This window comes from Simochromis diagramma, unplaced genomic scaffold (assembly GCF_900408965.1).
Source record: "Simochromis diagramma unplaced genomic scaffold, fSimDia1.1 OVJJ01000630.1, whole genome shotgun sequence".
Lineage (NCBI taxonomy): Eukaryota > Metazoa > Chordata > Actinopteri > Cichliformes > Cichlidae > Simochromis > Simochromis diagramma.
In genome coordinates this window covers 1,792,522-1,864,610 of record NW_024386927.1, presented here as the reverse complement: position 1 = coordinate 1,864,610, position 72,089 = coordinate 1,792,522, and the positions used below count along the sequence as shown (strand labels likewise).

The following is a 72,089-nucleotide window of genomic DNA, read 5'->3' as shown; positions in this document are numbered from 1 at the left end:
TGCAGTGAAGAGGACATGTGACTAATGCGTTTGTTTCCCACTGACTGCATGATCCCTGCCTGGAAGAACAACTCTACAGTTTTAATTTGGGATCATTTTGGGTTTAAAGACTGAAAGTATCATTCAGCCATACAACATGTCAGCAAACTAAACTAGTTACTGTGAGACTGTAAAGGATATGATTCATAGTCAAGTTTCTGGGTGAGAACTCCAGTCAGAATGAACTCAGCATTGTGGACATCTGGAAAACAGAGAGACCACAAGAGTGCAAATGAAACACAATGTCAACTTTATGAAGACACTCTGTAAAAAAAATAAAATGAGGATAAATACAAGTGGGCCCTGGGAGAGCATCTTACCAATGTTTTTCAAGAAGTATTCCCTACAGAGGTGAAGGTCATTGTCACAGGAAATTAATATGATCTCCGGAAGGTTCTGCAACCAAATGCCAACATGTGGTTACTGATTTATAGAGAAAAACTGTAATAAAAGACTTCTGTCAAACACATGTCTGTTTTATTTTGTGCTGAAATGAAAATACATGAAATAACAGCTATACTCCTCCCAGGTTTCTGCCATATTGTCACAAGAACCCACCACCTCTGTGGACATTTACGAGTGCCTAGAGACATGAAAGAGTTGCAGCAACTTTCAGCACCTTATTCTGATTGTGCTCCATGATCTTTCTGTATGAGGGCTGCTTGGTCAGCAGCTTTCCTCCGGCGCTCTCCAGAATGGACTTCATTGTGCTGAGGCTTGGACAGATCCCTGGTGTGAGGTAGAAGTACTTCCCCTGCATCACCGTGTCACAGGAAACGCAAAAAGAGACTCAACCGTTAATCATCAGAACAATTAGTACACTGGTTTCCAGTTAGTCCAGCTCAGTTTGAATATACTAGTTCAGTCAACTGACCCATTATATATAAAGGCCTAATATATTTAAATGTTGTTGTGTGATCATCAGCACGAGTGACTTTTTAATAGTTGAACAAAAAGGTAAAATGAGTTTAGCACTTCTGAATAGGGCTGTGCAATATGACGAAATACATCAGATATGAAAACATCTGTCGTTTCAAATTATACGCTATCGTTTGTTTCATGGTGTTGCAAAACACACTGTTCACAGCAATATTTGTTCATCGGGGCACAGAGAATCCCAGCATGGCCAGTGAAGAGGAGGCAGGAACAACTGGCTCCAAACAGCCCCGTCAAAACAAATCAAGGACCTTATTCCTAAACGAGGGGCTACCACTGTAGCATGGACATGGTTTGGTTATACAAACTCTGACACGGACCAGAAAACTGTACTATGCAAATTATGCTGCAAACCGGTCCACCTCAGACTCAAACACAACAAACCTCTTCTAATGCAAGAATCACGTGAAAGAGGATGGAGAGAGTTGAGGAGCAATAAAACAAGAGCCGTCAGGTGCTCAAAATAAACCTTAGACTCAAACGCTTTTCCCCGCAGCGCGCCGTGTAATAAATACAAAGAAAACAGCGGCCGTTACAACTTATATCTAAAAATATCGTTTCATGCATCGGTCAAAACACTTGACTCCAGGTACAGGACGCCCAGCTGAAAACACTTCACACAAGTCGGGTTCCCAGAACATATATTGTTATCAGGATATGATTTTGGTCACATGGCACAGCCCTACTTCTGAATTCTTTAACTGGCATCAAGAAAAAAACAGTTTTTGGTTGAACACAGCAGTTAAGTTGTCAGAGGACCTTAAAGAGAGGTGCACTTTGGGCTCTCTTTAGCGACTCCTCCAGGCTGAAGCCAAACAACACCTCCGCTTCTGCGTCCCTCAGAGTGCAACTCTGCTCGTCTGTAACACACACAACAGGTTTGCTCCCGTTAACGAAACATATACAGGTAAAAGCGCAGCACAAGACCAATTTCAGTTCCACTTTGATCTCTACAAAACACAGTTAGATAAGAAAAAGGAGGGGTGGGACGCAAACATACCCACAAACTTCTGACTCCTCCAGCTTTCCTCCAGCCACTCTGGGGTGACTATGTGTTTGACCACAGACATGGCAGTGAGGAACTTGACGGTGCGAGTCACCTTACTGGCCACAAGGTGAGTGACTTTCTGACTGCTGTCTGCAAGCTCACCACCTAAAGCATGTAACCTCTGCAGGAGGAAAGGGGACACATTCAAATAGCAGCTGAGGCTGCAGATGTGCTTTAAGAGTAACTTCAGCGTTCTCACTAATCTGAGCTTCAGTCTAACAACACACTGAATGTTTGAGCGTGGGAAGGCTGCTTTCACCTTGGTGTACTGCTGTACTTGCATAGGCTCAAAGCCTGTGAACATGACCCGAGGAGTGGACTCTGGAGGAAGCTTCTTACTCGGGGACTGGATCTCTTCCAGTCTTCAGAGACAAAAATGCAAAGTATCATTAGAACATGGCAGTCTGGACGGTGTGTGGTCCAACTCTGTTCTCGTGCAGAGGAGTGACAGGCTAGTCCCTAACCTGCTATACCGACCTGGCCTTCTTGTTTGCAGGTGGGTTTGCTGAGTCGCTGATCTTCTGCTTCTGCAGCAGCTGGAGGCTCTAAACACCAAACAGACGCCACAAAAGCACAATCAGACGAGCCGGTACACTGTTCATCTGTTGCTTCTCTCTCTTCTATGACTGATTCAACTTTTTAAGGACAAACGCACTAAAAAACAAATCACTCTCACACAGATATTTTCCTGTGAATAACTGCCCCCAACAACTGAAGAGGTGTGTGAGGTGTTGTGGTTAAAGCTAGAAATGTGTGACGTTATGTCAATCCAAGAGTCGGAAAACTGTCTGGAGCAGAGGATTCAGAGCAGGCTGAGAGAGGGGTTACGGAGCTTCTCGACATTCCAAACAAAAGAATGTGAAGAACACTGTGACACAAAAACTCACCGCCAAAGCTTCAGAAGAGACTTTGATTGGTGTTCTCCAAGCGGCTACAGAGAAATGCACAAGGTAATCAGGACAGTATCTTAAAGTGTGGCCATTCCAAGTGATAAAACATCAAAAGCAGAGAGCTCTTCACTCTCCTGACAAACCAAAATCAAGCCACACAAAATCAGAGCTCTGTGTGACTCCAGTCAGGTTAGACTAACTAAGCATACCCCACAGAAGAGTGTGTGTGGCAAGTAAGAGATATTGGGTAATATCTTCATGTAATTGCTCACTACGTAACAACTCCAGTGACGGCGTACATACCAAGCAGGTTCTGGACCAGCTGTGGGTTAGGCACCAGTGGTTCAGGATGTGTGTAGATGGAGTATCGGCTGTGTTGGATTTGTCTCAGTGCTTCAAAGTTGCCCAGCAGTATATCACACAGCCACTGGGCATTCACACAAGGGATCTTCCACTCCTTGGCCTTCTCATATTTAAGCCCACTGGGTCTAAAGTGATATTAGCAAGACAACCATAAAACTGACAGTGTGCTTGAGAAGTGAAGGTTCTCAAGCAAACTGAACGTTCAACCTTCACACAAGAAGGTTCAACTGAAAAATGTTTAAAAGAAAATGAGACATTTCAAACAAGTTGCAACAAAGTTGGGAAATAGAAGAGTGAAAATGCTGGACTAACAAAACAAAGCATCTGATCTGACTAAAAAAGGTTAACACTTAGGATAAAGAGAAGCTTGAAGATAGGCTGAGTCCTTCACACATACAAATGAGGAGTACAACACTCCAAGAACGACATAAAACCAAAAGTAAGATAGTTCTTGTATAGTTTGAGTTCTATGGATATACTGCGTGCAGTACAAAAGAATACCCAAAGAGGAACTCATCTACCCGACCCCAACTCTTACTCTTTGCAAATGAGGACAGTGTTACTGCGACAAAGATATCCGGTGTATCTGGCACCAGCCAGGTAGGCCATCAGTTTTAGATCATCTCTGTCAGCATCCATAAAACCCGTCACTGATATGATCTGAGGAAAGACGGCAACAAACAGAGCTGGAGTAAAGATCTGACAAGCAGAAATGCTTCCTGCCAATTGGAGTGCAGTATTTCAAGTTCATTAAGTTCATTAAGTTCACCAAGTACAAAGACTGTAGAAAAACTACTGTTAAAAGAAACGGCAGACGTACGTGCTGAGAACAGGGTTTGGCTCCAGGAGGGAAGGCAAATGGCAGATGTAACGTCCGGTGAGGAGGAACCATCCTCTTCTTCTTCAGCACAGTGTTGAGCCAGTGGGCGGTTACACAGCGTTTCCCCTCTCTGAGTGCCTGGAAGAGGAAACGTGCTTTTGGTTCAATTTCAACCAGCAGAAGTTCAGTATTTATCCTCTATACTCTGAGGAGACAGCGGGTAATATCGGTCCCATTCAAGGGTTTGTCTCATTCCATCGCAATAAAGTATCATTTAGGTGATACTAAATGTTGCAGTCCAGTTAAAGGCCAATAATGATTAGGGATGGGTACCAGTATCCGGTGCCATGATGGCACCGGTTCTGACATAAACGGTAGTAACCAGACCGAAAAGCAGCGCACATTTCAGTGCTTTATTTTGGTGCTTTTTTTCCCCCTGAGACGTGATACACTTTGGATTCTAGCCAATCATTTTACCTTTGTAAGCGTAGTAGGCGGGTCCAGGTACGTAGGTTCTTTTAGAGCAGAGCTACAGATTAAAAATGCCCAAGGCGAAGCAGTCAAAGTCTGGCTGTACTTCACAGCAAAAGATGCAAACTCAGCAGCAACAAGTGCTTTAAGCTGATACTGTGCAAAGGAGGTAACACCTCGAATGTGATGAAACACCTGGCGACGCATAGCGTTTTTTTTAAAAGCAGAGAAATCCACCCTATTTGATAGCTTGCTGCTATCAAATAGGGTGACCTCACACCGAGCACATCTACTGCGGGTGTGGTGCCTGTTATCGACCCGGAGTTAGCAACATCCCCCAAAAACCCGAAGAGGAGAGTCCTGGCCCCTAGCCCTGCCAGTGTAGCAGAAATGATGAGGATGATGATGCAGCAGCAGCCGTTCTTCTCTGCGTGAGTAGCTTAATGTTGTTCGTGTGTAATTTACGTTGAGTAGGCTAACCACGTTATTACATTAATGCATGTAAGGTGAACTAGCAAACACCGTCGTAGTTACATGCAGCTGTCTTCTTGTTTGATGGCAGATACTCCCTTCACCCTGGCCAAAAAGGCTAAAATGACCAAAGAAAAAGTGGCAAACAGCTGAACATGAGAGGTTTTTGGACAAAGTTTGCGTTTTTTCCATTGTTTAAGCACTGCTTCCAGCCAAGAGTGATGCCATATATGCCCCATAGCTGCAGAAAAGGCTAACATTGTTATCTTTTTACAAAAAAAAACAGCTGAACATGAGAGGTTTTTGGACAAAGTTTGTGTTCTCCATTCTTTAAGCACCGGCACCATTTCAAAAGTACCGGTTTGGTACTGGTATCGGATAAAACCTAAACGATACCCATCCCTAATAATGAATGAGTATGAAAACATTTATGATAGTCATACTGGGATTCCACACTCCATAAACTGTGTCTGTTCTCATGGGAGACATCCTTACCTGTACGTACATGCTGCTGACCTGACTTTCACACAGCAGATGTGTGCAGCGGCTGGTTAGGGTTGGATCAACTGAGCCTCCACACGCCTGAATGACCTGACGAAGGAGATCGGTAAACAAACACTGATCTGTCTGATGCTCAGCATTGTTTCCTGTCTTTCACCCTACTTGGGTACTCGTACTCTCTCTCAGTGACTTACCCTCTTCCATGTAGCAAGGAGCTGTTTGTCAGCCATCTGTTCTGGATAGTCGGCAATACCAAACACACAGCCCAGGAGGAAGCCATCCTGTGGGACTGCGGAAAGAAAGAAATTACTGTCACTGAATCACAGACTGAAGAGAGTGCAGGACTGACAGCAGTTTCAATCCTGCAGTTACCAGAGACCCAGCCTTCTATAGAAATTCATCATCTCAATCAGCAGGTGTGCTTATTTTCTTAATTAGACTTAAAAGACTTGGACAGGTTCAGTTTGTGGTCACACAGACTTTGTGTGACTTGTGTTTCAGTGCATTCTGTGATCTAAACTCACCCATTAAAGTCATGCAATAACACAAAACAATATCAAGCCAGCAACAGGTAATCAGTCACCCTGTATTACTTGGAGTCTCCTATGTTGGAAAGATAGGTGGTGAAAACAGCTGCTGTCCTCTCAGCCATCAGAGCTGACTCTTTCTCCCGTCTTCGACCTGTGCTGCTGCTGACTGTGAGCACAGCAGCACATCAGTTTCTGTGTGGCCATTACACCACCTATTAGTGTTTAACCCAATGACTATACATGACCTTTCACCTCTGCTGGATAAAATGAAAATCACGACTTGTCCAAATGACATACTACCTGCTGGGCTGTTTAAAAAAAAGTTCTCTCTGCTATTGGCTCCTCACTGTAGAGATCTGCCTCTGTTTTAACAGGTGTGGTCCCTCGGCCCTTTAAGCATGCTGTTGTTTTTATTAATATTAAAAAAAGAGCAGTTTGGACCCAACAGAGTTTAAGAATTATAGGTCCATCTCTAAGCTCTCGTTATTGTCTACAATTCTGAAAAAAGGAGTTTCACATGAACTTGTGGCTTTTTTTGAAAAACATGAGATATGACAAATTTCAGTCTGGATGCCACTCAAAGGAAACCACATTACTTAAAGCGACATAGTCACAGTTATGGTTTTTCTGGACTTTGAAACCGTCGACCATACCAGCCTGATGAACAGGCTCCGGGATGTAGTCGATGTGTCCGGTCTGGCTTTGCAGTGGTTTCAGTCATAACTTTCCAACAGATCTTATAGCATTTTTGCAAATCAGTTTATGTCACACTGTAAGAACCTGACTAGTGGGGCACCAAAGGGTTCAGTTCTTGGACCTATTCTTTTTCTCCTGTACACCTCTAGGACTTATAATTAGTCAGTTCCCTGATTTGTTTATCACTTCTATGTTGATGATATTCAGCTTCAAAAGTTGTTCTTTTTAAATGCTTTGTTTAGCTTCCACTGAACAGTGGCTTGCAGGTAGGGCTGCCACAAATGATTATTTTGATAGTCACTAGTCACAGATTATTTTTGCGATTAGTCGACTAATCAGATCATCATCCACTGGACGTAAAACATACAGCTTATTGCACCAGCAGCATCTGCTCTTATATAACTATCATTAGCTTACAGCTTGAAGTGTTTAAGGTATGTGCTAACTAAAAATAAAGACAAGATGATAGTTTATTAAACTTTTAATGAAATTTGCAGATTGTCTCAGTTTTAAAAATATTTTAATTTTTTTTAAAAACATTTTAAAAAATAACAGCACACTGGAGTAAACTCTCCAGCATCTCACACTTCTGTTTTATCAGTTCTCTCTTTGACGTTTATTCAGCTGTGTGAAAACTATAACTTTAATCTCAGTCAAACCAATTTACTGAGGAACAAATAAAACACTGAAAAAAGCCAAACAATAACATTTTTAAATTATCTGAGTGACTTATATATCATGTTTAACCTGAGTAGCAAAAGACAGCGGGGGGGGGGGGGGTTTGAAAATGATGTGCCGGGAGTCCGGTGTTCTCGCCGGCTCTAGTGAGCCTTGAATCCCAGCTAGCTATCGAGCTGGTGGGTAAGAATAGAATAGAATAATCCTTTAATTGTCCCACAAGGGGAAATTTGGTTGTAACAGCAGCCAAAAAGACACATATACAAACAAACAGTACGCAGGACACAGAACAGAAACATACACAATTTTTCTTACATATTTACATTGTATATAGTAACCATTGTCCTCAGAGTACTGTACAGTTATTAAATTAAATAAAAATAACTACAGATAAGAGGCAAACCAGGTTGTAGTACGAATTGGTTAATTAACTTTTTGCAGTTACAGCGCAGATGTAAACATCTATGATTGTTGGGAGCAGTTCTGATTGTGCAGTCTGACAGCTGCAGGGAGGAAGGACCTGCGGAAACGCTCCTTCATGCATCGAGGATGCAGCAGTCTGTCACTGAAGCAGCTCTGCAGTTCAGTAACATTTACATGCATGGGGTGGGAGACTCTGTCCATCAGAGATGTTATTTTGGCCAGAGTCCTTCTGTCTCCCACCACCTGCACTGGGTCCAGGGTGCATCCCAGAACAGAGCTGGCCTTCCTGATGAGTTTACCCAACCTCTTCCTCTCAGCTGCTGATAAACTGCTGCTCCAACATACCACACTGTAAAAAATGACAGATGCCACCACAGAGTCATAGAAGGTCTTTAAAAGCGCTCCCTGGACTCCAAATGACCTGAGCTGCCTCAGCAGGTAGCGTCTGCTCTGACCCTTCCTGTACAGAGCATCAGTGTTGTGGCTCCAGTCCAGTTTATTATTCAGGTGAACACCCAGGTGCCTAAAAGAGTCCACTATCTCAATGTCCACTCCCTGGATGTTCACCGCTGTCAGTGTGGTGGGTCTGCGTCTCCGGAAGTCCACCACCAACTCCTTGGTCTTCCCAGCATTGATCAGCAGGTGGTTCTGCTGACACCAGTCAACAAAGTCCAGAGTCCACTGTCTGTACTCTGAGTCGTCCTCACCTGTGATGAGGCCGACTATGGCAGAGTCGTCAGAGAACTTCTGTAGGTGGCAGCGTGGGGAGTTGATGGAGAAGTCTGCGGTGTAGAGGGTGAAGAGGAACGGTGCCAGCACAGTTCCCTGTGGGGCCCCCGTACTGCAGACCAGCGTGTCAGAGACACAGCCCTGTGACCTCACATACTGTGGACGTTCTGTGAGGTAGTCCAGTATCCACTGGGACATGTGGTCGTCCACTCCTGATAGCTCCAGCTTGTCCCTCAGGTTGGGTTGGTGTAATGACTGGGAGCTGGGAGGTGTGAAGTCCTGAGATGAAGGACAGGCAGTCTCTGAAGATGAAGGAGATTGCAGCAGGGGGGACGATGCTGTGGGAGGGGTGGGTTTTTGATCAAACCTATTAAAATATTTATTTAGGTCATTCACCCACCCCAAGTCTCCTGCAGCCTGGGGGGTTGGTTTTTGTCCTGAGATTGTCTTCAGGCTGTTCCAAACCCCTCTGATGTTGTCCTGTTGCAGCTGCTCTTCCATCTTCTTCCTGTAGTTTTTCTTTCCTTGCCTTATCTTCCATTTCAGCTTCTTCTGAACAACTCTCAGCTCCTGTTTGTCTGCAGATCTAAAGACTCTCTTCTTCTCCTTGAGGAGAGCCTTAATTTCAGGATTTATCCATGGCTTGTTGTTAGAAAAACACCGTACCTTTTTGATGGGTACGGTGTTGTCCACACAGAAGTTCATGTAATCCGTAATGCAGTCTGTGATGCTGTTGAGGTCATCCTCCAGGGGGCTGCAGAGGTTGTCCCACACAGTAGAACGGAAACAGTCCCTCAGGGCCTCTTCAGTCTCTGCCGACCATTTCCTAACTGTGCGTTTCACTACTGGTTCTCTGTGTACCAGAGGTTTATACACAGGCTGGAGATGAACCAGGTTGTGATCTGAGCCCCCCAGGGGAGGAAGAGGTGATGAGCTGTATGCCTCCTTGGTGTTGGCATACAATAAGTCCAATGTTTTATTGTCTCTGGTGTAGCAGGTGACATACTGGGTGAAGTTGGGGAGAGTGGAGGACAGGGAGATGTGATTAAAGTCCCCAGAGATCAGGAAAAGGGCCTGAGGGTGCTGTGTTTGGAGTCTGCTGGTTACAGTGTGCAGGACCTCACAGGCTGCTGCAGCGCTAGCAGAGGGCGGGACATACACAGCTATCATAATCACGTGTAAACTCTCGCGGTAGATAGTACGGTCTCATGCTAACCGCTAGCAGCTCAATGTCCTTACAGCATAGCGTCTCTTTGATAGAAAAATCTGTGAAGCACATCAGGCTGCACTCCCTGTAGCTCCTCTGATGTCGGGTAAGGGCTGCCAGTTCGTCTACTTTATTGGGGAGAGATCTCACATTCCTCATAATAATAGATGGAATCGCTGGCCGGTACCTGCTAACTTCACTGCGACGCCCGGTCCCGGCCCAAGAACTGCGTCTCTTCCTCCTCACCTCGCGGGGGATGTTAGCTTGCTCGGCGGTAGGCAGGGCAGCGGAGGCTCCGAGGGCTAACAGCTGATCCCTGCTGTAAACAATGGGAGGTCGGACCTCCGAGTGCTCTCCAGACAAAGACGCCGTAAAAAATGTAATATAGAATACCATTGTCCATAGAATTCTGAGCTCCATTGTGGGGGACAGCAGTCCACAATAGAAAAACAAAAACAATAAACACAAAACAACAGAGAAACATATAAAAGAGAAAAAAGGACTCTGTCAGGTCGGAGCTGCTGATACTGGCTGCCAGCTCGGAGCGGCGCCAGAAGTATTGTAACAGACGTCTCCAAAAACATCGGAGCACCTTTTGCAAATATGTGTTGTCTTGATAAACCGTGTAGATATTTGAAGTTTCCACAGCTACATTCTCACCTGAAAATATGTCAAAAGTTTATTTTGTGGCCCAGAAACAGTCATAAAAGTAATATTAAAACTAAGTAGCTGCCGCCATTGTTGAAAACTGGAATTGGCTGGACCGCGCTATGAATTCTGGGATAGGTTGGGCCACGAAGGATACGCCCGACCCATTCTTCAAACCTGGGGAAATGAAAGACGCATTATTCCGCCGCATTTGGGGGAGTCTTCGAATTTGGACAGGCTTTGCCGCGTCGCTGTAACGTAATCGGCCTACAAATGCAGCCTCCGAAGGATGCAGCCATTAAATTTGGACACAGCTATGAAACCGGACACTAGCGCTGGGCCATTTCATACCGTTCACAGTAATAGTATAATGTTGGGCAACGATAAGAAAATGAAATATTGCGATAGAATATGGGTAAAACGCGCATGCACAGTGCCTTTGTTTTCATACGCACATGGCAGAAAAATCATGGCGGTGACAGAGAATGAGAAGAGCGAAAGCGGATCATTGAATGAAACAGATGAACCAGAACTGGTTTGTAAAAATGCTGCAGCTTCAGTGGTGTGGAACTGGTTTGGCTTTTGTCCGTCAGATACACAACAAAGCACTATTTTTGGTAGAGCATGCTAGCGGGCCGTCGTTATTATCGTGTTGTTTGGAAAATACGGCGCACTTAAAATCAATCCTTTGATTTTTCTGAAAGTCGACAGAGCCCCTTATAATCCCGTGTGCCTTATGTATGAACTCTGGTTGTGTTTACTGACCTCGAAACGATTTTATGTACACGGCGCTCGAAAATCTGTCAAATGTTTCAGTACGACTTTGCTAAGCTACGAAGCCGCACCGCTTGATGGATTGTCGGAGCATTACGGCTATCGCAGGCAGGAGCCTCGCAGAGTGATATGTACTGTGCTTCAACATAATATTACCGTATTGTGTGTGTATAACCTCTTTTTAAGTGTTGTGGATATTATACATGGTTATGCTGAGGATATGTCGGCCAATTTCCACTGGAAATGCCTTTTGGTTAAACTGTCAGCAAAGAATTTGCACTGTTACGTTTTTATATAACTTTAATGCACATAAAATAAAAAACAGCTGCTTGTTTAAGAGAAAATACATTGATGGTTTTTTGCACTAATAAAGTTGAGGAGTTGTAAAGTATTTTGTCTCGTGTCAATTATATCGTCAGTTATATCGTTATCGCAAATTTTCAAATGTATATCGTGATAAATATTTTTGGTCATATCGCCCTGCTCTACCGCACACAGCTTCTTCTTCAGGGTTTGGGGTCCAGCTTGCATCTCTGGACATGCAGTGCTGCCATCTTCTGTTTCAGTCCGCTATTACACTCTTAAATCCTACTACTTATTCCTGCGTCTTTTGGGATCTTACAAAGCTTCAAACGACGTGTCGACTATTAAATTAGTCGTCGCCGATTCGTAATCGTGACTAGTCGACTAATCGTGGCAGCCTTACTTGCAGGTAAACTCAGAGAAGTCAGAAACAGTAATTATTGCTCCCGACAGCGAAATATCTGTAATCAAACAGCATCTTGGTTCTCTTGGCTCCTCTGTTCAGCCGAGCCTCAGGTACCTCAGTGTTATTTTTTTGAGTCTACCATATCCCTAGAGCAACACTCTCAACAGATAATTAGGAACGGCCTCTTTCAGCTTAAAAAAAAAAAAAAAAAAAAAAAAATTATGAACCCTGTTGTCTAAATCTGAATTGGAAATAGTTAATCATGCTTTTATTTCATTTCGCTTATTGCAACAGCCTTTTTCTTTGTTTGAGCAAAAAGAATCTTTACAGTCTCCAGTCAGTCCAGAATGCTGCTGCAAAGCTCTTAACAAAGACACGAAAAAGAGAGCACATTACACTGGTTTTATTCTCATTACACTGGTTTCCAGTACGTTTTAGAATTCAACTTTCAAAGCTCTGAGTCGTGACGCTCCTGCCTACATCTCTGACATCATCATCTCAAAGGCTAATCAAAATCAGTCTTTTAGAGCGGCGGCCCCCAAGACGTGGAATGCTTTGCCTCCATCTTTACGTTGCCTTGATTATATTCATTCTTTTAAACAAAAGCTAAAGACTCATTTATTTAGACTGGCTTTAATTAGATTTGTGCTAAATGATCGATTGTGTTATTTTTGCACATCTGTTTTATATTATTGTGAAGCACTTTGTGGTTCTTATCCTGTGAAGAATGCTATATAAATCATTACTATTATTAATTATTATTATTATCATTATTATATGTGACACTCATTCTGTCAGGCCCTTAAACAAGCCCACCACAAAGAACCTGAAGGATCTCTAGCTGAGTCTAAGCAATTTAGATGTTGTTATAACAGAGAGCAGAAAGAAGTATGGAAAATCATTGTACTAAATTTCCTGAAGACTGCAGCAGCTTCTGGTAGAGCATGCAGCTACTTTATTGAGGGACTAATAAAATTATATTTGGCTCATTTCAAGTCATCACATCGAAATAAAAACTTTATGGGCCAAAGTTTGGGTATAGACAATGATTGTACCAAAGCAGTTGTTCCCTCACAGCAAGAAGGTTCCGAGTTTGAATCCACCACTGAATCTGTGTGGGTTCTTTCCAGGTACTCCAGCTCCTCCCACAGTCCTGAGATGTGCACCTTAAGGCCCTTCACATGCACTGTGCTCACCGCTAACTAGAGCGAAGGACCCAAAATCATCATTTATTGGATGAAGGTGTACAATTTCTCAGTTTAAACATTTGTCATGTTATTTGTTTTGTTGTGAATAAAAAAAAATGGCTCATGTGATTTCAAAGTGTTTCAAATTAAAAGAAAGTCCCAACTTTTCTGGAATTTGTATTCATTTTTAATAAACTCTGGCTCTCTCTTTTGTTTTGGGTTTCTCCCCTCACCCCCAGCCGGTTGTGGCAGATACCTGCCCCTCCCTGAGCCTAGTTCTGCCAGAATTTTCTTCCTGTTCAAACAGTGTTCTTCCTTCCCACTGTTGCCAAGTGCTTGCTTAAAAGGTGTTCTTTAACTGTTGGGTCTTTTCTCTGTATTATTGTAGGGTCTTTACTAGGGGTGCAACGATACACAAAATTCACGGTTCGGTTCGATACTTTGGTGTCACGGTTCGATATTTTTTCGATACAAAAAAAATGTTCATGCCTTTTTAATTTGTCATTTATTAAAATTATAAATATATATTTTAACTCAAAAGTACAGTTTTTAAATTTAACCCTAACCCTTGTGCGTGTTTTTTATTTTGACAGCGAATGCGCACCTGCGGACCACTTATGTGCAGCCCTGGTTATTTAGCTCGTCATATTGCAGCCACAGAAATTATTTTGTCCATGAAACCATAAAGCTGCACTTTCTTTTTGCCTTATAGTCTGATTTGTCATAACTTCTCCGTTTTGTGGTAAGTTTTTCTTTGGCTGTCACTTCTTCACCCTGACCTGTCTTATTTGGCTCAGCAGAACTAAAATATATATCGTGCTGCTTTTACACACGCACTCACATAAGCTCAGTGATTCTCTGCGCGATCAACCTCTCACATGTTTAAGCTTGCTGCGGGAGATTTCACTTGTCATGTTTGCATAGTAAGCTAACAATTAATAAGACGATGTCAGAGGAATTGGTGCACAAATTATCATCACTCACAGATCAGTGCTGTCGCTTTCTATACACAGTTCGCACGATTGCAAAGTGAAAGCAAAAAAACAAGCGCAAATTCAAACGCGATTGCAATATGTCACATATTGACAGTGGCTCACCGATGCCAATGACATAATTACCCAGCTACATTTCTGAAAGAATGCAAAAGCATTGACATATATTTTTCTTCCTACAATAGCCCGACGGGCAGGGAAGAGATAGATTTTGGTAAACCGACTGAAAAAAAATCGCTAGCCCCGGGACGTCGGGCTAGCGATATTGCGAGCCCTGTATCTGATTGAGGAATCACTCATCTTTGTAAAGGAGTGTTTATTACAGAGAAATGTCTCTTTCCAAAATAAAAGCTATACTATCCGCTTCTTCTGGGCTATATTCTCAGCAGCATATTAAACATATAAGGAGAATCATGTGCTAACAGCTGTCTAAATGACTCGTTAGTAGTTAGTAGCATGCTTGCTTGTTTTTTTTCTGCTTCCACTTGTCTTTGCACTAGGATGATGTTGGCGTAAATGTGCAGTCATATTCGTTGTGTTCCCACTAGTGCTTTCAGGTTAATCTAGTTGAAATGACCTTAACGCCACAACACGGCAAATCTCCGTTAACGAGCTACCGCCGATCGCCCCGTGCATGGGGCTAGACGGCCAACACGTTAACGAGCTAACTGCGCTAACACACTAGTTCCCACCCATGTAATTGAGCATTGCGTGGCACATCCAACATACTGTTTTACTTTAGTCCATGACTCGCTTACCTTCAGGGTCATATGTCACATGAAAACCAAAATAATTCCAAACGCCAGATATGAATGAGGGTGGGGGAGGTTCAATTTGCCATGTAAGGAGAGCTTAACTTCTGTCTCGCTAGCTTGCCCTGCGCTCTTCCTTCTGACAAATCTGCGTTCGACTACTCCGCCTAGGCTGCACTGTCGAGCCTAGGCGGAGTAGTCGAACGCAGATTCACTGAGCGCTCAACACAGACAGCATCGTCAGAAGGAAAGTTGATAAAATAAATTACAAATGTTGTATTGTTCGATACATATGCGTACCGAACCGAAAGCACTGTATCGAACGGTTCAATATCGATACGAATATCGTTGCACCCCTAGTCTTTACAATATAAAGTGCCTTGACGCAACTGCACAATATAAATTAAATTCCACTGAATTGAATTAAACTGAAAAAAGATAAATTTAATAAAATAGCCCATTCACCCCCCTTAAGTACCTGAAATTTTCTCTTACCATAGAAATGAATCAGGATCTATAATTTGTGAAAGATGCATCAAAAATCAAAAGTCTGAGTAAAAATTATTTTTAAAAAAACAAAACTAAAACCAAACTGTCCTGTACAAACTTAATATGATTAAAAGTGCAAAAAACAATTAGTGAATATCTGAATGGTGTATAGTTGTGGTAAATGGACGGATTCTTATATAGTGATTTTCTATTCTCCCGGAGCGCTTTATACTACATGCCACATTCACACAAGCACTCCCTTTTATGCTTTTAATTGTTTATTAACTAAAATTCAAACAACATTGTTCAATCCCTGGGGAGCCAGGGATCAAACCACTAACCTTCCGATCAGTAGATGACCTGCTCTACCTCCCGAGCTACAGCCACCCCAGTTGTGTTACACAATGATGCAACAATAGATACTTAGAATTTCACATCAAAGTTTTCTAAGTCACAAAAATCGATCGGGGGCGATCGTGACTCAAGAGTTGGGAGTTCGCCTTGTAATCGGTAGGTTGCCGGTTCGAGCCTCGGCTCGGACAGTCTCGGTCGTTGTGTCCTTGGGCAAGACACTTCACCTACTGGTGTTGGCCAGAGGGGCCGATGGCGCGATATGGCAGCCTCGCTTCTGTCAGTCTACCCCAGGGCAGCTGTGGCTACAACTGTAGCTGCCTCCACTAGTGTGTGAATGTGTGTGTGAATGGGTGGATGACTGGGTGCGTAAAGCGCTTTGGGGTCCCTAGGCGGGACTAGTAAAAAAGCGCTATACAGGCCATTTACCATTTACAAAAATGAACAAAATGCTATTTTAACTCTTATAACTTGGAAAACATGTGTATACTTTTCATATTCAAGGCCCACGTTTTGGACGTGCACATTGCCCTGCAGCAGTCTTACAACTGTACTAACTGATATTAAAAACGTAACAATCTAGCATATTCATGGATTATTCAAATTCTTGCACTATTACTACTAATCCCTTTTTCATTGCTCTTAATTGTTTGACATTTCTTTTTACGACAATAAATTATTCCCGTACCTTTAAATGTTTTGATCTTTTAAACTGTAACTTCAGATTCAGACGCAGACTCCTACAGGGCAGTAGGTCTAAACAAAATTATTTTTTCTCTGTTGTAATTTCTCAGTCATTTAATTTTCACACTTTTCCATGTGTGGAAAAAAGGTCTGAACGTGGATGGTTGGGTTGAAAATGATTTTTTTTTTTTTAAATGTGATGATTTAAATACAATGAGGGAAGCTTCACTCTGGCCTTCTTTAGTTCTAGCAGTATAAATGTGACCCTAGCCCACAGTAATCAAGACTTAACTCACTTTCTTGGCCCGGCTCGTGTCCAAACAGCTGGGAGACGTGAGGAGGCTGCTGGAGCGGTGGCTGCAGCATAGCTGTCTGCTGCTGCTGCACGGCCTGCTGGTTCTGATGCTGGTTCTGCAAATGCTGCTTTTGTTGCATCTGATGGTGCTGTTGCATGAAGTGCTGCTGCTGCTGTTGTAGATGCTGTTGGTGCATCTGCTGTTGATTCTGCTGTAACATCTGCATTCTTTGCTGCTGCTGCAACTGCTGCAGCTGTTGTTGCAGCAGCTGTTGCTGCTGCAACTGCTGTAGTCCAGGCCGTAAGGGCTGCTGAGGTCGCAGCTGCTGCTGGGAGAACACATGCTGCTGCTGTTGCTGGGAAAACATCTGCTGTTGGTGCATTTGTTGCTGCTGCTGCTGTTGTAGGAACTGCTGCTGCTGTAGAGGCAACTGTGGGAACCCTTGTTGCTGAGCAGCCTGTGGCTGTTGTTGTTGGTGGTGTTGTAGCTGCATCATCTGTTGTTGCTGCTGCTGAAGGTGCATCATGGGGTGCTGTGGTTGCTGTGATAACTGCTGATGTTGCTGAGTGGCCTGGTTTGACTGCTGCTGTTGTAGTAATTGCTGCTGCTCGGCTGTCAGGGGCTGACTGGTCAGTTTGGCCTGATTGAAGAGAAGAACATTGGTGCTGTTCAGGGTCTGAGCATGACTCTGATTCGTCTGCTGCTCCAGTGGCTTTGTTTGATTAGCAGGCTGGATAATCTACAAAAGAGATGATCAAATGAAATGAGAAAAGGAGAATTTGCTGGGGGAACAGCAGATTGAGGATGTTTTCAAAAGGAAAAGCCATGAGGAGCACATCTGGAAACATGCCCGCTGTAAGAAACAACCCAAGGAGCATGAGCCCCTAGTGTCAGGTTGTCTAGAGTCAGACTTTCCACACAACTTTGTGTTCTCCAGAAGCCTGTCATTCACTGACAGTCTCTTGGACAAACTGGTGACTGTGTTTGTCTGACGCAGATCAAAACATTTATTTCAATTTTATTTAAACAATGCCAAATCACAACAGCAGTCACCTCCAGAAAAATGAGGTGAAGTACCTTCATCTTGGCTGACCTGCTTGCTGCTTATCTGAGACAGCTCAGAGCTCCTATTGTTCCTGTGTCTTTATGGTTTGTTTAGTCCCAAAACGTATTTCCAAAAATCTTGTTTATTTTTATTCTCCGATTTAAATACAGTTGTATGAGATTAAGTCTCTTCTTTTTACTTTGTCTTGATGATAACATAACCAGTGTTGGGCAAGTTACTTTGAAAAAGTAATTATTTATAGTTACTAGTTACTTCTTCAAAAAAGTAACTAAGTTAGTAACCGAGTTACAAGATTCTAAAAGTAATTAATTACTTGAAAAGTAACTATGTTACTTTAAAAAAACCATTTTTAACCCTCTGGGGTCCAGGGTATAATCGGCCATTTTAACTACTTCTGATGTTTCCTCCACATTTCACATTTAAAAACGATTTACTTTGCCTTGTTTGGTATCATTCTTTTCAGCACAACCTCACGTGTCTGAATTTACAGGTATGTTTTCATTTTGACCATACTGTATTAACACAACTGATCTAAAAATCAGACAAAAAACATAAAATCCAAGTAGAAAAAGTTATTTTTACTGTAACAACCACAAACTTGTTTAATGATATTTCATAACTTTAAATGCAAAAATATAAATTGTCAATTTTAAAATCCTTTGCACAAGTTTTGTAAACGAAGTTATTTGTAGCCATTTACCTTTTTTTAATGACCATTTCAAACTATTTACAGAACAATCAGCTGTTCTGCATTCAATAAGATGCCACACAAATTATTTGTGCCACTACAATAATTTCTGTCCACTATAAAGGAGAACATCACAGCCTGATACCTGCAGGTAGGGCTGGGCTATATCATACCGTTCACAGTAATGCCGCTATAATGTTGGAGAATGAGAAGAGCGAAAGCGGATCGTTGAATGAAACGGATGAACCAGAACTGGTTTGTAAAAATGCTGCAGCTTCACTGGTGTGGAACTGGTTTAGCTTTCGTCCGTCAGATACACAACAAAGCACTATTTTTGGTAGAGCATGCTAGCGGGCCGTCGTTATTATCGTGTTGTTTGGAAAATACAGCACACTTAAAATCAATCCTTTGATTTTTCTGAAAGTCGACAGTGCCCCTTATAATCCCGTGTGCCTTATGTATGAACTGTGGTTGTGTTTACTGACCTCGAAACAATTTTATGTACACAGCGCTCGAAAATCTGTCAAATGTTTCAGTACGACTTTGCTGAGCTACGAAGCCGCACCGCTTGATGGATTGTCGGAGCATTACGGCTATCGTAGGCAGGAGTCTCGCGGAGTGATACGTACTGTGCTTCAACATAATATTACCGTACTGTGTGTGTATAACCTCTTTTTAAGTGTTGTGGATATTCTACATGGTTATGCTGAGGATATGTCGGCCAGTTTCCATTGGAAATGCCTTTTGGTTAAACTGTCAGCGAGGAGTTTGCACTGTTAAAGTTTATATAACTTTAATGCACATAAAAAACAGCTGCTTGTTTTTGCACTAATAAAGTTGTGGAGTTGTAAAGTATTTTGTCTCGTGTCAATTATATCGTCAGTTATATCGTTATCGCAAATTTTCAAATGTATATCGTGATAAATATTTTTGGTCGTATCGCCCTGCTCTACCTTGTGGATGGATTTTCTCAGTTGTTCTCCTGACTGAAGTTTGTTCCGTTTACAGCATCCTGCCATGCGATTGCATTTGTCCCGAACTTTCAGGAACTCTCATGCTAACTTTTATTTAGTGGAAAAAAGTTAGTGTTCACCCTCCAGCTAACATAGCTGTGTCACTAGCGATCACGTAGCACATCATTATATACCAGCTAGCCAAACTTCAGTAACCCTACAAATGTCCCTGCTGTTTACTTTCCTGTCTTCACTTATGTCGGAAATGATAGCAGAGCTGTACGTCTTAACTTGTTTCATAAATCCCTCAGTCAGAACATGGTATATTATATTTAGATGCAAACTAGCGAGCTAACTTCCTGCTAACTTCTAACTCCGTTAAATTTCATAAATTCCGTTTTCATGGATGTTAAACCTAATTGTTACACCTGGTAGAGCAGAACGCTGATCATTTTATTAAAGATGAAAGACTTTAGACAGTTTTTAACTGTCAGTGATGCCGCAGTGATCGTTGGACTTACGGACCTGCAGCAGAGTTTGGGCCCAGGCACGGCTAATGACGTCAGATTTAAAGACCGGATTGTTTATCATGACCCTGGTTTTACGTGGCCTATCAACACAATTTAAAAACTGGTATATATCACCTTGTTGCTTTGTCATCTTGAAGTGGTCATGTGATTGGCTTACCACGACTACTTTATTCTTCCTCAGTCAAACAGCAGCACTCCTGCCATTGTTTTGCCCCCTGAGCTCCAGGTGTTGTGCCAAAAAGTTATTGTTGCCCGCGGGAGCGCGCAGCTGCTTTAAAGCTGTAGCGCCCAGATTACTTACAGCTACTTCCGTGCAACTGATATAAGGTGCCGTAAGCTGAACACAGCTTCAACTGTCCGTTGAAAAACAGTAACGCGACCGCATTTTCTTGTTAGTAATGGTAACGGCGTTGTAACGATAGAAATAGTAATTAGTTAGATTACTCGTTACTGAAAAAAGTAATGCCGTTATTCCCATCACTGAACATAACTATTTATACATGTACATGATATGATTACAGCCTCTACATAAAAAGACTTTGTCACCATCCCCCAATGGTATGTAAGCCTTATGTCACTGTAACATATTTCAAACCAAATATCACAAGTGCAGCTGAAGATCTGAATAAAAAACTAATAAAGCGGGATTTATAGTCCAGCAGAGGTTGAGTTTATAGTCTGCTCTGCTGCAGTCAGCCCATCTGTCTGCAGAGAGCTCTGCTGTCTTTGGAGGCAGTGTACAATACATGCATTCCAGTCTGTGGACAACTCTTGCTTGCGCTGTAGTTAGTCTGTCAGCCAGCCACAAAGAACAGTGAAAATCCAAAGAGTAGAAGTGAAACTGAATGTTAGAAAAAAGAAAAGAAATTTGTCACTGCAGCCTAACTGTGCGCTTCATGCTTGATTTTTTTTTAATGTTTTTTAACACTGCATGCTCCCAACTGTTCTGCCCATTCAAGACCTGAAGTCTTTATTGGATCATAAGGTGATTGCGGGGCACATAGAAGAAGCTGCCTTTCCACTGATTTCTACACCAGTGATTCTCAACGGGTGGGTTGCAACCCAAAAGTGTGTTTTTTTTGTATTGTCATACTGTGATATTATGATCTACCATCTCAGATTCAAACCGCACAATATTTTCATTCACCAAATTTCAGAATCTGAAAATTTGGGTCACGGCTTATTGTTAAGAGGTGATGGTGATGCGTCCTGAAGCCAGACAAGTTGAGAACAATTGGATTTGGAAGCCAAGTTGAACTTATACATACAGAATTTGGTCAGAAGCGTGTTACCCGTATTGGCCACTAGTAAAAATGCCTACAGCCAGCTTAGAACCCCCGTTAACCTAATGAGCATGTCGATTAGAAGACGTACCCAGAGAGAACCCACACAGGCTCTTCTTCTGATTTTTGTTTCCGTCTGTATTTTAATGTAGTGCTACTCATTCGGACTACATCCAGCAAACTTCGAGCTACGCGGGCAGGAACAGCTGTGACTGGATATGCTATATGCAGCTGTGTTGTTGGGATTTAGGGAGTGCTAGATTTGCTTCTCATTCTATTTGATAGAACATTCATTTTTTTGTATCGGTTGATCAGATTAACCGTGGGAAGTCAAAATCACGATTGAGATTCAAATGTGAGTTGACGTGTGCAGTCTCATGGAGCATCCATCCACTCAGCATAACTCACCACCCAAGACACAGTGAATATCTCAATGAAATCTTCTACGCACCCTGTGCTCCCACTTTGCAGTACTATCCGAATATTCCATCTATGCTGTTCTAACAACTGTACAACTCTTAAGGTTTACGGCCCTGTCTGTAATAGCTACTGCCCGCTCTCTTACTTTCTTCAACAGCATGTGTGTCACTGTCGCAGTGCAAAAGTAATGATTGAAAATGTGAAACAGAACCAATAAACACAGAAAACAAATAACCACTCAAAGCACACTCCTTTAGCATTGTTTCCTTTCTAGCCAATGTGAGAGTGCTGGTGCTCAGTGGAAGCAGGCTGTGTTTCTTACATGAACGCTGGCTGCTCGATTGGCAGGCTGCATGTCGGAGTTGTTGGTGATGTTGCGGAGCGTTCTAACAGCCGGGCTCCATCCTGACATGCTCTCTGGAACAGATACACCTGAAGAGGCGAGAGAAGTAGCATCTTCATCATATTGCATCAGGAGTAACAAAACAGAAATCATACAATTTAATACATTGTGCTCAAAGAAAAACATCATTAGAATGTTCTGGGCATTTTTCACTTTTATTGGACAGTGCAGAACTGAAGAGTAGACTGGAAAGAGAGAGAGAGTGTGTGTTTGTGTGTGTGTGTGAGAGAGAACGTACATGTAAACAAAATCTAAACAACACTGAGTTTGGCTCTGCTGGCTGCTCTCCCAGCGCACTAAGTCCTGTGAGCTCACTGTACTCACCTCAGCATCAGCGAATTTTCTATGTTTTCAGACATATATGTCTAAGTTTTATTTAGAGAAATGCTCAATGACCGACCGCAGTTTTCTTGGCTAATTCTGACTTGCAATTTCTTTCCAAGGGTGACCTGCTGAATCTCCTAGTACTTGGATGGGAGACTGCCTGGGAATACCAGGTGCAGTAAGCTTGGGCTTTTTGTAGCTCAGGAGGTAAGATAGATGATAGAAAGCGCTGAGATGGTAAAATCATAGAAAAGGTTCTTGTGTAAATGAGGCAAGTTGCGTGAGTATTTTGAGTGCTCAAGTAAAGTAGAAAAGTGATACATAAGAACCAGTCCATTTACAAACAAACAAAAAACTCAACTTTTCTTCAATGCAAAACATTATTTTCATAATAAAATAAATTCTTACACTTTAAACTGCACTCATTTATAGGACCTATTCTCAGTGAAACAACTGAATATGCAGTGCTTTGGGCAGCACCGTATACCTCTCTGCAAAAAATTTCCTGCTAATGATTGGCAACACCCGTTCACAGAATACGCACTTTTCCCCATCAACATGTGGTTGCCAGGAATCCCTGACGGGTCCAGCACAAATGGAGTTTTAGGAATCGATTCCATAGCGGCTGCCACCAGCTTCTAACCACCACTAACTGACTTGTCAGGGAAGACTGGTTTTCCCTGTGACTGGTGGTTACCAGGTCGCCACAAAGCAAATCTTTAGGCCCAAATCATTAATCGCTGCCTTGAGGAGACTGTTGTTGTGATTTGGTGTTACAAGTGAAACTGAATTAACCTGATTTATATGAGCCAGAGGTCTCTCACTTTACAGCTGTTTATGTTGGCACAAATCCAATGCTCTCTCTGTTGCGCACATGATGCATTATAGTGGCTTAACAGTGTTGCATTCATTTTTATTTCCACAAATACTTCCCATACTATCTGACATTTCTCAACACACAGTGTGCAAGAGAATCTAATGCAGGCCTGAGCAGCAAACGAAGCTTTTAAAAACCTACCTTGCTGTGCGGAGTGAGCGATGGCGGCGGCAGCGGAGCGAGCCTCTGCAGGCACGGCACCGCCACTACCGGGCACAGGAGGCACATTCGCACATAGGTTGATCAGCCCACTGCCTGTGGACGACACTGGGTCTTTGATGCCGGGTGGCCCACTCCGACGCCTGGCTGTACCGGTTGTAATAGGGGGAGCTGGGGTGACCACTTCAGCCGGCGTCCAGTTGAGGTTGGTGCCCTCCTTCTCTGTGGAAGAGTCGTCGTCTGAATCATCAAACATCCGTTCGCTGCGGCGCTCGGGTTTGCGTGGAGAGGTCGGGGAGACAGAATTCAGTCTTTTGGGTCCTGGTCGTCTGCGGGGGCTGGACTCCTCATCTGATGAGCCACCACTGGACAGCCGGGATCGCTGGGGGCTGTAGCTTCCATCAGAATGACGGTTGTATGACTCTGCTTCACTCTCCTCCTCTTCCTCTGGCTCCACATATGTGAGTCTGGGGTGATAGAGTGCCTCCTCCTTCCTGGCTTTATCTTTAAATGGTGAAGAGAGGGACAGGTTATTACAGATCTTCTGTCTGACAATGATTACTAGCAGCTCCATTATTGGTCAGAATTTATACATTATTAAAGTTGAATAAGGAAAATGAACTGATACAGGCATACACTTTATTTTTGCAACAAAAATAGTGAAAATGCCCGTTTCTCAGTAATTTAGTCCAAAACCAAAGATATTCAGTTGAACATACAATGTTAAACAGAAAAATACAGTTTGAAGAAGCTGATAATTAACAACTTGCCTTTAAAAGAACAACAACTTGATAAAACGCATCATTAGACTTCCTGCACTGATGTTACCTTTAACAGAATCTGTGATCCAGTCAGGGGTGACAATCTTGATGCCGGAGTGCTTCAGGGCACACTCAAATTTAGCCTGGAGACAAACATATATATGTATATGCAATCAAATACCATCTGTAGTGAAAATAAATAAGTGAACCTATGAAAAAGTCTGATATGACTTTGTGTCAAGAAGAAAGTAGCTGCTAACACCGTATCAGCACCGATGGCAAAGAATGAACTGTGGCAAAGAGCTAGTTTAGACTCAGCTCCATGGAGCGCACACTCACCCCTTTAGGTTCCTTCAATACTAAATGAGTGACCTTCTTGTTTAGGTTAAGCTGGCATTCTCCTCCATAAAAGGTTATGTAAGCCCACAGAGCATTGAGATCATCAGGAAGCTGCGTACAAACACAACAAACAAGCTTCACATTTTTCAGAGTGCAATAACACCAAACACACACACCTGATAGTAAGCCCTCTCTCTCTCTCTCTCTCTCTCACACACACACACACTTACTCTGGGAAGACAAGCTGTGACACCAAAGAATATCTGCCCCGATTCTGGCGAGAAGCCAGTAACTCTGTGGCGTTCTTGGTTATGGAAATAGTAAGAAAGGGAGAAGCCACTGTTATTTGACAATTTGTTATTACCAACGTGGTTACATCAGTCTGTAGGAACAGACTGAGGTTTAAAAAAAGGATTTGACCATTAACTGATGCTCACATTGATGTGAACTGTTTTTGTTTTTCAAAGGTCTAGTTATTACCCTTCAGTACCAATCAATGAATTAATATAGATTTATGTATTGGCAAACAGCAGTCTGAGCTGCGCTGGTCTGGACAGTGGAAGGATACGGTAACAGGTCTCCACATCGGACTGACAGAATGACCCAGGATGGCTGAAAAACATGAGCAGAACTGTAAGTCAAAGGCTGACGTGTCTGTAAGCTGCTGGTACAGATTCAACCAGAATGCATAAATGATCAGGCAGAAAAAATACTGCTGTATGACAACTTTATGGCAGAGGAGCTAGAGCTGTCTCAAAAGTTATGTTGTTACAGAATCAAGTGAGAAACAGAAAAACTTGGAGTAGTGAGTATGTTGTAACACAACCCTTACCTTGACAACAGGAAGGTCAAAAACCTCTCTTGACTCGCCCACCTCAGGGTTGTCCCCATCCTCTGCAATGATGTGAGTGGCCAGAGCATTGTAGGACACCTCCTTTGCTTTTCCTGCTTTTAGCAGCTGCACCACCTGGAGTACGAGCAGAGAATTCCACACTTACATCAATTTAACTAACACAGACGCTGTGGGAGCCACAAGTTCACAAAGTTATTTTGAACTAAATAGGTCAGAAGGATAAATACAAATACTGACATTCTTAATAAACTGTAGATGCTCTGAGCACAGTGTTTCCAACTAAAGTCTTGTGCAAGTATATTTTGTGATTTCTTTATCATCCATGTGAGAGTATCAGTGATTATGAAAGCTCAGTTGCTTCTAACCAGAGAGCTTTGATCTAGTGTTTCTCTGAAGGCAGGCTGCTGTTGTTGGCTTCCTCAGTGTCAGTCAGCAGTCTCAGCTCACTCTCAGTCAGACAGGTGGAAACTCCTACATCTCTGACTGCAAAGAGACTAAGTGGACACTTGGTTTTATTGTAGCTCACCTTTGTTGCTTAGCAGAACAAGTACTGCCAGCTAAGTCCAAGACCTTAAAGTCTATCCACACCAACTTTGGACAATGTCCACGTTATGAAAATTGAAGACTAATAGTCATCATTCTTTGGAGGAGGAGAACAGAGTCTGAGAGACAACTTCAAACTACCTTCACCCAGGCACCGATTCAGGGCAACCTCCAACATTTTAATGAGGAAGTCTTATTGGCAAAGGAGCATTGTTTAAGCTGACGCTTGTGGCAACTATCTGTCAGCGTGAGCACTTATCTGAGAAGGCCCATCCCTGACAAACAAAATTATGACTAGTGGATTTCAAAGGCTGTAATGCTTCAATTAAACTTTGCATCAAAGATTTGAGACATTTCATTCATATCTTGATGCCTATTTTTATCACTAGAACCATTTCCACACATTCTGATCAGGACATGATCCCTTAAGAGACAGCAGTGTCAGATCTGTTGCTGGCAGACCAAAAACCTTGCTGGTTTATGGTGTAAATGTCAGCATATTATCGTGACTGTAAATATGTACAAAAATATAATTGTTCAATGCAATCTTCAAGACTAAACCGCCGTTAAAGCCCCTTCTCTCTGTTTGAAAATTGGCCTGTCACATCCCTTAACCTGGACTGCATGAAGCACTAACAACTGATCATTTAAGAGATGAAAAAGATGAGAAGCCCTGTGCTCCACCCAAATCTAGTATTAATAATAGCATGTTTGATAATAATATTACAATTATTACCTGTGTGCCTTAACAGACAAAGACGGAGCTGGTTACTGTCATTTTTTCAGTGACTGATATAACAAAAACTGAAATACTTTTTTTTGGATCCATTTTTCATCTCTCCCACCGTGCACTACTGCATTCTAAAGGAAGACACGGCACTGTCCACCACACCTCTCTGCTCCGAATAAGTGTAACTGAGCCTTTAACCGCAGCCAGACTTCAACACGACCCACCAGCTTTTAGAATGTGAGGTTTAGCTTGGAGCAATCCCAATAAGACATCAATCCACGAGAAGACTGTAAATGATAATTGTATTGTTTGTTCTCGGTGCAGACTCAAAGCGTCTGGATAGTGCCATTTGACAAGAAGGACAGCTCTTTACCACAGGTGTTCAGTACCAACGAGTGGAATTGTGGACACATGCGCAGTAATGGGCGAATAACTGAGCAAGATGCTGACAGTCATAGGTTGATGAAAAGTAACACAATACACCGGCAGTGCAGCGTTTCACTGCTTATCAGAAGTGCCAAGCAATATTACTGAGGCTAATCGTTTAGAAAAATAATGCTAACAAGCGGCAGCAGCAAGCCTTAGCCTCACAAACCGCAAGCTAGGAGCTAGCAGCTAACATGCAAAACTCGCAGCTAGTGCTAAAGGGCTGCGTGAAAGTGCAGTTTGAAGGAGCTTCTGCACAAATTATTCAGTGAGCGAGCGTCACTTGAAAGTCTCAAGCACCGTTACGTGGCCTGACAGAGGTTAGCTAAAGACAGCTCGAATACTTAGCTACTACTTAGCTTCTCTTGCATCACCTGCTTTAGAGTCAATGACTTTAGCTAGTTAGCACAGGCTACCAACTTGGCTAAAGCTGCTAACGTCCAGAATCTCACCTTTTGGTCAATATCCCCAACCACGTAGAATTTGACATCTTTGAAAAGCTCATCGGAAACCTTGATCTCTTCTTCAGACATGACTGGCCATGAAGGTCACGGCACTGTATGATTCAAAAACAGCCAGAAGCTCAAAGTGGAAAGTGTCTGCGCTGCAGCAGCTGATTACAGAACACCGGACACACACTAGCGCCAAATCGCTTAGCGCGCCTTGGACTGCAGCATTATGTGCTTGCTGAGGGGGGTCTGTCGCAAATCAACACTAATGTATTCAGTCGCTTTGTTTTTCATAACTCTCTAAACATTGCATCGCTAAATGTAGTTTATCGTAAATATTACTGGGGTAAAAGAACCCATATAACAGAATAACGGCGACGGGAATTTACAAATATGTTTTCAAATAGACACATAACCCCCTGTGACGTAAAGGTTATTGTTTTGATCTAAACGTGTAACCAGATTATCTCAAACAGACTGAGCTGGGTTCATTTGACTTTAGGACAAATGCGATAGAATGCTTCGAAAAACGACAAACACACACAAGAAAAAGCCTGACCGTGGAAACCAGCGGTGGTGTATTCATCTAGAAGAGAACCAAATAAAAGCATTCATTTCATCCTATATTTAACACTGCCAACAGAATAATCTGTCATATCAAAAATATTGATACAAATATTATTAAATAAACACTGTTAGTGGAATTGGGGGGATTAGCACATGGAAGACCAAGAACCAGTTGGGCGATGGCACTGTCAAATCCGAGAAATCTTTTAGGAAAGAACAACTCAACCTAAAAACAGAAAATTCAGCAATGCTTTTAATCGAGGACAGACGTCCTGTTTCAGTAAGCAACATTAGTAAAATCAGAATATGTGACAGCTCCTTAAATATATGGCAGCCACATAAAAGTTTAATTTTTGTATTGGATATTTATTTATTTATGTTTTTGTTTTTTGCAGACTGTATCAAACATATCCATGATCCTATCTGTTATGGTGTTAGGCACTGTAAGATGTTCTAGTCCAATATACCCACCTCCACACACCCCAAGTCTTGCTCTTTGTGTCGTTTGAATTGTAGTTCAGCTAGACTGGTGGTATGGGCATGTGTGCGGAATCAGTCTACACGCACATATAATGATATACCATTGCAGAGATGCTGTGTTTGGAAAAGATGACATGTTCTGCCAGAAACTTTGACAAAAAAATCTTTATGTTGGTTTGTCGAGTGTTTTGGCTCCTTGTTGGTATTGCAGTGCTGACAGCGTTTTTTTCCGAGTGGTGACACAGTTTAGAGCATCCACAGTCCAAGTATTAAATGGTCTGTCTTGACAAACAGTCCATATGTTTGAGCTTCATGCCAGAAAGACTGAGTCAATTGCTGGCACAAAGCTCGCCACCTTGGAGGAGGTGGTCGGTGACAGAATGCTGGTAAGACTACTAGCAATCAAGGCTGACTCCCACCCCTCCGTAACACACTGGACAATCGGAATCCTTGAACCTTGCTGTCAGAGGGAATGTTACAGAAGGTCGTTTCTTCCTGCTGCAGACTCTTTCATTTATCCACGTACAGTCCACCTTCACTCCCACACCTCACTGTACTCTGTCACTTTTGTACACCATGGCATGTATTTGCGATCTTTTATATTTATATTTTAATTTTCTTGCCTTTTTTCAGTTTTTATTAGATAAGTACAGCGAAGACTTGACAGGAAAGTGGAGGAGAGGAAGACATGCGGCAAAGGGCCGTGGCCGGCTGCTCTCAGTCATACGGCATATGGTCACCTGCTCATCCCACTGAGCTAAACCGGTGTGTTAATATTATATATTATAATATCTCATTACCCAGTTGATCCATGTCCCCATTAAAAAAGCGGAGTAATGAATGGTTAGTCAGGCACAGCTATGGGTATATGGTCAGCAATAGTCCTGATGAGCATTAATGGATCAGACATTAAGTTTGCCCATTACTCTTCGAAATCGGTCGCAGGTACACGATATAAAAGAACAACGAAGCATAACACAAAACCATCACTTCCTGTTTGCACGCGCTGTTCTTTGTATGTAGTTTTGACTGTTTACTTTGTTTCGCGTACTGATTTTGGAATATGGCTAATGGACGATGACTATGGCTGATGTTATAACAGTTGGGTTAACACATCCACTTTGTATTGTCTCTGTCCTGTCTTTGTTTATCGTACTGTTAGCATTGTATAGTTATCATTATAGTATTGTATAGTGTTGTATAGTTAGTAATTAGTACCTGTAATCCCTTAATTTTACTGAAATTTAGCATGTTATTTATTTGTAATTCCTAGTATATCTTTTATATACTTATAAATGCACCATGGGGGGGTTTGGGGTGAAACAGCATTTCGGTACACTGTATACTGTGTATACTGCTGTATTGACAATAAAGCTCTTGAATCTTGAATCTTTCTTGTAATAATTGGGAACAACAAAGCCAGCTAGCAGTGGTTCTCTAAGGTAACACTACAAGAGTTTGATTCATTAAGGGACCAAGGGATGTGATGACCGCTGGAGTTAATGACTGCTTGACTGATTTCTGCTGCTAAACTGCAGCATGAAGAGTGCATCCATTTCCTAACACCAGAATGTATGGCCCTGTTTTGATGTAGAAGTGTCAGGCTTTTTTCTTTTTTAAAAATATAATTGTTATTGACATTTAGGAATCACTGTACAGTATCATGTGCATCAGCTTCAATAATTAGATATCCATCTACAAGTGTTTTTTTTCAACAACAAAAACATCCACACAAAAGCAGAAAAAAAGAAGAAAATAATAAGAAAAAAACATAAACACTTAGGGAGTGAGATTTAATTACCAGTAATATAAATAATATATTATCTAATGTTAACAAAGTCAGAATCTGGCCTCCGTGTTATTATGTAGTCCATCTATTTCTTCCAGTGTGATACACACAGGTCCGTCTCGTAGTTCACATCCGCTGTCATTTTCTCCATCCTGTCCATTGTGACATCCATCCACATGTTCATAGTTGGGCTCTCACATGAACGCCAGTTTTTGTGAGGGCTTTTTTGCCTGCCACCAATAAAATATTAAACAAATATTTATCGTTCTTTGTCCATCTTTCTGGCATGAGTCCAAAAAGTTTTACTTTCTAAATGTAAATAACATCCAAATATCTCTTGTTGCATGTATTCCCTTCCAATACGTTTTAATAACATGACAGTCCCAGAAATATGATAATGATTTGCATTTGTGTTTCCACATTTACTCCAGCAAACAGGAGGGTTACCTTCATAGTGAGATTTTTGGTGAGGTGTAATAAAATATTTTATCAGGCTTTTCCAACCAAATTCCCTCCAGCTCTGTGAGCGGCTACATTTCCATTGATATGTGCATATTGTTGTCCACTCTTCCTCCATTATTCCTCCCTCCATTTCCCATTTTGTTTTGATACATAGGGTCGAGTGTGATTTCATGTTTTATAACCCATTATACAGGCCGAGCTAATGTCTCTATCTGTATTTGAACTGTATGTCCTTTCAAATAAGTCCAACAGCTGTTTGCTTAATTCAGCCTTAGATTTTTATCTTTTTGCTGACAAAATGCCTCATCTGTAGGTATCTATGAAAATCCTGTTTCTAATGAATATTTTTCTTTAATCTTTTCAAAACTAAGTAATCTTCCTTCCTCCATTACCATACATAAAGCCGTTAATCCTTTATTTGTCCAATCTTTGAAGCTAGTATCCAGCGATCTAGAATCTAGTGTCAGCCTTAAAGTTTTGTAGCTTCTTCCAAAAGCGGCGGACCGACCATGACCAGTGATTCTCTGCCTTCACAGGTTTCAGACGAAAGAGCTCATCATCAGGGAGGCGTGCCGAAGGGGAGTTCTCAACTACCGGCATGTAGATCATTTCTACTTAGTTAATTTATTCATTTATTAATTTTTATTACTATTTCTTATGTTATTTTATTTGTTTTTAGTCATTTTTGTAATTAATTAATTATTTATTTATTTATTTATTTTTCATGCATTCTTCTTTACTGAGCTGCTTATGCCAATAGAGTGCGCTGTTGGTCACTTTTCTTTGCAAGGTTTCTCCACATCTTTGAGTAATGCTTCAGTGTATACTTCAGATCGGGGTGAGAGCCGAGTTAGTAGTTTTGACCTGGAAGTTGTTTGTTTCTTGGAGGAACAAATGTTGTATGGGTGAGCTGCTGCTGCGTTCTTCAGTGGGTGTCCAGTGATTGGGGTGGGGCAGGAGGGATCAGGGGGTTTGTGTTGTTGGAAAGCCTTTTTTCCACCACAGAACTCATATCCACATAGGGTGTTATCCTATGTTCTGTACTGGGCTTCTTTCATTCCTCTTTTCACTTGTATGACAAACTCTGTTTTTGCATTCCTTCTTTATTTTAATCTTTATACAAGATTACCATCGTGTATGATCAGTGCCTTAGATTTGCCCAGCTGGAATGTTAAGGGATTAAATCATTCAAATCAATCATTATTTTGCACAAATAAAGCAAGAAAATGCTTCCGTTGCCTTTTAACATGAAACTCATGTCAGAGGTTCAGGTAATTTACAGCTTGGTAGTTCCATTCATGTTTTGAGGCCAAGGCTAGATCAGCAACAAGGTTTTCCGATCAGTACGGTTGTTTTGTTATTGTTAAACAGATAGTTTTAGTTAATGTATACGCTCCTAACATTGATGATCACAAGTTTTTCGAACACCTCTTTGATACTCAGGGACCTCAGTTGCTGGTTAGACCCTGTTTTGGACTGAGCCTCGTTAAAACTGACCTGTCTGAGTAAATCAGCCTTGCACATTCACTATTTCTTCTCTACATACGTTGTTAAGGATATATGGCAAAATCTTGATGTGACTGATAGTGAGTATTCCTTGTTCTCTAATGTGCATCACACCTTTTCTAGGATAGAAATTCTAATTTTAGGATTATATTTTTTTCTTGGATAATTATTTAACTAGTTTGATGAGTGCCTGTGAATACCTTGCCATAGCAATATCAGATCACGCCCCCTTAATGTTGACCCTGTCTACACCTGCCTTACTCAACTTATCAGAATGGAGTTGGCATTTTAATTCAACATTGCTGTCAGATAATACCTTTCTGGAATTTATGAACAACCAATTAACTTATTCTTTTTTCTTTTTTTTTTAGAAACAAACATCTCCCCAAATGTTTACAGCTCTTTAGTTTGGGACTTTATGAAAGCCTACCTCTGAGGACAGATCATTTCATATACAGCTAACATGAAGAGGGAAAAGTTAAAAGAAATTTTGGCTGATAAAATAAAAGATTTGGATCATCAGTATGCACACATTAAGGATCCTGAGGTTTACAGGAAATGTATTGAACTTGAAACTAAATTTGAACTTCTTTCAACTCATATTGCTGAGAGGCAACTTTTAAAAAGTAGGAGCACATTTTTTGTACATGGGAAAAATCCAGCAAACTCTTAGCTAACCAAATAAGGCATCTAAAGCCGTGCCAATGTATAACTGCTATTAACTCGGATGATGGGCTTGTTACTGACCATAACAAAATTAATGACATGTTCAGGGAATACTATCTGAAGATTTATACCTCTGAACCTCCTACCGACTATTCACCAATCATTAATTTTTTCTAAAGGTTTAATGAACTGTCAGATACCCACAGAAGGATGCTGGATGCTTCAATCGCCAAAGAAGTGATTATGGCTGCAATCTTCTCCTTACAGTCACGGAAGTCTCCTGGACCAAATGGCTTTTCGGCGGAATTTTTAAAAATCATTTGCCCCACAGCTCGCACCTTTACTCCATTCAGATTTATCAGAGTCGTTCATACAGGGCACTTTGCCAACTTCCTGGTACCATGCATCTATAACTTGAATTTCTAAAAAGGGGAAGGATCCAGGAGAGTGTGCGTCATACAGGCCAAATTACTCCTGATCGCTGACTTCAAAATTTTAGCTAACATGCCGGCCTATAGGCTGGAAAGGGTCTTGCCAACAGCTTACTACAGTGGTCAATCTTGAACACAACTCTGGTCAGTCGAATTAATTCCATTAAAATGAACATTCTTTCTAAGTTTATATATTTTTATATATTGGTTTAGAGCAGGTATTATCTACTTTAAAGATCTCATTATACACAACAAACAAGCAACATTTGAGCAGATGTCTGCAGAATACGCTCTTCCCAAAACAAACATTTTTAGATACTTGCAACTCAGACATTTCTTGCAATCCCACCTCTCCAGCTTTCCAGGAGCTCCAGATGCTAATTTACTCGATGAGCTCCTTAGTTTGCAACTATCAGGCAAAAGTATCTTCTGCATTTACAATAAAATATGCAGTGCAACTTCAGCTCTCTCCGAGGGCCTCAAATCCACATGGAGAAAAGAGTTGGATCTCTCTATGTCAGATGATGTTTGGGATTGAGTCCTCACTTTGGCAAATTCCACTAGTCTCTGTTGCAGCTGCCTTGCTGACTGTCTGCGGATGCTGCTTCATTTCCCTACCTGAGAAAATTGTTCTAGAACACATGTGTCAAAGTCAAGGCCCGCGGGCCACATCCGGCCCGGCGTACATTTATATCCGGCCCGCGAGATCATTTTATACAGATGTATTATTATTGTTATGCATGGCCCGGCGATATGAGGCGCTAATAATATACAAACTACAGATCCCATAATGCAGCGCTGCAGCCTCCTTGCTGAACCTAGGCTAACGGAGAACATTCCCGTGTAATCAAGTCAAACATCTGTTATTGCAAAGCTAGCGGCTCACAATGGTGGAGAGAAAAGTTGATTCTGAAAGCAGAGCCTTTCAGCGCCAGTGGGTGACTGAATATATGTTTACAGACATGCTGGTAAACCCGTGTGTCTTATTAGTGGAGCTAATGTGGCTGTAATGAAGGAATTTAGTTTAAGACGGCACTACGAGACAAAACGTCAGGATAAGCTGAAAAACCTAAATGCAGAAACTACAGGAAGTAGAAGAGCTAAAGAAGAATCTAACATTTCAGCAGATGTTTTTCACCAGAGCAAAATCACAAAGTGAAGCTGTTGTGAAAGCAAGTTTTATTGTAGCAGGGGAGCCAAATCAGCCCGGTACCACTCTGAAGAGCTGCAGGATGAAGCTGTGCGACGTCTTCCGTCCAGACAAAACGCAGATTTTGGCAAATGTGAGCCTGAGCAGAAATACGATTGCTGATCGGGTTTGTGAGATGGCCACTGATTTAAGAACACAGTTGTGTGAAAGAAGCAAAAACTTCACTGCATGCTCTCTTGCTGTGGATGAAAGTAGACATGATGGACATTGCACAGCTGACCATCTTCATCCGTGGAGAGGAAATATTGAACATTAAATCGATGCACGGGACAACGACAGGAAAAGACATTTTTTAAAACGTATGTCAAAGTGTAACGACATGAAACTGTCCTGGGACAAACTTGTTGGACTTACAACAGATGGAGCGCCGGTGCTGTGCGGTGAAAAAAGCGGACTAGTCAGCAGGATGCGAGTAAAGATGCAGGAGAAATGTACCGGTGAGTTAACAGTATATCACTGCATCACACACCAGGAGAGGCTGTGTGGTAAAGTCCTAAAAATGGAGCATGTAATGATGACCGTAACACAGACCGTACATTTTATCTGAGCTAAAAGTTTAAATCACCGTCAGTTTCAGTCTTTTATGTGGGAAATAGATTCAGAGTTTGCCGACATTCCTTCATACAGAGCTCCGCTGGCTGAGTTGGGATAAAAGTTCTCAATCGAGGTTTTGAGCTCAGCAATGAAACCTGTCAGTTCATGGCATGTACGATGCGGTGAAGGCATTTCAAGCTGTCACAAATGCACCAGTGCAACCTGCCTCACTTTCCCTGTTGCCAAGTAATGTTGAACCAAGTCAGCTGAGCTGCACCTGTGCAGATTCAGATGCAGCTGCAGTGTAATGATGCACTCAGGGAAAGTACGACACTGAATGGCCGCACGGTTTATTAGCTCCACTCCTGCAGCAACGCCCAGCTCCGTCTACATGCGGCTCCAACCTTGTGTTTGCTTTCATTTACTTTTTCTGGGGTTTTTGGCAGCATGTTCATATTTCTAACTTGCATAATTTTGACAGGATATTTAAAGTTGTTTTTTTTTAAGTTTATTTAATCTGGAATTATATTCCTGTCTGTTTTTATTCATATTTATGTTTAAAAAACAATTTTAGTGTGTTCAATAAATGTTTATCTTGTTTGGCCCCCGACCTAAAGTGTGCCTTGAGTTTGACGCCCCTGGCATAGATCATCATGATGTTGTTTATTTTGTTGCTCTTTGTTTCCTTCTGCTTGTTTTCTCTTTTTTCTTTCTCAACAGGTGTTTTTTCTAAAAATAAATAAATAAATAAAATAAAATAAAATAAAAAGAAGTGTTTAATAGAGTTTGGGAGGGAGGGAAGTTGCCACAAAGCTGGAAGGAGGCAGTGATAATATCGATACGTAAACCAGGGAAGGACAAAGCCTGGAAACTACAGACCAGCAGCTTTAACATCCAACGTCTGCAAAATAATGGAGAGAATGATGGTGAGAGCTCATTCCACCAGGGGGATGGCAATCTCATGGGCTCTTTTTAAAGGGGTGCCTGTGGCTGATATTTGTGCGGCAGCTAGTTGGGCATCACCGCACACTTTTGTGCGGTTTTATTGGTTGGACGTTACAGCCCCTTCGGTGGCTCATGCTGTCCTTTCTGCTGGGTCTACCACTCACTAAGGATGTGGTGGTCCGATTCCGGTTCGGTGGCTGCTCTGCGGGGCCTGTATATATGTCCCATACTTATGTGTTGTACCGAGTGAATCGACTGAAAGGGAACGAATAGTTATGTCTATAACTTCTGTTCCCCGAAGGAGAGGAACGAGGTACAACACAAGGTGGCCCCACTGAGCAGTTTGGCTCGGTGAAGAGCGGCTATCGAACTGAGGGATGAATGTGATGACAGCGGCTATATGTGCAGGCGGGGCCGTGCGCGTGTCATCACACGTCATCTGCCTTAAAGGCGTGAATAAAGGTTTCTTCAGCCAGGACACGCGAGGGCGTGATATCCCGTACTTATGTATGTACCTCGTTCCTCTCCTTCAGGGAACAGAAGTTATAGACATAACTATTCGTTCTAACAATATACTTTTCATGTTAGTACAATATACATAATTATCACGTTCTTACAATATTAATATTATATTGTACGAACGTGATATTATATTTTTCAAATGTGAAAGGTATATTACATGAACACTTTTCACGTTCTGTGTTTGTGCGTGTGCAGTGTGAGAGGCTGCGTTGAGGGGCGACAGGATTTCAAACAGGTTTGATTATCATGCGACCAAACGATTGATGATTGGGAGCTGGTCGTGAGGTGGTAACTGCTTTTCGTTACCCCATGTATACTACACGATGCACACACGATTAAGGCAAAACACGGGCCGATCCCCAAATCGGTTGCGCGACTGAAAAATCGTCTCAAAATGGGCCAAAAATTGCACAGTGTATGGCCAGTTTTTGGAGGCTAGCTCCAAACAAACATCTGCAGCTTAGTAGTGTATACAGCACTATTGACCAGACCTAATTCTTTTGAAAACCTTACATCTTTCCACAGGTCTCCACTTCATCAGACATCACCTAGACTCAGAGCTGGATGAGGCCAGCACAGACAGCGGCCTATTCGACGAAGATGATGGATCCATGGTGTCAGGAAAGCCAGAAGCAGGGGAGCTGGAGAGGTACCTTTCATGTCCATTCACTGGAGGTGTGGATCTATTGCATGGCTTTCCTCACATCAAGAAGCTGTTGATCAAAGTCAATACAGCTCTTCCTGCATCTGGAGCTTGTGAAGGACTTCTCAGTCATGCAGGACTCCTGTTCACTGCTGCTGAAGCTTAACCATCACCTCACTGAGTGAAGAAAGGGCACATTTTTGCTAAATATGCAGAAATAGATGCACACTTATACAATTTATGGTAAACTGAGCTGCCTTGTATGTACATATGTTGAAGATGCCTCGTTCTGTTTTCTCTGAGGCTGCTGAGCCATTTGGAGCAAAGATGAATATAAAGTTTACAGCATATCTTGTCACTGGAAATTGTTTGCACTGTTTATTTATATTATTTACTGCAGGTATTGGTGAAAAAAGCTTTATGTTGTCAAAAACTGAAATCTGGAAATTAGAATTGTACCTTATTTTGTTGATGTTTTTACATATATTCCTGTTGAAAATAGTAAAATTTGTATATTTATTTATTTTTGTTTGTCTGGTAACATTTATTTAAAAAATAAATCGGACATTTCAAACAGTTACTCGCTACTTGAGTAGTCTTTTCACCAAGTACTTTTTTACTCTTACTTGAGTAACTTTGTTGACGACTACTTTTCACTTTTACTTGAGTAATAATATTTTAAAGTAATGCTACTCTTACTTGAGTACAATTTTTGGATACTCGACCCACCTCTGACACTAGTGTGTAAGGTAATGCCATCCAGGCTAAGTACAAATAACCTGTTTTATCTGAATTGAGAAGCAGGAAAGTAGAGGTCATATCTACTTTAAGACATTCTTCCGATTTAACAACTTGGTGTGTATTATCTGGGTTCATGGACAGAAAAAGCCAGGGATCATCTGCATAGCAGTGAAAATATATGCTATGCTTTCAAATGATACTGACTAGAGCAGAGGTTCCCAAAGTGTGGGGCCCGCCACCTAGGGGGGCGCAGAGCCATTGCAGGGGGGGGCGCGGTATGAAAAGAAAAAACAAAAAGAACGCTTGGACACTGCTAGCATAACGGACAGGTTTTTGGGGCTCCCACACTAACGCAAAGCAGGAGATGAAGCATCGCTGAATATGTTTCCAAACCAACTTCATTCTAAGCCAAAGACTAGAAAATATAATGAAGCAAATCTTCCCTTTGGCTTCACCTGCACAGGTGCCGAGGTAGGTCTCCCTGCAGGATTGGTTTCCCCTGCGTCGGGCTGTTCAAATCACGGACAAACAGGATCCCACATTCTTGATTTTTAGTTCACAAACACTTGTTGTAATGACTAACTACTCCTGACATGTTGGAGATGTTAGCTCTTTATACAGTAAAGTTGCAGCGGGATACAAATAACATCAGGCTGATCCTGACATGATTTGTTCCCCCGGTTCAAATCACGGACAAACAGGATCCCACAGCTGTTTATGTTTTTGAACCTATTTTGCAGAGGGATTGAAAAATGTATTGATGCAATGTTGAACATTATTACACAGGAAAAAACAACTACAGTAAAATAATCACACCGTGACGCCTCTGCCTTTGTAAATGGAGGGACAGTAACTGCGTATAAAACCTGCAGACAGTCAGATTAACAGTATTTTGTCTCTATCTGCCATTCTGCAATTCATCTCATGTAAACAATAACGTGGCCACAGCGTGACGTGGAAAAAGGCACATACCTTTGATGTTGCGTGACGAACTCTGTATTCCTCGTCCACACGTAAACGCAAAAAAAGGAGTTTTAAAAAATCTCAGTTTTCTGTGATGTGAAACACGTTTACGTGGACGAAAGGTCCAAACACATAGAAACAGCTGCGTTTTTAAAAAACCTGTGTGGGTGTTAACGCAGTGTAAAAGAGTTAGTAGTGTATTTTATTACTACCTGTAATTTATTGCAGATTACTTGTATTTGCTTAATTGTTTACTAAATGTTTGAGATGTGAAATAAACCGCAGTGGAGCAAAATATGGGCGTGTGTGGTTGGAGGATGTGTTGTTTTCGTCAAACAAAGGGGGCCCTAGCAAAAAACGTTTGGGAACCACTGGACTACAGGAAGAGTGTATAATGTAAACAGAATTGGTCCTTACGTGGAATGCTGTGGAACTCCATAATTAACCTTAGTGTGTGTATAGGACTCATTTACATGGACAATTTGGAGTCAATTAGATGTTTTCCTCCAGCGAAAACATGAAAACCACTGCTGTCAAAAAAACAAAAAAAACAAGGCTCGTCTCGCATCTGTGATGATTCCTGAGACTTTTAGGAAAATATTCTGTGGACTTGTGAACTGTGGATAAAAGTTTAACTTTTTGGAAGGTTTAACTCAATTTAGTTCAATTCTAACATAGTGCCAAATCCCAACAACAGTTGCCTCAAGGCGCTTTACATTCCAAGGTAAAGACTGTAAAATAATACAAAGAAAACAAAGAAGATCCAGCCATGACATGACCTCCTATAAACAAGTGTTTTAGTGACAGTGGGATGGAAAAACTCTCTTTTAACAGGAAGAAGCATCCAGCTAGGACAATGTTCCGAAACACACCAGCAAGTCCACCTCTGAATGACTCCAAAATCCAAAATGAAGGTTCTGAAATGGCCTAGTCAAAGACTGACATGCTCTTGCATAACCTTTAACAGGCAGTCATGCTTGAGAACAATTACTTTTTCAAATAGGTCCAACTAGCTTATTTGCTTTTGTGTAATATAATATGAAAGAAAAATTTAAAAAAGAAATCAGCGAGGGGGCAAATAAATGATCATCATACTGTAATACCTTTAGTCCAACAGCTGCAGCTCTGGCTAGATTTTAACCAGACCCTGGCTATTTTCCTAAATGTGCTTTAAACCCAGAAGTTTGTGTCATTTGTGTCTAAGAGTGCAGTTTAGGCAGAGAAGGTTTTGTAGCATCTAATTCTGTAGTATCGAATTTAATCTGATATGTTCCCAGTTTAAATCTAGGTGTAAAATTATTTAAAGAGTGTAGAGGTTGTTGATGACGATATGGGAACCTAAGCGCCAGATTTATTTATTTTCTAATATTTTAATAATAAAATCACAAATTCTTGGCCAAATCTTAGAAAGAAGTGTGATTTGTAAGTCCTTCATCATGAGGATAACATTTCAGGCTCTTTATCATAATAAAAAGCCATAACGATTGCTGTGAAGTTAATGACCTAAAACTGAATATGAGATATATATGTTTCATTCCTCTTTGCAAATTTTCTCACTCAAGCATTTGTAACAACTTATGCATGTTTTGTTGTATGCCATTCTGGTGATCATATGATTTAAAAGTGGGTACACAGAGGACCATGTCAGTCAGGCAGCTGACATGTTGAGAAGTGGGCCTGTACTCTGTCACAGCCACCATTCGAAACCTTGTGCTTTCCTACTGAAGGATGTGTAATTCTGATTTTCCACGATGTCATTCCGTCTTCAGTTTGCTCCTCTGGTGATCAGTTACTTCATTCATTAGTAGGTGCCTGAGCAGCTGTCAAGTACAAACGCTCAAGTAGTTCAATTGGTTTGCAGACACACATGCTGCATGGTGGATCATGGATGCATCAGTGCTAAGAGACCTTGACAAACTGAGTCGCAACCAATTCAGGGCAATAATTAGAGGCAGCTACATTAATGATGTAGAATGTCGCCTTTTGACCTTGCTGCTACAAAATGTAGACATTACTTTAGACACACTGCCTGTCATTACACGATGCTGGTTTCAGGTTTTACTCCCACATGTCACCTTCAGTTCTGATCAAATTGAAACACAGCAGCGGGAACAGTGACCGGATGAGCCATTTGACAGCTGCATTATTGCTTATCACCTGATGAACATATACAGTCAAACCCAGAGTTACTCTGGCAAATTTTATCTTGAAGTTACTTTTATTCAACCAGCAAGTTTTGTTTGTTTTTTTATACAGGAAATGACACAGGCATCTTCCAAAAGATAATAAGACAAGAGGCATCATTGTGTGAATTTCTTTTAGCTTTTATTTACATTTGAGCAAAAAGTGTCATGTCCAAAATTATTCATATTCTCAGTAATCAATAGAAATGCAAAAATTCTCTGGAACATATTCAGGTTCTTCAGGATGTTGCAGCAAGGCTTTTGACTAAATCTTCTCAGTGCTCTCATGTCACACTGCTGCTGGTCCAGTTGTACTGTCTCCCCATTGAATTCATGAATAGTACAGCGCAATTCACTGTCATTTTAAAACAATACATAGAAGAGTATGGCCATTGTGATGGCTGGAGGTTGCATCAGATGATCAAGAACACTTCTCTCAACTCCATCATTCCTCACTGAGAATTTATTTTCCTAACCAACAACTGTCTTCATCTAGAATAAATCAGAAACACAAATCCACTCAAGAGCGGTTAATGAGCACGCTCCTGTCTCTTTTAAGCTTAATGACAAACTTAAACAAAAATAATCCACCAGATGGCGTTTTAACACATCTCTGCGAAAGGACTTCAATCATTTTCAAGAGGGAGTAGACATAGATATAAGCTGTTTTCCAAATGCCTCCCCAACCTTATTCTGGGAAAGCTGTTTTAATGGGCAGGATCATTTTATGCTCATCCTACAAAAGAAGAAAGACACAGAATTTAAAAATATTTTGCAAGAGAAAATAAAATCACTAGAAATAATCTATGCAACCTGAACTTATTCTAAGTGATTTGGGAAAATGAGCTAATGGCACAATTTCTTCTACAGCACCTGAGACATGACAAATGTGAATACAATAATAAATCTCGTAAATATCTGACAAACATGCAAAACGAAGAAAAAACTACATCCCAATAATCAAGGACTCAGCAGGGAAGCCTTGGCCTAATTCTACATATATATATACATATATAGTGTTGTATTTTGTATATGTAGAAGTGATATGTAGTTTTATATGAACTTAAATGCATCTTAAAAGATAAGAGGTATTCAAAGATATTCAAAGATATTGATCAGTACTACATTTCTTCCTACAATAACACAAGCTAGGATGTTAGATAAACCAATCTTTCTAGAACAACTATTTTGCACTCTTAATCAAACGTCAAATAACCGTGTTATTTGACATCAAATATCATGGTTAAATAAATTGGCCTATCTCCCCCCACCACTCCCCCTGCCAGTGGCAGACGCCCTCAGACATCGGTGCGTTGGTGGTTCTTTGTGTCCGGGGATGGGCGTCCCGGTACCCACCGGCTCACTCCTGGTGGTTGCTTATCGGGGCCTGGAGCCTGGGGTTCGCTCGGGCCACTTTGGGGGTGGGGTGCCCTCGGCCTCTCGGCCTGGGGCTCGGTCACTCTGGCACAGCTGGCTGCCGGCGGAGCTCACAGGCACGTCACTGCAACCCCCCCTGGCTTCTGCTCCGCGGCTGCTGAGTGAGCCCCTCATCTGGGACTCTCCTCAGCTCTTTCTGGGACAGTGGCGCGGCTGCCCCTCTGTTGGTCTTCCTTGGTCTCTTGTGTTCTGGGGGCCTCTGGATGTCTGGAGTCTGGATCTCCTCCATACCTGCTTCATGCCCTGGTGGACGGGGCTGTGGCCCCCCCACACCCTCTAGCAGATCATTACATGAAGGAACCTTTTAAAAACAAGTGCATCCATGCTCACAGGTGTACACACGGGTGCTCACACCCACAAACTACACCCTTTTTGGCTCCTACCTCAAAGCACACTGTGTACTGTCGATCTTACGTGCTGCACAATAACGTTTAATATTTAGTATTTACTGTTATATTCACATATATCATTGTGATGTTGTTTATTATGTTGCTCTTTTTTTTCTTCTGCTCGTTTTCTTTTTTCTTTCTCAACAGGTGATCCAGGTGATCAATAGATGGATTTTTTTGTCTGCTTATTTAGTTGGTTTTTTGTTTTTGACCTTTATCCCCGTCCCTCTTGCCCACTGTTTTTCTTTCCCTCTTTCTTTCTCCCCTTTCTTTTCCCCAGTCAAATCTGTCCCGTATTCAGCAAGTGAAAATAAAATAAAATAATAAAAAAAAAAAAATAAAAAAAAATAAAAGCACTGTTTTCCTGTGCTTTCTTTCCTGACCCTAACATTGAAGGTTATAGATTTGTTTTCAGAAGTCTTCACCTATTCAATAAACTGGTCAAAATTGACCAGTTTACCAGTTTGTATGAATGAGGGGGGTGTGGCAGCCATTTCAACAACCTACCACCTCCACACAGGAAACCTGAAATATTTAAGATTCCCCAATATTCACCTAGCTCAGCATGTGCATTTTCAAAAGGAAAGCTCTGCTGCTTAAACCAACTGAAAATTATTAAAACCTTTGGGTCAAACTCTCCATATCACTCTGTAGAAGGCTAGGCAATTATCTTGTATCCTTTCTCAGTATTTCCTAGCACTTCCTGGTTTCAAACCATTAATTTACCATTTGGAAAATTTTATTGAAAAAATAAAATTCTCCTCATAAAACTTCAAATCACCAAAAACCCAAATCTCAAGGAAGTCTAGAAACACCAAACATCATCTAGCTAATCAACTAACTGACTAACTTAACAGCCTTATTAAATGGTTGAGTAACACTCAGTCTGACTCATTCCGGTTGCAAACTGAATAAGTACTATGCCAAGACATACTTTTTTCAGACCTCCCATTTATCAGTCAGATGATTAAGAAACACTGCTCTTTTCACAGCATATCCGTAACATCAGCTCTTGTCAGCATGTTGGGAAACATGACAGATTACCAACTCGACAGCTTCCCTGTCTTCACTCCCAAATTTGGAACGACTCAGACTTCACAATCATTAATAAAACATAAGACTTCACATCTTGGAAAATCAAAGGAGTTGCACATCTTCTACGTGTTATTCAAAATAAAAAATGTATTACTTTTCATAATATAATCCAGATTTTCGGCATGGATGCTTCACAATTTTGTCCTGTTTCCGGATAACAGTTCATTGTAATTTTGTGAGTGTTTTGGTGTTATTATAATTTAAGTTTAACCAGTTCAGTACTAACTGGTTAAACTTAAATTATAATAATAGTTCGTTCTTACTATGTCTCTGAGTTTGCTTACAATGAGTTTAGTTTGTTGTCTATTAGGTTCCCCTTGTGTCTTTGTCCCTCTCTGGCAGCAGACGGACACAGGCGGGAATCAAACTTGTGACTCTCCGCTCCAAAGGCATGTAGTCTTACCACTACCTTATCCAGCTGCTTTACCTATGGAATCTTCGATACCCAACATCCACATTGACGGCAAAACCACTAGTAGTTCCAACATTTGAAAGAAGGGACTGCTCTCACAGCTAGAGATTGACGAGGTACAACACGAATGCTACCGGCAAGGGGGAGCAAGGATGCCAGGTCAGGGGGGAGATATCATCACCCCCACCCGAGATTGGGTACCAAGCCCCAAGTGCGATAGAAGAAGGATCGTTGAGTGCGAGAGGAACTGACCTGAAAGATAGGATCATGGCCAAGCTTGAAACCTGAATCCCCTGTAGCCGGTTACCAAGACTACGTGAAGTACCCTCAGAAGGTCTGCTAGATGATGTTAATGCAGCACTACGGACGATACCTACAACCACTATTACCGAGACTAACAAGCTAATCTACACCACAGCAGCAGTGATCAGTGAGATGCCTGGCTATAGGTTGAACAGCCACAAGGGGCAGTACCCTCCATGGAGAAGGAAGCTAGAGGCTAAGATCAAGGTAGCACGGCGGGAGGTCAGACAACTTTTGGAGCTGCAGAAAGGTGCAACAAAGAAGGTGCCTAAGAAGTATAGCAAGCTGTCCATACCTGAGGCCTTGGAAACTGCCAAGCAACGACTCACAGCCTTGGCCAGCGGCTTGAGGAGGTACACCAGAGATACCAAAGGCAGGAGAATAAACCAGCTGTTCTCCACAGAACCAGCCAAGGTGTACTCTCAGTGGCAAGGGAACAATAAGAGAACAGCACCACCAAGGCTGGAGACAGAGCAATACTGGAAGAGCATATGGGAGAAGGACGCAATCCATAACGGCAATGCTCAGTGGCTAGTGGTTCTGAGGGCAGACCACAGCGACCTCCCTGAACAGGGTCCAGTAACAATCACAGTGGCAGATATCCAAGAAAGGGTCTCCAGTATGAAGAGTTGGACAGCACCAGGGCCCGACATGGTTCACGCCTACTGGCTGAAGAAGCTGACTGCACTCCACGAGCGTCTGGCAGCACGAATGAACCAGCTGCTAGTTGACGAGAGACACCGAGGTGGGGGAACCTAAAACTGGTTATAATGGCTCAGCATGGGGAAAAGAATAATAGCTCACATTCACTTCCATGGAGAGCTCCAGTAGATTTTCTTAATGTACAGGCTGTGATCAGCTGATCAGACGTACACAACTGGTTGAATGCAGTTGTTTTATGAGTTGCCCTGGAGATTTCCATCCTCTATACTGACAGTACATTATTTATACTGTCTTTTTTCTAGATGGTATAAACTTGGTGGAATTCAGTCAGTGGATCTAAGTATCATCAAGTAAAATTCTGAGGGGGTTAGGCTAACCCTTATTGCAGCAAACTTTGATAAAAATGTGTACAAACCTAACAATTTTTTCACAATAATAAACAGATGGATTAATCCGCCTCGGTGTGCCCTAGGAAAAGCTGAAGGAGGTGGATCTGTACGGGCATCTATGCATAGAGTGCTGCTCCCACAATATATAGAATAAATGTAAATTGTTTTAAACATAGAGAAATGTTATTAATCTGTTTTCTTGCAGCGAGCTCAATGAGAACACTGATACCAGTGTTACAAGTGAAGCTGTATCAGTTAAAGTGAAACTGGTGGCGTGTTACTGTGTAGTTGTATGGAAAGTCTTTCTGTGTGGAGTGAATCACTCTGTCACACACTGCCAGGGAGGTTTGTTTTTTCTTTCCCTTAATCATAAACAGCCTCATTTAGAAACTGCATTTTGTGTTTACTTGTGTTATCTTTGTCTAATATTTAAATTTGTTTGATGATCTGAAACATGCAAGTGTGACAAACATTCAAAAGAAGAAGAAATCAGGAAGGGGGCAAGCACTTCTTCCCACCGCTGTACCTGTGTGAAGGAAATGTAGACCTGTCACATATCCATCCAGACCTCCTCTATCCACTTTGTATTCTCTGTAGATTAAATGTTGTCAGACCATAATGGAGAAACAGTACATTTTAATATAATGATGTTAATTGAAAAAGAGAAAATGACCTCTAAGATCCAAAGAAGAGAGAAAGAAGCAAGAGATTGTCTAATAGAAAACTTCCCCAGGGTTTTACAGAAAGTGGTACTTACTGCCACCTAGATTCAATCAGCAGAATCAGATTAAAGATATGGAGCAACACAGTTTTAATTAGGGCATTTTCAAGTATGATATTTTGTTGGAATAATAATTGCCTTTGAGTGATGTTTGGTAGAAAGCTGACAGAATGTGGACAGAAATGGTTGTTCGTCGGTCAAGGTCATATCACAAATGTGCAGCGGTTCTCTTTTTGTTCTTTCATTGTGAGGTAAATGTCTTGCATTAAAGCCTTCTGCTCCACTGTCATTAATAATTCAATTCCACTTTCAATTCAATTTTATTTATTTAAGTGGTCATGGCAGAGGACTGCCCCTCCCTGAGCCTGGCTCTGCTGGGGTTTCTTCCTGTTAAAAGCAAGTCTTTGCCCTCCCACTCTGCTGTTTTTGGGGTGGCTGTAGCTCAGAGTAAGTCGCCTACTAATCGGAAGGTTGGTGGTTCAATCCTGCCTGCTCCAGTCTCCGTGGGCAAGATACTACCCCATGTTGCTCTCTGATGTATTCATTGGAGTATGAATGCATGTGAATGTTGGATAGAAAAACATGCTTGTGTGAACGAGACAAGTTCTGTCTTGTCTTGAGTGGTCAGAAAGTGATCTAAGAACTACTCCATTTACCACTATCCCCAGCTGCGTGCTCTAGGGGAGTTTACTCTGTTATTGTAGGTCTTCAGCTTACAATATAAAACACCTTGAGGCAACTGTTTTTGTGATGTGGTGCTATGTAAATAAATTAGAATTGAACTGAAGAGTGACTAATGTCACTGCACGTTAGTAAGTTTAATGAGGTTCCTTCTGCACTTCTGTGGTCATTTGCTAAAGTCTGAAGTCTTTTCTGTTCTACTCTGCTGCATAAGATAAGGAATATATGTGTGAGGAACTCTGGGTTCACACAGGCAAAACTTTCCCTTGTCCTTTAGAACACATTAACAATAGGTAGATGTTTCAGCTCATGCTTTTGTCCCTGGTTTGTGTCCTTCCGCAGAACTCAGTGTGTGCTGCATGCTTTTTCTTCTGCAGAGGAGCCCTTAAAATTAAAAGAGCAACAGAGCAAGACCATCCTTTGTCAGTCAGTACTGCTGTGAACTCATGCAGGACCAAGCAACTGTCTAAGATGCCAAGCTCCCCTAGAGCTCAGGAGGCCCATCAGTCTGGCCTGTGGGCTTCTTTCACACTGGTTTTATCCATGGCACAATGATCAGGAGGATTAAAGTGGTAACTGATAGCAAAAAGCCTGCTCACAGCTTTTGAGGATGCTGTCAGAGGCCAAAGGGGAAGACAGAGCTAAGTAGAGCTGGACGAGCTGAGCAGAAGATGATGTCCAGGTATGGCTCTTATTCTTCCAAAAGAAGAGATTTCTGGCTTTCTCTGTTTCTGACCTTTAATAGGAAAATGATTATTACACTACGTGTTGTTCTGATGACTGCTGAGTCATTTGTATCAAACGCATTCTTGCCTCGCCTAAGTGCCTTTTAAATTGTGTTAGTATTTTATTCCACAATAAAAAGTGTGGTTTACAGGGAAACAGGGGCTTGAATTTCAACTAAAACTGTGTAAGTAATATTGTCTGCATCCAGGACGCAGATAAATACAAACTGACTGAGCCATCAGAGGAAGATGCAGGCTCTTATTGAAAGCAGACCTCGTCAGGTAAATGCATTTAAAAAACAGATTTGACTTTTGAATAATTTTATTTCTGTGTTCTAAAAATACATAAATCCAGAATTATTTATGCTACCTTTAAGCTACATATACACTGTACTGAGGCCATAAACAGTAGTTTGGGCATGTAGTTCAGATCTGCAGTGACAAAGAAACACTTGTGAATTGTATTTTCTTTTTTTGCCAAACATCATCAGAATTCTACAACTTCCACCTCTAAGTGCAGTTTGCTACATTTAACAGCTCTGTGACCTGTCATCTGACACATGAACGGTTTGTCTGCTCTGTGGGGCTAACAAAAGTAAATCTCACAACATGGACTGTGCTTAAATCTCAGCAGCATCCTGGAAAGATTGAAGTTTTCACAGTGAGGAGTGTTTTTCAAAGCCCAGTGTGACCAATTTAGCTTCACATCAGTTGGAGCAGTTGCTGAATTTGTTGATATGTTGTCCTTTCTTTTTTTTAGTTGTGATGCATTTACTAATGTTAATATTCACGTCTCAGCTTTGCCTTTGTAAGTCTCATCTTCAGCGTTCAGTAAGGAGGAAGAATGGCCAGAGAGCTTCTGACGATGACTTGATGCTTTAATGGTTTATTTCATATTTGTTTAAAAATGGTTTTCGTCCAAAAATCAAAAAATCCACAATTCTGTGTGATCTGTGACAGATATCAGTGACATCATAACGCCCTGTATGTGCTAGACTGAAACAAAAGCTTTGAGCTTTTCTGCCTCATGATGATGGAGGTCACAGTTCAGCCAGCTTTTTCATTCCCTACTAGCGATAACTTAGAGTCAAAGTGTGAGTGATTATTGTAGCTCACCACCACCACCCTCCACCACCTACTTAAAAAAAAGCGGCTAGGGAGGAATCGGAAGTGTCCTCTAACCTTAGAGCTCCCCTCGCTCCTTTCCCCCCTCCAGGAGGCTTTTGAAAAGGCAGACAAGAAGCTGATGGTCCTGGCTGACCTCTGCTTTGTCTTCTGGCTCATCTGGGCACAAATGCAGTTTCATAAAGCCTGCTGCTCAACCTTAAGAAATCCAAAAGCCGGGACAGATAATTATTGTAGAAATGTTGCTGCTGATCACTGAGATGGACCAGTTTAGCTGTTTTTTATTTTTGATATCAGAGCTCTGATTCCCTATCAAAGTCCTTTAGCTGTTGCCTGGCATTAGCTTGTATCTTTTATTTAAAAAATCTGGGGCTGGGATATGTATCAAGGAGTCCTTGTACTCACCAACGGCAGATAAAGAATGAAGGGGAAAAAATAACACCACAAACTTTCTGCTCTAACACATGGCCACGGCATATTTTACAAGCATTCAATTTCCACCTGTGATCTAATATCACTCCAGGGAAAATTCCAAATACTACATCATGACTTGGAGTTTGCAGGATTGTTATCCAATATTTTGTACATATACAAAACAGAGAGATATTCCAAATATTCCAGTTCAAATAATACCACCTATTATGAACTCAGTGATAAAACAGGATTCTGTCTATCATAAAATTAATCAAATGAAAAAAACAAAAACAAAAACAACTGATCAGTGTAAGATTGTGAAACGCATATGATTTTTACCTCTTTGCATGTTTATGTGTGAGGTCATCAGGGTGACGTCTTTAACTGATTCATTTCTGTATTCAAAAACATCTGTTTATGTTAACAAGACGCCGAATTTGTTCCAGACGGCAACGAAAATATGATAACTCATAACTATCTACAGAAAACGGGTTGGTGCATTTTTAAAGGGAGCAGAAATGACATCAAAAGCACAGCCAAAGCCCTGCTACACTGTAACTCAGCCTGTTAACGTGTTTCAAACATGAAAACACAAAGTTAAAGAACAGAAACACAGCGACCTGCAGGTGTGTGTGTGTCTGTGTGTAAGACTAACCTCATGTGACCAAAGCTAAAAGCCCAGCATGCTCTCCTCTCCGCCCAGCTAACCGAGGCCTCTGAATTCACTGACTGCTGCGTCACATCCCGCACTGAGTTTGGTTTTATTTCAACTGAAGGCAGAAAATTATTACCTGACTACTCAAGACCACTGCTTCACAAGACCTTTGAAGAAACCAGTACATAATTAAAAAATAATTCCTCACGTGTTCCTCACGGTGCACTTTTTGTTGTGTCAGTCCTGCTAAATATTCGAGCTACAGCGCATGTGCGTGTGTCCGCGCTCACATTTCTCGCTTTCATGATTTTCTTCTTCTATTGAAACTTTTCTTCAGTGGATCACTTTCTCACTTCCACCTTATTTGCTCCTTTATTTTATTCAGCTACAATTTGTCTTTCTTTCTTTCTGAACCAACTTTCGCACACTAGAAAATTCCTGTAGCAGTTGGATCGGACTGAACTGAGCGTGCTCACAATCGCTTTGTAATATGCTTACATTTATATCAGTGAAAACACAGACTCATCGGACTGTCAGAGATTATTGATGAATGATCGCAGCTGTAGTGCTGGCTTTACATCAGAACTCCGTGTGTTTGGTCATGTTTATGAAACTGGGAGCTCTTCTGCTGAATAGCACGTGGATATTAAAGTTAGTGACAATATGCATTGATGTATTTATATCAGTGTAAATTTTACAGGCTATATTCCACTACATTGTTGAAAATTTCAACAAAATGAGCCCCACAGGGCACAGAGACATGCGTCCCCGCACGACTTTGCGCGCATATTTACGCAGGATGGCAAAACAGAAAAGACTAATGGATGGGAACAGTAAAAAAAACAACAAAAAAAAAACGCTTGGGAATATTTTTCCAAAGATTTGAAAAAACAAACAAACCCCAAACAACCTTTTTGGTTCCAGTTCAGTGAAAAACATCCCAACGATGAAAATACATCCCTATATTCTGTTTACTGTATCTTCACCCAGACGGGAGGAAGATCGGCCCTCAGGCCCCTTTAAACAATTTTATGCGGGGGTAAAGTACGCACCATGAACAAGAAACTATTATAACACACACACACACACACTTGAGGTATTAAAGCTTGCTGTAAAGGCCCATTTTATCATTAGTTAATTAATAATAATAATAATAATAATAATAATAATAATATCATTCAGGCAGTCAGAATGCGGACTGTCTCTCCGACCTCCAACACCGCCACAGCCCCACAGGCCTACCCAACCCCGACCCACGCTTTGGTCCCGGTAATCGGTGTTAAGCTGTTTGTGTTTAGGTGTTGATGCTAACTTGTGCTGCATTCAGGCTCTGTGAGAGGAGCTGGAATGAGCCCGCGAGTCACCAAAACTTTGCGCGGCCTTTCCATTACAGGTCATGGCAGTGAGCAGGCGGCCTTCAGCCGGTTAGGATTCTGTAGGATATTGCAAATGAATTATTTTTTCCAAGATGACAGCCAAAGAGGTGTGCTCATAACCTTATGAGAGCAAACAGCCAGCCCTGCTCATCACTATGTGTGAGCAGGAAACTAACCCAGTCAGTGGAAGCCTAGCCTCTCAATCCTTCGTGGAAATGGAGCTGCTGAGCTGCGTGTTTTCCATTGGGATGTTGGATGTGAATTGGTAGCGCCTGGAAGATCAAAGCTTTCTTTCTTCGTGTCTGTCCACGTTATCTGTTTGTCTTATAGTTGTAATGAGATAATAAGGAGTTGTGTGGAACTGAAATAATGTCATCACCAATTTCTGAGTATTGTTTCTGCTAGTGTGACTCCAGAGGTCAAACGGAACCTTCAAACATTCAGAGAAGTGGAATTTTCCGCTGGAACCTGAATGCACCGTAAAGTGACTGAGTGGATTGGATTAATTTGCGCCTCCCGGGAATTCCGGAACCTCACATGACACCAACTCTCTGCCTCTATTGGTCGGAGGCACGTGTCTGAACGACCCGTAGTACGACGTCATCGCAGTGTCTCGCAGCCAATCAGAAATGAAAACCAAAAATCAGTAGTGAAAGTATTTGAGCGGCGTCTTGATGAGCGCACTTGGAGCTGCTGGAGCGTCAGTAATTGTGTGCAGGGAGCAAGAAAATCAAAAGAGTGATTTAACAAAGCAAACAAACGAAATGGAGTTTTATGAGATTCAAAGTGACGCAGGTGAGCTGCAGGTCGAGGAGTGAGGAGCACAAACTGAAGCATGTTTTTTTTTTCCTTTGTCAAATTCCCCACAGGCGCGTTTGCACAGAAAACAATACAAACTACTGCGCCACGCTCCAACTCGCTCTTCTCACTGCAGCGACAAATATAGATATTAGCTGATAATAAAGTGATATTGGAGTCACTACGCTGTGGAAGGGAGCAGGTGCTGAAGCTGCTCAGGCTTCATCAGAATGGAAGGAAATGCTCGCCGAGACCCAGAGCGCCCACGGGACTCCGGGGAGCAGTCCAACCGGGCCATCCTGCCCCTCTTGCAGCCACCTGACAACCAACAGTCTCACAGGATCACTAACTTTTACATCGACAACATTTTGAGGCCGGACTTCGGCCTGAAGAGGAAGGATGGGGCTCCGGATCGGCAGGGAGACGCTCTAGGAGTGCTCATACAAAGAGAGGAGCTGACAGGGAGAAAGCCTCCCAAAAGTGCTAACCCTCGGCAGGGTGGAGCAGGAGGCAAAGAAGAGGAGAACCCAGGAGAGCATGAAGACCAGCATCCGGACATTGACGCCAGGAGGCCCGGCGTAGTGGCCCGTGATGTGGCGGCTAATGACCGCTGCCGCAGCCCTCAGGCCAGCACTGCCACAGCGGCCAAATCGATGCTGTGGCCAGCTTGGGTGTATTGTACTCGCTACTCGGACCGTCCGTCATCAGGTTAGTAAAAACATTCCTCATCCAGGTCTAATTCATGAAAAGCAAAAGAAGGAAAAGACAGCTCCTCTTTGCAATTCAGAGTCACTTTAAAGGCTGAATTTCAGGAAGGAGCCAAAAAGCTGCTATTGCATCATTTTCTGAGCAGTGCCGAAGTAATGGCCTCTACCCCCACCTTCATATAATATACTCATCACTTGTAACAACTCATCATTAAATCAACACAACTGATGTTGGAGTAATAATTTCATACTTTAAACCTGAAATGACAGGAGCAGTCTGAGCGCAGATTTCACATGAATTTAGACGCATATTGGAAACTCGTTTCTATTCTGTACAGAATTCAATCTGAATGTAGCTTTAAAATAAAAACAAAATCCACGAAGCGGCTAGAAAGTGCTCTGAAAAAACGACGAAATTAAACATGAGTCGAAAGTAAAGTTAAATGATATTGAAGTGAAGTAAAACCAAGTTAACGCCATTGTTCCCCAGTCCTCTTTGTTAATATTCTATTAGCATATTTTTGACAATGGGGTAGTCTAAAAAGTGAAGGCTGTGTATCCAAAGTCTGTCGGTTCAATCTAAAAATGCTTAAGAACACAGTTCCAAAGTTAATTTTATTTTATTTTATTTCATCTCACTTGTAAAAATAATAATAATAATAATAATAATAATAATAATAATGATGATGATGATAAGAAGAAGAAACCCCACATCTGCGTAGTAAATGTTTGCAAATGGAGCATTTCCCTCACGTTATGGTGCATCGCGGTGAAGCCTGTTTCCAGCCTGTCCCTCTCTCTGGGAGTTTTTAGGGCTAAAGTGGAAGTTTGCAACGGGCTCGGCTCATTCAGCCAGCGGATGCGTGGAAACTTGGACTTTTCCTTTGTCACCATGTCAGCTGCTAAAACGATGCTACAGCACAGCAGCCGAGCACAGGAAGAGACCGTAGTCATGTATCGAAGACGCGTTTGGAAGAGTTTTGTTTTTGTTTTGTTTTTATTCCTAACAAAAATATTTATTTGTTTATTTATTTATTTAAATCGATGAATCGAAAGAAAAAAGCGTTCATCGAGTTCATGAAAAGCTCCTGGCCGGAGAGCCCGCAGCCTCCCTCGCATGATTCTGTCCGCGCACCGGTCCGGTTACCTGAGCCCCGGCGCACGTTACAGCGTCCCGATGCGCGTGACCAGGTCAGAGTGCATGCAGGCCTTCAGCGCAGCTGCTTCATGTGCACCTGTACTGATGGGGAGTTCTGTACTGAGCAGGTACGCCTACTGTCTTTTACACTGAGTTCAATCATTTCTCATGGATGGTCCACCTGATCCCACCACGGCAGAAACACCTCAATGTCAGTGCAGAGACAAAAGAAAAGTACTTTTAAAAAATAGAGTTCCTATGCTACAGAGAGGGAAAGAGGCGCCCAACGCCCCCATCCCTCCTCATCTCCAAACCCCACCCCCATCTGCACCCTCTCCTCCTCAGCATTAAGCTGTGCTTAATGCCCAGTGTGGTCCATTGCATCCAGTTGGATGGAATTAAAGGTTGTGACCAATATGTCCTTTAAAATAAGATTAGACTTACTAAAAACTAATCAACTAGATTAGCCCCATGTCGCTGACTTTCTTCTTCAGTCCGGATCTAAACAGCTTTGTCAGGAGGTCACGTGAGTCCTGGCCGCGAGGATAAATTTGCCTAATTTGGCGCAAATGTGAACAGAGACGTTTTCCACTCATAACTGAGCCCGTTTCATTTTTGTAAGTACAGCTGAGGTGTAAAAATGTGACGTGTGAAAAGTCCACAGTACTGACTCTAACCACTGGCTGTCATTTGTTTCACTCCCGCTGCACTTCAGGGCCCAGATCTCGCAAACCAAAGAAAGCGCCGACCCCGAGTAAAGAGGACAAACGGCCCCGGACGGCCTTCACCGCGGAGCAGCTCCAGCGGTTAAAAACAGAGTTCCAGAACAACCGCTACCTGACCGAACAACGGAGGCAGAGCCTGGCCCGGGACCTTGGTCTCAACGAGTCTCAGATCAAAATCTGGTTCCAGAACAAGCGTGCCAAAATCAAGAAGGCAACCGGGAATAAAAACTCTCTGGCGCTGCATCTCATGGCGCAGGGACTGTACAACCACTCCACAGCCAAGGACGCCAAGTCGGACAGCGACTAGAGGATGACAGTTGACTCTGAACATGCAATAAAATCACCAGCATTCATATTTCAATTCCACTTACACACACACACACACACACACACACACACACACACACACACACACACACACCTACACACCTCTCTGTTTGTGACAGAGATATTATGGCTGTATACTGTGTACTCAGGGCTGTAGATATGACGAGGCCCAGCTCAAGTCAAGATGGAGCCGCATTCATGTCACAGCCGGAATCTCCACCGTTTTCACTCGCTGCAGCCTGAAACCGCGACCAATGTGGCATTCAGGGTCCAACGGAAATATCTGCGGACGATTGCGAACAATTAATACTAATGCTGCTCTGTTAAAATTGACCGAGAAGACATATAATAAATTCCAATCTCATCGAAGTATGGGATAACATATCTTTAGGTAGAATAAAAATAAATAAACGACTTTAAGAACTACTTTTAAAACAGTTAAGTGTACTCCGCAGCTTGAATTAGTTTAAAGTCGCTGGTTCCTGGCAGACCTCTGTTACTGTGACCTGACTGCAGGCCGGGGATTCCACTCGATGGAAACCCGGAACAAACAGGGTCAAAGGTGTTCGGACAACAGCTGAGGAGCCATGTTCCTGGTTTAGTAGGTGTCAGCGTCATGTGACACATCCTACCTGCGTGCCTGCTACATCGTGCCCACAAGAGATTTCGAATCGTGGAATTAAAAAAAAAAAAAAAACTAACAAACCATGTGTGACAGTGATCGCGCTGCAGTGTGGCCTAACTGCCCGCACAGAAAAAGCAGAGTGGATAGAACTTAGATATTGTGGGCCTGCAGAGGAGGAAAATGGCTCCAGCTGCAGCCGAAACCACGACGGGCTCGAGAGCAGGTGATCACGCGATCAAGCATCACGCGCACTGCAGCCCTGTCTGAAAACTCTGAGCTAATATCCAAAGATTTCTTTCTGTTGCATTCCGGGAACTGTGGCGTGGACAAACGGTCCGCTGTGTTCTCCCTGTCTTACTGTACTTTCTGACCACGGGGCTCATTTCTGCAGCGCCTCTTTGTTCTTGCTGTGTCATGCCGCTGGACTGTAGTGAATGTTGACCTGCGGGTCTGCTTGTTGTGGTGGAAGCAGCCCTGTGCGGCCTTCAGGTGCCGCACTGCGCCCGGATACGGAATGTGAGACCTCACGCTATGTCTGGAGTTAAAGGTGTGCTTTAAATCTGGTGACCAGTGTTTAGCAGCAAAATTGCTCTCAGATATCTGCCAGTAGATGCGCACCCAACTTAACACAACCGGCTTTGAATTTTCTGATTTTAGCGATTATTATTATTATTATTATTATTATTATTATTATTATTATTATTATTTTAACTTTCTCCCGAAAGCCAACGACATTTCGAAAAATAAACTATCGCCTTAAAAAGCCAGTAGACCATAGCTAAAATTTCCATTCATATCAAACCGCATCATCCTGAGGCCTCCAGGCAACCCGAGAATGTTCAAGAACACACTTCCTGTTGTTGTTAACGAAGATACTTTGTACTCTTATTTTAAATGCAATAAACATCCACCCGCGCGCAGGTGTTTACATAACTTATTTTTCCTGCAATCATTTTTCTGTTTGAACACGTTTGCCGGCTCCGAACCAAATCGTATTGTTACGATGCAGTGAATGTTTGGACTTCTTTGTTTTATGTTAAAGCCTCAGTCATGTTTTCTGGGATTGAGTTAGGCACCTGGAAACGTTTCTGCCTTAAAGTATTACGGTGTTAAGAGAGCGGCTGTTTTCTATATGGCAAATGGGACTTTTTGAAATCGATATTTTTAAAGATGAAATATTAGTGTTTTCCCCTCTCATCCGAGGTTCTCTTTTATATACAACGTGTAAATAATTTATATTATAATGGTGTCATTGTAAATAAACGACAACAATGCAGACTTGACTTTTAAGATATTTTTATTTCACAACACGAAATTCATCAAAAAGACAAAAGAAGAAGAAAAAAAAGGAAAAAAGTAACTTTAAAAAAATGAAATGTGTTGATACTGATTGATGACATAATGAGAGCGCAACAGGGAGGACACCTGCGGTCTGCACACAAAGTTACACGCTCAACACGTCTGCACCTCTACTCAAAACCCAGGTGTTCATTTCGTAAAATGTTTGCATTTTACCGTAATCTGCTCCACTTACTGCACAGGTCCTGTTCAGGCTGTGAAGTTCAGCCACAGCATGTCAGATACAATCATCGCCAAAAGCTCTTTATCACAATTTCGATTTTAGCTGATAGTTGTGGTCCACTTTTATTACAAAGAGCATTAAAAAAGAACGCTAATCTGAAGAAGTTATTTTTTGTTCCTTTAAAACGTATCTCCAGGTGTTTTCATACATTTCCAAAGGGCATCTTTAAAAAAAAAACCTTCTAAACCTCCTAAAAGTGTATTATTTTAATTTTGAGTTTGTTGACCCGATGATTGCAAGCTTTTCACACAGCAGCCCTCAGTAGAATGACATTTAAGGCCATGGGCTAGGGTCCGGATAAAAATTAAGAGGGCAGAGGGGTGTCTTCATCATGGAGAGATTTAATATTTGTAAATTTATTTGAGACTTTTATTTTAAAATAAAAAACAGTTCCATATTTGACATAACCCATATGGAGCACGTCAATGTAGTTGGAAAGAAACTATCCATGATTATTAACCTAGGCATTTTTGGGATACAAAATTGGCCCATGTGACAGAACAGTTTCAAAAACTCTCATCTCCAATCACATCATTGGTGCAGTAGCCCTTATGGCTTTAAACTGATGGAAATCATGAACACACCCAAGAAACTATTCATCGCACATATATCATTTTATTTACAGACACACACACACATAAAGAAATCATTTACACTCAGTTTCCGTATTTCAGTTGTGACCACGTGTGACAGAATGCAACACAGTGTGTTCACCATGAGCACGATTTCAAATTCCCTCAGCTGCAGTTTGGGCAGGAACCGAGACATGCAGTCACTTCCAAAAGCCTCACCCTATATGGTGCCTGACAACACTAACAGCGACATATCTGCCAGGCTTGCACCCAAAACTCCTTAATGTGGGAAAATCTGAACCAGATTAGTTGACCGTCTTTATTCTTTGATCTTCAGGACCGCTGCATAGCTGCATCTACGTGGTTTCTCTCACATTTTCATTATAATGTTTAATTCAGGATAATTTGCAATTTGCACACCAACACTACTTGAAATTCAATTTGAAACAAGAGCAGAAGAGACTGACAAGAGACAGAGGAATGATATGAGAATAAAAAGGTCATTATTTCAGCTAAAACTAGAAACCATCTATAGAGTGCAATATCCAGCAAATCATTGAGTTATGGATTGTCCTTTTGCAAGACACACGCTGAAAAATAAGCCAGTCTCAAATAAGGAGCGTAATTCTGAATAATAACTGTTGTTAATTTGACTTTTCATTCGCAAGAAAATGCTTCCAGAGATTATTCATTTCAATCCATATCTAAGTATTATGTATCAGTACAAACCAAGCGTTCCTGTGTTGTACAAATTAGGGTAAACCAGTAGAAAAGCAACAGCCAAAATTATCTGCAAATTCAGAGCCCAAAGAGTACCCTGATAGCATCACTGAAATCTTACAAACACGTTTATGTCTGAGGGCAGTTTACCTGAACATCGGTGCATGGTAAGAAAAATCAAACAGAAGCAGAATGAAATGTGGAGAGCAGAGGGAGATCCATTAACCAAAAGCCAGAGATTTGTCTGAGGCGCGTTCACTGGCAGCAGCAGCAACAGTGACCTGGGGTTTCTGAATGGCTGCAGAAGCCTTCATCTGCATTTCCTTTCTTAGCTGGCTTGTATGTGGAAGTAACGCCCAACGGTCTCTGACTTGATGAGCAGAGCTAGTCTTGACTTGGGGTGGGGTGGTGGGGTGGTGGGGTGGGGTGGGGGGGGGGGGGGCTTGTTGTGAGTTGGGTTTTGATGCAAAGTCTGGGGATGTCAGTCAAAAGGAGCTGGGGGTGCAGGAGGTTGAGGGCTGGGAGCATATTGGCCATAGAACCAAAATGCTTTTGGTGTCCATGCAAAAAGCAGCAGGTGGCAAAGGTGTAGCCAGGACATCTTTGCAGGTACACTAACATGTTTTTATCATATCTTTGATCATGTATTATTATTTATATGTGATTAAACACAATGAGTTTAACTTTCCATTTTAAATTGTAGCTTGGTTATGTTAAGGCACCAAAAGCACTTGGCTGGGTTTAGGGACAGATGACTTTTTTCACACCTCGGCAGGTAACACTGGATCCTCTATTGGACCATACTGGGAGATTTTAGAGCTTAAGGGTTTTTTATCCTGAGCTTAGATTGTGTTTCTATATTAACAGGGTGATGAGATGCACGAATACAAAAACATTTGAATACAAAAACTCATAAAAACATCAGTTCTACAAACTATAAATTGCAGCTATTCTCATGCTGTCATCCTGTGGGTGTTAGACTGTGTCAGAGGTGGCAACAATCTTTCACTCCAGCTTGTTATTCAACCAACAACCCAGACAGAGTTTTAATTCGTCACCCTCCAACCACTCGCAGCAGATGGCTGCCACTTCCTGAGGTTTCTTCCTGTTAAAAGGGAGTTTTTCTTTCTCACTGTGGCCTAGAGCTTGCTCAAAGGGGGTTGTTTGATTGTTGGGATTTTCTCTGTATTATTGCAGAGGGTATTCTACAATATAAAGCCCCTTGAGGTGACTAATGTTGTAACACTGTATAAATACAACTAAAAACTGAACTGAATTCATTTGAAAACCTGACTTTTCACCTTTCCATGCTTTGATTTGTTGTTTTTGAATCTTTCTGGCCTTTAAGCACAGTTTCTATGTGAATTCTCAAACTTTTTATCTGATTTTCTGCTCAGTTCAGATAAAATGATTATAACGAGTGATTTTAGCATTCATGTAGATGCTTAAATTGACAGCATCAAACATGCATTTAATCTGTTATTAGACTCACGTGCTTTCTCTCAAAATATAAATGAGCCCACCCACCATTCGATTTACACTCTGGTGCTCGACATACGGCAAAGAAACTGAACATTTAAGCATTTAGAACCTTAATGTCACTACTGAATTGAATTGAATTGAGAAAATGAAAAATACATTTCATTCCAGTAGTTGTCTTTCCCAAAGTGTTGTAACTAAGTTTAAGGATATAGTTCCTTCACTGTTATCTTTTTCAATGCCATATCCCAACACTGTGCAGAGAAGCCACCTAAACTCAATTCCCACAAAGGTTATCTTGTTAATAGTTCATAGTCAGTGCATTTCTCACATCGCTTGACCTTGGACACTTGGACTCCGCTGAAAAAGACAACGTCAAATCAGAAGTACTTAACTCCCTGGTATAACTTACAATTGTGCAAATTAAAGCCGGCCACTAAAATAGATCTTCACTTAGCCTTGAATAAGAGTTTGTTGCTCTATAAAAAAGCCCTCTGTAAAGGTAGGACACCTTATTATTTGTTATTAACTGGAAAAAAAAGATCGACCCCAGATTTCATGTCAGCGCTGTAGCCAGACCGACAAAGTTAGAGCTTTGACAAAAAAACTGTAACCATTATTTGAGAAATTATTCATAACCATCTCACAGACGAACAGCTGCTTTAGTTCTTCTGACATTTATTTAGACTCTATTCCTACAAGGCTGCTCAAAGTTCTGCTATAAATGAATGCCTAAATCTTAAATATGATCGATCTATCCCTATTAATGTACCACAAGCCTTCCAGCTGGCAGTGATTAAACCATTACTTAAAAAGCCATCACTTGACCCAAGCGTCTACATGACACTCACTAATTACTTAAAATGCAGAAATTTCTGTAGTAATTTCTTAATGACATAAAGGCCCGGGGCTTTCATTAAAAACAAACAAACAAAGTAAACAAGAGTACTATACTGTAGTCATAGAGAACACAGGCCAGTATTTCACTTCAGTATATTAAACCATATTAAAATATTTTGTTATGTTCTTTATGTTCTTTCAAAATAGAAAACAGTGTTATGAATGCCACTGAATGGTTGTTCTCATTTTAGATCATTTTTGTTGCTCTTTCAGTTTACATAAAAATTGCAGTGTGTAACACTGAAATGCCATTATGTTACCATGCTACTCATTTGTGAACAATTAGTTCAGCTTTATAAAACAAGTGGTTTTAAAGTATTGTTTGACTGTCATTTTGGGCAAATATTTCATTTTGGTAATTGCTTTGATTTACTGGTCTATGTATTATTTTAGAGTCTATATTATTGTATGGTCTACAACATAAAGCAACTGTTGTTGTGATTTGATGCTATATAAATAAAACTGAATTAGATTGAATTGAATTTGCATTGTTTGTCATTTTTGATCTTCATTATGTAAATTTCTGTTGGAATTTAAGATGTTATGCTCCATTGATCCATCCTGATTTGTTAATATATTTTGTTGTTGTAAAGTGTTGTTACATGTCGTAAACTGGTGTGTACTGGGCCACCATGTGGTGCTGAAATGTTAGGCAAGTAAGCTATTCTGAGAGACAAAAACCACATTTTTGCTTCTGAATCTGAGGTTCAACTCTCTTCTTTGGTAGCCTGGCACAAAAGTTTTTGCTGATGATTGTGATCCCCCTACAGTTGGAGCACACACCCCTTCTTGAGCATTTGTTTAACTGCATCAGTGACCTAACCCCCAGTGATAGGCAAGGGTCCCCCTCATCCCCAGGATCCGCTTCCATTATGGAAGGCGTGACAGTAGGATTAAGGAGGTCTTCAGTGTATTCCTTCCACCTCCTGGCTATATCCAAAGTTGAGGTCAGCAGCATTCCATCCCCACTGAATATAGTCTCCCTGCTCCTGAGTCGTCCGAGGCTTTTCCAGAATCGCTTTGTCTAATAAGGGGATGAGCAGACCATACTTTCTGCAGAAGTATGGTCATGAAACAATGGTTCTCCATCATGGACAGCCCATCATACACACTCCACTGAGGCAGCAGAGCTAGTTCTCCCTCAGACTAATGTGTACCTGCTGCCGTAAAGAATGCTTCAGGAATTCATTCAAACCATTCTTGGTGAAACTTTACAATAACTCTTCTTCCTGTGAACACACCTTAGTCAGGCATAATATTCTACACATATATTTCTATATTATACCGTGTTGCAACTGTTTTTCTTAAATTTATAGTATACATATTATTAATTAATTCAATTTGCATTATTCTCTTGCACAAGGTCAGTCTTAATTTAAGTATCTCAGGGAGATGGGAGCGGGAATTTAACAGACGGATTGGTGCTGGGGCTGCAACAATGTGGACGCTGTACATGGTGAAGTGATAGCAGAGCTTAAAGGGAAACTCTCGATTTACATTTATATCCGGGGTAGATGTAAGTCGGGTGGGGATCTGAACCCCACCCTGTATGCTAAATGACAAGGGAAAGTTTTAAGCCCTATCCTAAAAGCAGAGAGGGTGTCTGTCTTCTGAATCCAAGCTGGAAGCTGGTTCCACAGAAGAGGAACCTGAAAGCTGAAGGCTCACCTCCTATTCTACTTTTGAATATCCAAGGAACCACGAGTGAACCAACAGTCTAAGAGCGAAGTGCTCTACTCGGGTGATATGGTACTACAAGGATTTTAAGATGAGATGAAACCAGGTTGGGTTGAGCCAGGACTCTGCAGTCTATTTACACCTACAGGCCAGTGGACACTATTTCAGTGATGAGGATGTAACATCCTGGACAGGGAGGAACGCTGGTCTGAGCGTGGAGTCAAGGAGGCCATTTACGTGAAAAGGGAAAGACCATCTGTGAATCGAGGAGGGGGCCTAAGGGTACATCTTTCACCATCTTACAATGCTGTGATTGCAGCCATTCCCCAACTCTCTGTGAATGCTACTCATAGCCATTGATCAGTGATCGTGATGCTTTTCATAATGATCATGTGTCAGGGCTCTGTGTGCAGGCAGGTGGAGATTTGGATCCAAGTGCAGGACTCAGAGACAGAAATGTAACTGAAAACTTCAGCTTTATTGCTGGCACCAAACATGAAACCACTAACTGGAACACACAGGCAGGATCTGAGGGGACAACGCGACACTGAGCAAAGGCAACACAGGGCTAATATACACAGGGAGGTAATCAGGGAATGGAAGACAGGAGGGAGACACAGCTGGGAGAGATCAGGGCTGACGAGACAGGGAGAGCGAAGCTGGACACACTAACATAAGACACAGACCTTCACAATAAAACAGGAAACCGCACTTTACCAAGACCTGGGCTAGACAGAAAGGCGGACTTGACACTGAACAAAACCTACTAATACAATAATAAACACAGTATCACAAAGTAAACAGCATTTAACTAATAATCCCGAGAAATACCATGAACAGAAGAACTAATCCCTCACCAAGAATAAGACATAATCATAATCAAAGCACCAGAGAATAAGAAATAATCATATAATCATGAAACTGGCCTCACGGCTCATTGTTAGTGAGTGGTGCTTGTTTCAGTCATCATTCAAATTTCTCCCACTGAAAATGCTACGTCCAGATAAACGGAATCAACTTTTTGGGATTTCCTTACCTCGCAGCAAAACTTTTCTGGCACAACTTCACCTGCTTCCAAGGTGCATGGAGAGGATAAAAGAATTCACAAAGCAGGAACTCCAGCAACACTTGAGGGAAGATGAACAACTTTAATAATTGACCAACGCGTTTCGGCTTGTGGCCTTCATTAGGGTCATGATTTCCTTACCTGGAAGATTGAGCATGCATAAACACACTTATCTGTGGTATTGCTGAACTGAGGTCTAACAGGACACATACGGAGATGAGTTCACTGAACAAAATTAAGTCTAATCAATAGATATGATTGAAACCACTGCAGCACAGTACCTGTAATAGTAACTGCACGCTCTAATCACTGAAATAAAATTTTATGGTCAACAGAATCTGCAGTAGGAGGTCTAGGAGGACCAGCACGGAGATGAGTTTGTGCTGGTCTTAATCTTTTTATGTCAGAGTCATAAGAAGATCATTTGTAATCGTCACTAAAGCTGTTTTTGTACTGTGCTTAGTTCTGAAACTTCACTGAAACTCTTCAAATAAACCTGCACATGATTAGTTAGCTACTTTTGCAAGAAATGTTTAGAAAAAACAAAGGTTGGAGATCGGTCATTAATTAGCTAAGCCAGCTGGGTCATGTGATTTTTTTTAAAGTAGTGGTTTAACTCCTGCCAGCTTGAAGGCCTGTGGTACAAGGTCCATTAATAGGGATAGGTCGATCATATTTAGGACTTCTCTCAGAAGCAACAACTGGAGAAAAAGAGTCTTAAATAATTTATTTGTGAAGAAATTCACAAAGTTATTACTAGGCTACTCACCAGCTTGGCTCTGGAGGCAGTCACAGTTTCCCCCTCTCCCTTATCTTTCCTGCTTGGCTTCTCATGTCTATTGTATAGTCTCGCTTATTCTCTAACCCTAAGAGAGTCTCCCAGACTTGTTCTCTAAAAACCTAAAGAAGAATTATGGATTTGATCAACTGGTCCCTTAACGAAACTGACAACTCCTGGGCTTGGGAGAGCCTGACTGTCCTGATGTTTGCTGCTGGATACTCGATGGTCGGTTGCGTCGTGTGTCTGGCGACACTCTCGATGGAGGACATTGAATGAGATCTACCAATTAGGTAGATAACAGAGTTCTGGCTGATTGGAGCTGGCTCGGACCTGGCTTATCGAAGAACAAGAAGTGGCTACAGCTGTTCAAAATCCCACAAGGCTGGCCGACATGATAGATGATGGGCAGGGCTGTGAGTACTCAGACTGTGTTTTTTGGAACACCATATGGATACGGTCTTGGAGAAGCTCCTGGCTCTGTAATATGGATAAGACCTTGAAGAAGAACAACGGGAATTGAGAGACCTGTGACCAGTGACGGACATTAGACCAACTGTAAAATTGGAAGCAGTTTGTTCGCACAAACCAAAACAACTACCATCTTCATCTCATGCGGCCCTCCTGGCGCCAGCTGGATGCTCAAGGCAAAAGTTGACGGAATAACAATTCTCCTTTAGATAACAAGACTGTGACTCTCTTCCCCCTCCCTCAAGGCCACCCGAGTCGACCGAAGATTGTTGACTTTTGCTTAACCGGGTGAAGGGACACTTTATCTCGGTTGAACACGGAACACACACACATACGCATGTACACTGACACAGACCTACACTCACTTTTCTGTTCTCAAACTGATCTTCCTGTTGGAGCTCAGTCTGGGGGGAGTTCTTTTTTCTCCTCGTCTTTCCTCATGTTGTGCATATACCTCTCTGACCTGTCTACCCCATGTGATGTTGTGTAATGTATATATGGTCGGAAGGGTAAGATGGCGCTGGCAAAGGTAGGCAGCCTTAACCCAATTTCCTTCGGGGTCAACCTTCAGGATCAATAAAGTTTTATTGAATTGAACTGAATAGTTAACGTTAGCTCAACAGAATTCTGACTTTTTGTCAGCCTGGCAAAAAGAGAGTTAAATTAGTGAGATGTGGGAGTTGAATTGGGAGGTGTTGCGGGAGTATGGGGTGTCTGGCCCATTGCTACGGGCCAGTCGATCCCTATACAACCGTTGCAAGAGCTTGGTTCGCATTGCCGGCAATAAGTCGGACTCGTTCCCGGTGGGTGATGGGCTCCACCAGGGCTGCCCTTTGTCACCGGTTCTGTTCATTATTTTTATGGACAGGATTCCTAGGCGCAGCCAAGTGGCGGAGGGCTTTCACTTTGGTGGCCTCAGAATCTCATCTCTGCTTTTTGCGGATGATGTGGTTCTGTTGGCTTCATCGGGTGGGGGCCTCCAGCTCGCACTGGAACGATTCGCAGCCGAGTGTGAAGCAGAGGGAATGAGGATCAGCACCTCCAAATCTGAGGCCATGGTTCTCAGCCGGAAAAGGGTGGAGTGCCCACTCCGGGTCGGGGATGAGTTCCTGCCCCAAGTGGAGGAGTTCAAGTATCTTGGGGTCTTGTTCGCGAGTGATGGGAGAAGGGAGCCGGAGATCGACAGACGGATTGGGGCTGCGGCTGCAGTAATGCGGACGCTGCACCGGTCAGTCGTGGTGAAGAGGGAGCTGAGTGTAAAAGCGAAGCTCTCAATTTACCGGTCGATCTACGTCCCTACCCTCACCTATGGCCACGAGCTGTGGGTATGACCGAAAGAAAGATCGCGGATACAAGCGGCGGAAATGAGCTTCCTCCGAAGGGTGGCTGGCCTCTCCCTTAGAGATAGGGTGAGAAGTTCGGCCATCCGGGAGGGGCTCAGAGTAGAGCAGCTGCTGCTCCACATCGAAAGGAGCCAGCTGAGGTGGTTCGGGCATCTGGCAAGGATGCCCCCTGGGCGCCTCCTGGGCGAGGTGTTCCAGGCATGTCCCACCGGGAGGAGGCCCCGGGGCAGACCCAGGACACGCTGGAGAGATTATATCTCTCGGCTGGCCTGGGAACGCCTTGGTATTCCCCCGGACAAGCTGGAGGAGGTGGCTGGGGAGAGGGAGGTCTGGACCTCTTTGCTTAGGCTGCTACCCCCGCGACCCGACCTCGGATAAGCGGATGAAGATGGATGGATGGATGGATGGATTGAATTGAATTGGTACATAAGGCCTGTCTAGCATTTTCATCTGCCACCTGATCCAAATCACCACCAGGTGGTGATCAGCTGACAGCTCTGCTCCTCGCCTTTCACAGGCACAGATCTGATGATACAGGTACAAAATCAGTTGGTTGAATACCATTACGTTGAAACATGGTGTTTTTTGGACAGACTGGTGATTTATGGACAAACTGGTGTTTTATGGTTAGCACAAAAGTCCAAAAACAAAACACCAGTTGGGCTCAGATTGGGCACATCGTTTTTCAAAATCACACCCCCCTCTAATATTAACAACAAGTGCTTGTTGAGTTATATTTGACTAAATCTGGCTAAAAGAAACATAAATATATCAAGAGAAAAATAATGTGTAAAAAATATGAATCTTATTTATCCCCTTATCATAAACCTAACCCCTCCAACAGGCAGAGCCAAAGGGCAGACTGAAAGGAAAAGTACATGTCACAAAGTCTTGATGTCCCCTGTGTCTTTGTCACACAAAGGAGCACTCATCCAGTGCCCCTTCCCCCACTGAGTAATTTAGCCATAGTTCTCTAAACGTTTCCTACTCAAACTTGGAATATGGAATGACGGGGATGGGGGCTTTGGGCGGAAATATAATTACGGCTGCTTAAAGATAGTAAAGGCTGAGAATGGGGGATGACATCAGACTAATTTCACACTCAGGCCTCGGATGGTCAGGCCAAGCCTGGGCCTCGCCGTGCTACACTGATCAAAGCCTGCTGCAGCTGCCCCAGAAGCCAAAGAGAGAGAGACAGAGCGAGAGAAGGTCTTAAATATGCTAATCTCCAGGACAAATATATTTTAATCTTGTTAGAATACAAGTTAATGCTGCAGCTCAGTGACCAAACCTTATGTTATAAGAGTAAGGATGTAGAAATCACACTTTGTCTTAAAGGCGTTTTCTTTTCAACAAGTTGTATTCATACAAGTACCCCCCCCATGCTTTTAACATTCACACACTCTGATAGATGCACAGAGAATAACTTGGGGTTCGTATCTCGCCTTAGGATATTCAGCATAGCAGACTAGAGTAGCCAGGATTCGAACCACCAAACTTCTGATTAGTGATGTCCTGCTCTACCTCCTAAGGATCAGCCACCGCAGAGAGAGGTGCAGGTCAGTACGGAGAAACTTCACAATCCAGCCTAACCAGGGGTTACTTATGACTGGAGATGGTAGATGAAACTGGGGAGTAGGAGGCGTAAGCAGAGTTAGTACTCCCAGCCAAATACACATGCACATGTTGAAAGGAGTGAAAGGAGAGGAGGACAGAAAGAAGGCAGAGAGGAGCATGGCAGATGTCATCATAAAAAAGTAAAAGATGGGCAATAAATATGTCAAGTAATCAATCAGGCTATGAACCATCAACATGTGATTGTGAAAAATATGTTACAAAACTCCCCGTGAACCAGGGAGAGGGTATATACACAGATCACTTAACCCTTTTGTAATCAGCACGTTGAGCTACTCTGATCACTTGCATGTCTTCACCCATCCACTGTCTTTTCATTTTGGTAACTATACTCTAAAAGCACTGAAAAATACTATTCATCCTGGAACTGCATTTGACGATGTCAGCAAAGCTGACTTTACCTGACGTGAAACAAACACACAACTGCTATTTTCCTTTAAAGATACCGACTTTGGTAGACTTGCTTTAGCTAGTAGCAAACTTTAAAACAGACTGAGGAGATGGCAAGGAGAGGTGTGGAGGATTTGGGGCATCTGAGGTTAGACTACAGCCACACTAATAAGTTCTACAACACTTATTAGAAATGAAAACGATCTTCATCATTATAGCATCAACAAGTTCAGAAATAATCACTGCACCCATAAACTCATATCACATGGTCAGTTACATACGCTGCTGTGTCTCCTCTGCAGTAGTGAGGTTATAAGACTTTGCAAAGACTGAGATCTTGTAGGAACTGCAAGTAGATCATTTTACTTTTGAGATGACTTCCTTATCAGAGGAAAAAACATTGTTGAACATAGGAACAGAAAAGGAAATAGAAGGAGCATGTGTTCTCAGCCTTCCTGGTGCGTGTTTGTTCTACAAGAACAAAGTAATGGAAGTAGGGAAAACATCACAAGCATTTCTTGAGGGAATAAGAAACAAACCCAGTGGTTGGTGACCTTGTTCACTTGATTGAACTTGACTGAACAGTGGGCTGTGAGGCCCCCTCACAGCCCACTGTTCACCAGTGCTAGTTTCAATCATTATGCAAATGTGCTGTTTATAAGGTTGGAAACCTGCAGTCAGCTGAGACTGAAGAAGTCACTTGGATGCATGAGGAAACATTTGTCCCACTGAAAACATTAGTCCAGATGAACAGAATCAACTTTTTGGGATTTCCTTACCTGGATGATTGATCATGCGTCAAGACAAGGTGGAGCAAGTGTGGAAACAAACTGTACATAAAAGACGGAAGTAGCAGCTTGTACACTTGCCTGTTGTAGACTACAGTTTTGCATCCTTGAGTATGAAGTATTTTTTGTTTCCGTTGTTGTCTTACATTTTCCGTCCAGGCTGCTGAGTGATGTGTGGATCTGAATGAGAGGCCTACAACACTGTTAATCACAAAGTAGCCAGGCTCAAAATAATCCCCTTTGTTTTAAATTCACCCTGAAAGGAATCATTTAAAAAATGAACACCTGTATTGAACAGCTGTATTCAGGCTGTATTCAGGCAATAGATAAATGATCAAACTACTAATTCAGTTTTCTTCACACGTTTCCATAGAAAAGATCCAATTGGGAAGCAGTACTCAATAAAAAGAATAACAACATCAAGTTGCACTCAAGGGTGTGGCATGGATGGCAATTGAGCTTCCATTTAGCTTAGCTTGACTTTTTTTTTTTATTGTTTTTTCTTGCATATCTCAGCATACTGGACTGTCACAACAACAGTCGCCTCAAGGCACTTTATATTGTAAGGTAGAACCTACAATAATATATACAGAGAAAACCCCCAAAAATCATATGACCCCCTATTAAGCACTTTGGCGACAGTGGGAAGGAAAAACTCTCTTTTAAAAGGAAGATATCGCTGGCAGAGCCAGGAGGGAGGAGTGGCCATCTGAGTCCACTGTCAGAGGCCATAAGAAGATCATTTGTAACCTTCACTAAAGCTGTTTCTGTGCTGTGATGAGCTCTGAAACCTGACTGAAACTTCAAATAAGCCTCTGCAGATGATCTGTTAGCTGTTTGACAACTACTCTTTCAAGGATTTTTTAGGTAAAAGGGAGGTTACAGATTGTCCTATAATTAGCTAAGACTGCTGGATCAAGTGATGGCTTTTTAAGTAAAGGTTTAATTCCTGCCAGCTTGAAGGTTTGTGGTACATAGACGGTTATTGGAGATAGGTTGATCATATTTAAGATTAAAGCATTAATAAATGGCAGGACTTCTTTGAGCAGTCTTGTGGTTTGTTTGGAGATAGTAATTACTGAAGTTAACTCAGAAAGCTCAATTGGAGAAATAGACTAAATAAATATCAATGCTACTGAAAGTAGCTGTAGATCATGTTACATCTGTGAGATTTTTCTATAGTGTTCTCTTTTCTCATTCTTTGTGATTTTTTATGTTTAAGTGTTTTTTTTTGCTGGTTTTTAGTTCGTTTTTTTGTCTGTTTGGGAGCTGACACAGTCTCTATGGAGATGGTTTTTTGGGGGGTAGCAGGAGGAGAGAAGCTGCAGAGAGGCGTGTAAGACTCAACTCTGCTTCCTGGTCCCAACTCTGGATAGTCATATTTTGGAGGTTTAATAAATTTGTCTATATTTCTAGAAATGAGAGCTGCTCCATGCAAAGTGGGATGGATGGTGTCTCTCCTAACAAGACCAGGTTTCCTCCAGAAGGTTTGCCAATTATCTATGAAGCCCACATCGTTTCTGGGACACCACTCAGACAGCCAGCAATTTAACATGCGGCTAAACATGTCACTCCTGGTCCGGTTGGGTAGCGGATGAGAGAAAACTACAGAGTCCGATATTGTTTTGGCAAAGTTACACAATGATTTAATATTGATTTTGATCCCTATCAAGTGTGTATGGGCTCAAGTTGTGGTCATAAATATTTTGTACTTGTAAATAGGGATGGGTACCGGTATCGTTCTGACATAAACGGTAGTGACCAGACCGAAAAGCAGTGCACATTTCGGTGCTTTATTTCAGTGCTTTTTTTCCTGAGATGTCATACACTTTGGATTCTAGCCAATCATTTTACCTTTCCAAGGATAGTAGGCGGGCCCAGGTACGTACGTTCCTTTAGAACAGAGCGACAGATTAAAAATGCCCAAAGCGAAGCGGTCAAAGTCTGGCTGTACTTCACAGCAAAAGATGCAAACTCAGCAGCCTGCAACAAGTGCTTTAAGGTGATACTGTGATACTGTCAAAGGAGGTAACACCTCAAATCTGATGAAACACCTGGCGACGCATAGCATTTTTTTAAAAGCCGAGAAATGCGCCGTATTTGATAGCTTGCTGCGAGACCTCACACCGAGCACATCTACTGTGGGTGTGGTGCCTGTTATCGGACCCGGAGTTAGCAACATCCCCCAAGAACCCGAAGAGGAGAGTCCTGGCCCCTAGCCCTGCCAGTGTAGCAGAAATGATGAGGATGATGATGCAGCAGCAGCCGTTCTTCTCTGCGTGAGTAGCTTAATGTTGTTCCAGTGTAATTTACGTTGAGTAGGCTAACCCTTGAGGACTCTGAGGAAGAACCACCTGTCCTCAGACATCCTGGTGAACTTCTATCGTTGCACCATCGAGAGCATCCTGACCAACTGTATAACAGTCTGGTACGGGAACTGCTCTGCCTCGGGACGGAAGGCGTGGCAGAGGGTCGTGAAAACTGCCCAGCACATCGCCGGAGCACCACTTCCTGCCATAAAAGACATCTACAGGAAGCGGTGTCTGAAAAGGGCTGGGAAAATCATCAAAGACCCCAGTCACCCATCACATGGACTCTTCACCCTCCTGCCCTCTGGGAGGCGCTACAGGAGCCTCCGGACTAAGACCACCAGGTACCGGAACAGCTTCTTCCCCACAGCTGTCAGACTCCTGAACTCTGCCTCCTGACATCTGACCCACGTTAAACTCATGGACTGAACATACACACACACACAATGGACAACTGTACCCTCAAACACACAATAATAACATGGACTGAACCACCACTCACAACCACTAGCACTTTATATAGCCTCTGTAGAAATTATCCACA

General features: G+C 42.1%; 2 protein-coding genes across 4 annotated transcripts in view; one reads left to right on the top strand and one right to left on the bottom strand.

Moving 5' to 3' along the window:
• Positions 1 to 27,689, bottom strand: part of paxip1 (PAX interacting (with transcription-activation domain) protein 1) — a 28,350-nt gene extending 661 nt beyond the window's left edge. The window contains exons 1-22 of one of the 2 annotated variants that reach the window (XM_040036947.1): positions 27,492 to 27,689; positions 25,320 to 25,454; positions 25,056 to 25,099; positions 24,718 to 24,781; positions 24,488 to 24,598; positions 24,216 to 24,291; positions 23,370 to 23,891; positions 21,947 to 22,056; positions 16,685 to 17,423; positions 5,734 to 5,828; positions 5,534 to 5,629; positions 4,097 to 4,234; positions 3,815 to 3,936; positions 3,217 to 3,401; positions 2,911 to 2,954; positions 2,501 to 2,568; positions 2,283 to 2,385; positions 1,976 to 2,144; positions 1,735 to 1,835; positions 659 to 793; positions 360 to 435; positions 181 to 241 (exon numbers count right to left, since the gene is read on the bottom strand). In XM_040036947.1, coding sequence (XP_039892881.1) covers positions 181 to 241; positions 360 to 435; positions 659 to 793; positions 1,735 to 1,835; positions 1,976 to 2,144; positions 2,283 to 2,385; positions 2,501 to 2,568; positions 2,911 to 2,954; positions 3,217 to 3,401; positions 3,815 to 3,936; positions 4,097 to 4,234; positions 5,534 to 5,629; positions 5,734 to 5,828; positions 16,685 to 17,423; positions 21,947 to 22,056; positions 23,370 to 23,891; positions 24,216 to 24,291; positions 24,488 to 24,598; positions 24,718 to 24,781; positions 25,056 to 25,099; positions 25,320 to 25,454; positions 27,492 to 27,572 — 3,275 coding nt within the window. In that variant the 5' untranslated portion in view covers positions 27,573 to 27,689. The remainder of the gene's footprint in view (positions 1 to 180; positions 242 to 359; positions 436 to 658; positions 794 to 1,734; positions 1,836 to 1,975; positions 2,145 to 2,282; positions 2,386 to 2,500; positions 2,569 to 2,910; positions 2,955 to 3,216; positions 3,402 to 3,814; positions 3,937 to 4,096; positions 4,235 to 5,533; positions 5,630 to 5,733; positions 5,829 to 16,684; positions 17,424 to 21,946; positions 22,057 to 23,369; positions 23,892 to 24,215; positions 24,292 to 24,487; positions 24,599 to 24,717; positions 24,782 to 25,055; positions 25,100 to 25,319; positions 25,455 to 27,491) is intronic. The other variant, XM_040036948.1, reaches the window with a different exon arrangement.
• A 23,201-nt stretch (positions 27,690 to 50,890) lies between these two features.
• On the top strand, positions 50,891 to 55,891 carry LOC120736734 (homeobox protein engrailed-2b-like). Of its 2 annotated transcripts, none has more exons than XM_040037024.1 (2): positions 50,891 to 53,021; positions 54,874 to 55,891. In XM_040037024.1, exons 1-2 carry the CDS (start codon positions 52,544 to 52,546, stop codon positions 55,188 to 55,190), a joined length of 795 nt encoding a protein of 264 aa, XP_039892958.1. In that variant the 5' UTR covers positions 50,891 to 52,543; the 3' UTR covers positions 55,191 to 55,891. The 2 variants fall into 2 exon arrangements, 1 of the variants encoding a protein (XP_039892958.1); XR_005696596.1 differs by lacking the exon at positions 50,891 to 53,021 and adding an exon at positions 54,314 to 54,775 and having other exon boundaries at positions 54,874 to 54,986.
• The last annotated feature ends 16,198 nt before the right edge of the window (positions 55,892 to 72,089 follow it).

Coding starts and splice junctions, on each gene's coding strand:
- LOC120736734 (XM_040037024.1), top strand. CDS start 52,544: ATGGAAGGAAATGCTCGCCGAGACCCAGAGCGCCCACGGGACTCCGGG. Junction 53,022..54,873: donor CTCGGACCGTCCGTCATCAG/GTTAGTAAAAAC, acceptor GCTGCACTTCAG/GGCCCAGATCTCGCAAACCA.